The sequence below is a fragment of the Capricornis sumatraensis genome, chromosome 2, assembly GCF_032405125.1.
Source record: "Capricornis sumatraensis isolate serow.1 chromosome 2, serow.2, whole genome shotgun sequence".
NCBI lineage: Eukaryota > Metazoa > Chordata > Mammalia > Artiodactyla > Bovidae > Capricornis > Capricornis sumatraensis.
In genome coordinates this window covers 133,390,470-133,451,417 of record NC_091070.1, presented here as the reverse complement: position 1 = coordinate 133,451,417, position 60,948 = coordinate 133,390,470, and the positions used below count along the sequence as shown (strand labels likewise).

The window sequence follows — 60,948 nt, the reverse complement described above, 5'->3', positions numbered from 1 at the left end:
CTTCTAGTAGAAGGCTCTCCTGGTGCCCATCATTGCCAGACACAGCACCAGAGTTCTGGGCACTGTTGCCAGTCCTCCACATCTAGCCCAGTTTATTCTCACATCTCTCGCCTTGTTTTGCTGGTTACCTCTCCATAGTGGAAGCCAGAGATACACATGTAAACAGGAAGAAGATTTTCGTCTTTATTCTTACCCTCACATGTCCACAGACCTCTGTTTATATGTGAAGAGACTGAGTATTTGGGCGACAACTTGTTTCTCTGTAGAGGATTTTGTAATAGTGCTTCCTGGGAGAAGGCAGTTCCAGAAACTTCTGGGGCTCTACACCACCTCTACTACTGTTTCTTGCCCTGTGTCACCTCTGCAGAAAAGGCAGCTATGTGCCCAGCTCTGTGAGCACAGAGGTCTGAGCCTTCCAAAGTCTTGAGAAAGCTGATTTCAGGAATCCCAAACTCAAGACACCAACTTGAAGCAAGACCTGGTTACCAGGACTCGGAAGAAGGCTGTGGATTCTATTGACTGAGAGCTTCACATCATACCATGCTGGCAGGGGTCAAAGTCCACTACTGGCCTATAGGTCTAGGCAATCCTGTTGACCACACCTCTTATTTCACAGTCTTTTCCTTTGGTTTCTTCTGTTTCTTCTGTTCCTCATATTCAAGTATTTTCTTTTGGAAATAATCTGTGGTGTTAGAGATACAGGTATTAGAGGCAGCTAATCTGGCCAGGCAGACTTAAGATGAGCTCAAGAACAAGGGTCAGAGATACTCTCAATGTCTGCTGCCCATGCTCACCCACTATACCCACATTCCCGCCAGGATTTCCCATGCCATCCTGGGCCTTTGTAGATCTAGGTATTTGATTAGGCTCCTAAGGGGTCCTAAAACAGAATAATTAGTAGGAATTGACTCTAGACTAAAACAGAAAGCAAAGGTCCTCCTACTGGCTGGTGAAACAGAGCAACATCTACAAAACGTCAGCCTTGGAGGCATTTTCTTAGGCTTCAGGACCTTTCTTTCCAACCCCATTTGATAAGATCACAGCTGTTTTTGTGAACCTCTCAGAAGTGCTCTTCCCTCCCCTCCTAGGACCACACCTGACTTGGAGGCAGTTGATAGGAAGCTTTCACTGCATACCTGCAGGAGGGTTCTTGCTCTTTTCGGCTTCCTGGATGAAAAGGGAGAAGAGCTGTGTCTTCACAAACTTCTTCACAAACCGGCGGTTGGCCTTGGAGGTCAGAGCCTTATAGAAGGCCCGTTCTTGGAAGCGGCCTTGCCCATTCGCCTCCCGCTTGATGTAGGAAGCATAGTGGCCCACAGTCTTGACAAAGAACTGTACAAAAGGCCTTGAAACATGCTCATTGATTTGTTCAGAAGCTGCTGGGGATATAAAGAAACCATCTCAGAGGTAGCAGAAGGATGAAAACTACCCACCCTTACCTCCAAGTGGCTTTCATTGCAGGCTGAAAACTTGGGCAAGGGGTGGGGTGAGGCAGGGTTCATAATTACTGGTTGATGAAAATGTGAGACTGGAGGTGGGTTCGCCATTGCTTAGGAAGAGTAAAATCTCATACTTGCCCTTTAGGATCAAGGCCTCTGGGACTAGCCCAGGACTGTGGAGTGAATTCCTTTTAGTTCTAGAAGGGAATTGTTGGGAATCATGCCCTTAAACTCTTTGGAGAAAGCCAGAATAAGAGGGACCTGGACTTACTCTGTGACTCCTTGATGCCCTGACTAAGAGTTTCTAAGATGTCATCCTGAAGCTTGGGTGGTAGGATGTCTTTTTCATCACCAACCTAGGAGAGGACAGAGTCAGCTCAGAGGTCAAGCAGTCAGGGAGGAGGTGTGAAGTGTTGGCAGAGAATGTGAGGCATGAATTCTACACCCCATTCCACACCCAAATAATTGGCCACATACAACAGAGAAACAGCAGAAGCTTCAATTCTAAACACTAGGAAGTCTCTGTCCCTCTGGTACTCGGTCTATGTCCTTGCTCTAAAAGCACTAACACCGACTGCCTTGTGAAGTCACACTCTCCTTGAGAGAGGTGAAGTCTTGTTAGCATACTTAGAAGTTTGTTAAAGTAGTGGAACTTGGATGAGCCAAGAACAATTGAGTTGGTTGTGGGTCTGCAAGGGATCTGAACCCAGACACTTACTGACATTAAGAAGGTTCCTTCACAAAGATCCACCAACAGGACCTGAAATAAAAACGGGACAGCTTGGTTTCTTCCCTTTTCTCTGTTTCTGCCTGTTGCTGTATCTTTTAGCCCAAGTAACAACAAAATCAGCATCTTCAGTTCTCATTTCCTGTCTGGTACACTCCTTTCTCACCACCCACTCTTTCCTGAGAAAAGGGTATGAGGGTATAGGAAGCAGGAAATGGGAGAGAGCTAAGGAAGATGCGGTATACAATATGGGTAAATTGAAGCCAGTCACTCTCTTAATAAAAAAGCATTGATCATAGTAATAACTTATATGTACGAAGCATTAAATGGCATACACTGTGCTTTGCACATCTTATCTCATTTAATCTTCCCCCATGCTCCTGTAGAGGCAGATACTGTGTCTGTTAAGGTGAGGAAATACCCAAAGAAGTTAAACTGCCTGAGGTGATACTGCTATCAAAGAGCAGAGCCAGTTTCCAAGCCTGGGTTGTGCTGTCCTTGCTAGTGTATCATTCTTCCTACAGTTTTTCAGTTCCCTTCCCTCTGGTGAGCTTTACTACAGGGATGGGCATCTTTTGATGTTTTTTTTTTTTTTTTAATGCTTACAACAACTTTATGTACAATTGCCTAGAATTCCATTTTTAAAACTCCCACAGGTTTCCCTGGTGGCTCCGTGGTAAAGAATCTGCCTGCCAGCACAGGCGACACGGGTTCGGTCTCTGATTCAGGGAAGATCCCCCATGCCACAGAGCAACTGAGCCCATGTGCCACACTACTGAACCCAGGTGTTGTAACTACTGAAGCCTGCACGCCCTGGGGCCCGTGCTCTGCAACAAGAGAAGCCGCCACAGTGAGAAACCCATGCATCACAATTATGGAGTAGCCCCCTCTCTGCAACCTCAAGAGAAAAGCCCACACAGGAATGAAGACCCAGCACAGCCAAGAATATATAAATAAAAACTATTAAAACTCCCACAAGAGCTTTGGACCTTCCAGCAGGGAAGAGCGAGAGGAGAAAATAAGCCTGGGGACAAAAGGAGGAGGGACGGCAAGGCAGTAATCACATGTTTGTAGGGTGCAGGTAGGCCAAGCACAGGGCTGGAACTTGGGGGACCTGAGTTCTAGTATCAGCTCCATCACTGCCTAAGGCGCCTTTAGTCTAGAATGGAGATGACCAATACACATCTTGCCGGTTAGATTCCAACCTACAGGCCTGTTTCTTTGAGACTCAGAGGATTTTCAAATCATTGAATTAGTTTCCAATATTTAAATTAAAAAATTTCACACAGAATTTGGATCTAGGGCTTCTCTGGAAAAGTCAGGAGCTCTAACAGTGATCCACATTCAGAGGGAACTGAGTTACAGCTGCCTCCTTTAGGCAAGGCAGGTGCTCAGCAGTTTATCATAATCCCCCAAAGCCTGTGTTGGCCATTTAAATGCCTGCTGGGTCCCTCTTTTCAGTTTGTGACCCTGGTCTCGACAAGAGGGTGAGTGATCCCTCCATGCACCCTTCTCCCAAATAAAAAGAAGAGAGAAATAGGAATGTGTGCCAAAAGACAGAGCAGGCACTGTAATTATCCATCATCAGGGGAGAAAAGTTGAACTAGTTCAGGCGTGAAACCACTTGCATACATAGGCTCAGATGCCTTCATTTAGGGCAGGCTGTTCACTTTGTGGGCTGAGAGGTAAGACTGTGTGTAAAGAATTTCTTTCTGAAGTTGTTCCCAGAAATCTTTCTAGTACTTGAGTATATTACTGTCTGTCCAAGGAGCCCTTCCAAAGAGCTGACCTGGGAGTCAAGGAATGCCCCATCTCTCTTCCTGACCCCTAGCCCTCTCCCATCCCTATCCCCTGCCCATTTCATCAGCTGGGGCTCTTGGACAACACAAGCTGGAGTCTGACTAGCCTTGGGGTGTCTTCCCACCAGGCCACTGGGGGAGGAATCACAGCGTCCAAGAAGATGGCACTGCAGCATCAGGAAGTTTCATAACTTCTGGGACTGGGACACTTATTGAGTCGTATTACTAAACATGGGGCTGATACTCTGTCCCAGTTAGTCACAAGGCAGAGGTTGGCTCAAAGGGCATGTGTACTCAGCAGTTCTGAGGAGGGCAGGGCGGGGGAGACAAGGAAGAGAAACAGCCTGCTTCTTTACTTCCCAGCAGCACTCTGCGGAAGAGGTGCTTTCCTTCTATCTCTGCTAGATTCCGGGATTGCCTGTGTGGCCTTGATAAGTGGATTGAGCTCTCTGGACCTTGGTTATTTCTTATGTAAAAGGAGGAAGTCCTCCCACTAGGGCTGGTCACGTGCCTCCAGTAGCTTACTCTGCCTCTTCCCTTTCTGTCTACACAGAGGGAGTCGATGGTTAGCCAGACCAACCCAAGTAGCTCTTTTGGCTTGAGATTATAGTAATGTGCTATTTCTTGAAAGTTTCTATTGACAACTCAAGCAAAGCAGAAGTCGTTCTTCCAACACTGGAGGTAGGTTTATGTTATTAACACCCATTCTCACCACTGAGCTCTTTGGTGTATCTGGGGGTACTGCCAAGACACAAGAGGCTGACAAAATCAAAGGGGATTTGAACCAATATCCTCATTAACCAACTGAGCTCTAAGCTAATTGGAAGGATGACCTCTACTACCAAAAAAAATCTGCATTTTCAAGACTCATTGTTTCCAGGAAGACTGTTAGTTCAGTTCCAAGCAATGTGTATAAATTCCAGTGGGGTGTGTGTTGTACAGACCAGCTGTGCTTGTCCATTCAGAAGAAAAATGGGACACCCAGGGCCTGCTCACTAGGACTAGCTGGCCTAGTACAGTTGGGTGAAGCCCAAATAAGCCATGTGTTGCCCCTTAAGTCCAAAGGGAAATCATTCAGAGAAGGGAGCAGACACTTACTGAGTATCAGCTATATGTCAGGCACCAGGCTAGGTGCTTTATGCTGATTTTTTCCCCTAGGATCCTTAGGGTCTAAACGTTGCCATTCCAGTTTTACAGATGAGGAAGCTGAGGCTTAAAGAGGTTAAGCAACTTGCCACAAAATCACATAGCTATTAGCAGCAGAGGTGGGATCCGAATCCAGGTCTGCCTGGCTCCAAATCAGGCCCCCTTCTTGCTGCATCGTACCTCTTCCATGGGGCTGTCCAAAACCTCCTGCCGGAAGCGCATTTGGACTCCAACCATGAAGGGAGTGGGGCAGCAGACAGTTCCCAGCAGGCTCTCGGGGACCACGGGGATGTAGGTGTGGGCCCAGCTGAAGGGGTAGAGCAGCGCAGCAGTAGCATGGATGCACTGAGACAGGGTGCTGGGGACAGGGCACAGAAAGTGAGTCAGAGGGGCCTGCCCAGGCCCCCACCCCCACGCCACCTCCCCACCGCCCGCCATTGACAGCAGCTGCCCATGCTGGCTGTGCCGGAGCTATAGCAAGTCTGGGAGCCATGCCGGTCACAGAGCTTCTGGCTACCCAAAGCTGGGAGGGGAGGGGTAGAAACCAGAAGAGGCTGAGGCTCCTCTCGTCAAGTATGGGGCCTCTATGTGATTCCTCTTTTCCACTGGGGGTGGGGGTGGGGTGGAGGGAGTATCTTTAAAGAGAGGAGGAGGAAGAAGAAATGTCTTCCATCTATGAGGTCATTGATCATTGATGGAGTCCCTTCTCTATGCTCACGACTGGGCTAGGGATATGGATACCAGGAAGCAAAAGACCAGCCTTGCTTTTAAGGCACTCAGTGTAGTTAAGGAGACAAGCACGTAAACACTGGGGTGCAGCAGAGAGGTCAAGTCTATTTCCTCCTTATCTCTCATCCCCAGGCTTGAACTCTCAGGGCTCCCTCTGACCACTCATGGTTATTTAAACTTATCAGGTTGGTGCCTGAGCCTGCTTGGGAAATTCCTGGATTCCAGGAACCTCTGACCAGCAATTCCCACCCGGAAAGTCCCCCCGAGAGGACTCCTCCACCCTTTCCAAGGAAGCATTCCCTGTGTAATTACTGCCTAAGTCACAACTCAGACCCAAGTCCCCTCATGCCCCCTCCCCCTAACCCCCTCAGCACACACCCTCCCTGTCTTCTCTATTCTCCACTTGCTTTAATGGCTCTTCATTTCTCCAAACTGCCCCAAAGCCAAGGCCAACAAAAACACAGATGCGGAACCCTTGTTTCAATTCTTGGTATCAAGCTAGCACTTCCTGAGTTAGAAAGATGCAGTCTCTGAGAGTCTAGCCAAGGCTTAGGCTGACTGGAAGTCCCTTTCCTGGCTGAGCGGCAAAGATCTGAAATACTCAGTGTAGGAAGGAAGTGGGGAGTGGTGGAGTTTCCCTGAAGAAAAACGCCTGAGAGGTGAGTCCTGCCAACCTTTGCCCGTATCCAGGCCAGCTGACACCTGGAGTCCCCTTCACTTTCTAAACATTGATCCTAGGCGGCAAAAGCCGGAATCCCAGCTCTAGCCACAACAGAAACTTCTCAATTCCCTACAGCAGCTGTCCCCAAACTTTTTGGTACCAGTAAGCAGTTTCATGGAAGACATTTTTTTCCACAGACTGAGGGCTGGGGTTGCGGGGGAGGGGTGGGATGGTTTCAAGATGATTCAAGCACATTACATTTATTGTGCTAATGATAATCTGTATTTGCAGCAGGTCCCCAGCATTGGCATCACTGCCTCAGTTCCACCTCAGATCATCAGACATTAAATTCTCATGAGGAGCATTCAACCTAGACCCTTTGCCTGTACAGTTCACAGTAGGGTTTGTTCTCCTGAGAATCTAATGCTGCCGCTGCTCTAATGCCGCCTGAGCTCTGAGGCAGAGCTCAGGTGGTGATGGGAGTTGATGGGGAGCGGCTGTAAATACAGATGAAGCTTTGCTCCACTGCTCACCTCCTGTTGCGTGGCCCAGTTCCTACCAGGCCATGGACCAGTGCCAGGGGGTTGGGGATCCCTGCCCTACAGGGCCAAGAGTGGAAAAGCTATGTCTAAAGCAAGAGATTTACACTGCTTCCCACAAGGATTAGGCCACAACTGGTGCCTTCTGAGGCTTCCCAGGTGGCGCTAGTGGTAAAGAACCCACCTGCCAATGAAGGAGACAAGAGATGCAGGTTCTATCCCTGGGTTGTGAAGATCCCCTGGGGGAGGGCCTGACAACCCGCTCCAATATTCTTGCCTGGAGAAGCCCATGGACAGACAAGCCTGGCAGGTTACAGCCCATAGGGTTGCAAAGAGTTGGACATGACTGAAGCAACTTTGCATGCACACACGGTGCCTTTTTGGTTATCACTGATTTTTACAGAATTTTCAACCCACAGACCCCACTGCCTGCCCAAACTTCCTTTCCTTTAAAACCCATGACATTCACCTGACCCTCTGGTCTAACATTCAGGCCCCTAAAGTCCTTTCCTTCTTCTTTCCTAAAAGATAAAACCAGGATTGTCAGCTCAACATAAGCAGTTTTCTCCATCCCCAGACATAAATGAGTCAACCTTCTACTGTCTTAAAATTTTTCTCCTGTCTCCATCTGTCACACATCTCCCCATGTCTCAACCAGACTTGAAGCCTCTAAGAGGCAGAGACCAAGACATGATAGTATTCTGCCTCAACTATGCACTATACAGGGATATACTCAACTATGAAACTATTAGTAAGAAAAACAACTGGCACTTACCAGTGCGGGCCTGGCAGGGTGCTAGGTACCTAAAGTGCATTACTTCATTTAATCCTTACCATGCTCTTATGAGGTAGGTACAGTTGATCTGTCCAATTACAGATAAGGAGATCACAACTTCAAAAAGTTAAGAAACTAGGGACATCCCTGGTGATTCAGTGGTTAAGACTCTGCACTTCCAATGCAAAGAGTACAGGTTCGATCCCTGGCTGGGGAACTAAAGATCCCACATGCCCATGCATCCAAAAAATAAAAAAAATAAAAGTTAAGAAACTAACCTAAGGAACACCATGTTGCTAAAGGTAGAAGAAAAGAACTTGAATTGTTCTGCTGATTTCAACACCTATGCTTCCTTTCAATCAGGACTTAAGTCTATATCCCCTTTAGGTCTAGGATCATCTTTTGTTTGTCTGTATCTCCCTGATACTTGGCATCTGGTTAACAGTTGACACACAATAAGTGTTTGTTGAATGAGTAAATAAATGGACAAATGAGGTGTGTTTGCCACTAGGATAATGGGTTTGATCTCCATACCTTTACACATACACCTTCCTGCCCTGTCCTCCCTTAGCCTTTCAGGAGCAGAATCCTCTCTGCATCCACCCTAACTGGTTTTCTCCTAGGCTGTCACAAGAATGCTTCAGGCCCTTCTCAGAGCTAAATCACAAACCTCCTTCAGGCTTAGGCGGCGATCAAGTTTGGAGGCAAGAACAGGGAATTACAACAGCTATGACAGCAGCTATTTTCTAGGCTTTAGTGCAGATCAAGACAGTGTGGAGGAAAGGTGAGCACACAGGTCCTACAGCCTGAGTTCCCTGGAGAACCGTCCTGTCTGTCTCCTGGAACCTAGGGATGCCGGTCAGTTCAGGTGACCTGCTCAGTGACTGCACCAACCTGAGACCTTCTGCCAAGAAGATGATTCTTCTTTCCAGCACTGCAGAGGCAAAGATCTGAAGAATCTGCTCAAAACTGAGGCAACACATGAGAGAACTAAAGTCCACATGCTCTAGGTGGGAATCCAGGGGCCGCGTCAGGGAAATGAACTGCCGGGAAACCAGAGAGAGAAGGTGTTACCACACTGAAAAATCACACAAGCCCCAGAAAGCTCTACCTACCTCTACGCTATCCTCCCCAAAAGAGTATATCTGATCCTACCTCCCCACTACTAAAAATCCACCCGTGGTTTCCATCTGCTCGGAGGGTGATGTTGCTGTAAACCTCTGTGTGGCTCACAGCACCCTGCCTCCCTCACCGCCTCCACCACCTTGCTTCCCCACATCAGCTCCCTTCTGTTCCTTCAGCGTGCCTTCCTTGTTTCCTGCCTGAGGTACTTCCCTCCTCTAGGTTGCCTTTCATTTTAAAAAGTATTTATTTTGTTTTATGTATTTATTTGGCTGCCCTGAGTTTAAGTTGCAGCCTGTGGAATCTAGTTCCCCGACCAGGGAATGAACCTGGGTCCCCTGCATTGGAAGCATGGAGTTTTAGCCACTGGACCACCAGGGAATTTCCTCATTCTTTTTTTTTTTTTTTAATTAGTTAACTAGTTTTTCATTGAAATGTAGTTGTCTTACAGTATTTTCTCTCTTCATTCTTATCTTCCTTTATCTCTCAGAAGCCTTCCTTAGCCACCTAATGCAACACATGTTTCTCATCATTTTCTCATGGAGCATCCTGTTTTCTTTTCCTTCTATCAATATACTTTTCAATGATCTATTTATTTGTGTGTTTATTTATTTAAGTCTGTCTTCCCCACTAGACCTTTAGCTCCATGAGGTCAGGGACCACATTCGTTTTATTTACCATTTTGTAGCCAGAAAACAGCTGGCTCAAAACTCAACAGTTTTTGAAAAACTGAGATTGTGGCATCCAGTCCCATCACTTCATGGCACATAGAGGGGGAAAAAAATGGAAACAGTGACAGACTTTATTTTCTTGCACTTCAAAATCACTGTGGATAGTGACTGCATCCATGAAATTAAAAGACGCTTACTCCTTGGAAGGAAAGCTATGACAAACCTAGACAGTGTACTAAAAAGCAGAGATATTACTTTGCTGACAAAGGTCTGTATAGTCAAAGCTAGTAGTCATGTATGGATGTGAGAGTTGGACCATAAAGAAGGCTGAACACCAAACAATTGATGCTTTCGAACTGTGGTGTTGGAGAAGACTCTTGAGAGTCCCTTGGACTGCAAGGAGATCAAGCCAGTCAATCCTAAAGGAAATCAGTCCTGAATATCCACTGGAAGGACTGATGCTGAAGCTGAAACTCCAATACTTTGGCCACCTGATGGGAAGAGCTAAGTCACTGGAAAAGAACCCAATGCTGGGAAAGATTGAGGCCAGGAGGAGAAGTGGGTGACAGAGGATGAGATGGCTGGATGGCATCACCAACTCAATGGATGTGACTTTGAGCAAACTCAAGGAGATAGTGAAGGACAGGGAAGTCTGGCGTGCTGCAATCCATGGGCTCGCAAAGAGTTGGACGTGACTTAGTGACTGAACAACAACAACGAGCCAGAAAATAGTACAACTTGGGGCCTAGCAAGCCTTTCACACTTATTTTTTGAGTAAGTGAAGACGTCTAACCCCTCCCCTTATTCTGATATGGGAAAGCCAAAGTTCAGAGGGACACACAGAATATCCAGAATATCAAGACTGGGATTCTTAAAACAATTTTCTACTTGCTGCTTTGTCTGTTTAGTGTCTTAAAGCAATAGCATCCCCAGTATCGAATGGGTGGGGACTCAGGGGTGGGGATGGGTGATAAGAAAAAGGCAGGTGGAAGCCATAGGCAGAGATAAAGGACAGACACAGGGAGATAAGGGAGGCAATGGTGAGGAGCGGCAGTTTGGGGACTGGAGGCAAAGGCCATTCTAGTACTGGGAGCCTCCACTTACATAGTTTATTATATTAAAAAAAAAAAAATGATCTCGGTTACTTGAACAGTAACGAGGTCTTTGTGAGTATCAGGTTGAGAAAATTTGAGAACTGGGGTTTAAGTTCTGCCAATAATTTTAGCCACGTGCCAGTCCCTGCCTAGCTCAGTTTCTTGGAATGTTAACCTGGTAAATGGGCACACTGTGAATGGGAGGTGCTGCTGGAACCCGCCTCCTCCACCCAGGGAGGGTCTCCCCCATTTTGCTCACCCACCTCAGTGCCTGAGTCAGGGATGAAGCTCTTGAGGGTGACAGTCTTCCCAGGAGCGGGGAAAGCTGCCTCTCGGAGGCCCTGCATGAATGGGTAGATGATGGCCATGGAGATTTGATGCCTCTTTTCCACTTCATCCAGGATCTGTATGGAAAGAACCACAGGAGACATGACTCGAGGGACGCTCCCGGGCTGCCAGCCAAGATCACATGTGTAAGGTTGCTCCAGCCAATCCTTAACTGGGTTCTTTCCTCTTGGCAGAAACCAGTCTACTGTTTTTCTCCTGCACAAGACCTGATGTTTTTCCTAGCCTTCTTCTTTTCATCCTCTTTCTACCACTTCATATTCCTCCCTTCTCCTAACATCAACCTGAACTACCTTCCCCAGGAAGTCATCCTAGAGTAAATTCCTCATTCATGATGGTACCATGTTCATTTGTGCTAGCTGAGGCCTAGAAGCTGGGCCTTTTGGGTGCCACTCTGACCTCCAACTTCCACTGGAGACGCCCCAGGGCCAGGGATGGCCTCCATCTGCAGAAACCATCCGCCCAAGCAAAGGCTGATGGAGTTTATTGCCTTCATCCCCTAAGGGATCTGTCTGGGGCAGAGCATACTTGATGCCCTTTCTTGGCTACTAAGACATGCCCCATGGGCTTCCCTGGTCGCTCAGCTGTAAAGAATCCACCTGCCAATGCAGAAGATGCGAGTTCGGTCTCTGGGTCAAGAAGATCCCCTGAAGAAGGAATGACAACCCACTCAGTATTCTTGCCTGGAAAATCCCATGGATAGAGGAGCCTGGAGGGCTACAGTCCATGGGGTTACAAGAGAGTTGGACACAACTTAGCAACTGAAACAACAACAAAGAAGAAAAAGACATGCCCCATCCATCCTGAAGGACTCCTTTCTAACCCCGGGTCAGGTGTCCTAACCCACAAGAAGACCTCAGCTTCCCCGAACCCCAACTCAAGTGTCCTGGCACAAGAAGACCTCAACTTCCCCTCTATCCTGGAAGGAATCAGAGGGAGTCCCCCAAGCCCCGTTGTATAATTGTCTTTATAGTTGTTTAGCATCCTGTCTTCTCCATATATCATGTCATCTGCAGCTCACATCAGCCCATGAGACAGGAAGATGAGGCATCATTACCTGCATTTGACTGAGGAAGCTAAAGCTCCCAGTTTCTAACCTGTAGCTCTTCTCATGTCCTACTTCAGCTGCTTTCTTACCTTGCCTAGACTTGGGGGCAGTGAACTCTCTGCAGAGGAGACAGTCTACCAGGTTCAGTTCCTACTTTTCTCTAAAGCCAGGTGAAGCCCACGCCCCTCTCTGCCTGAGTGTCTCCAGAATGCCTCGCCTGACCCCGACTGTGGGGGAGGAGCGCCAGGAGTCCAGGCAGGGCAGGCAGCCAGGGCAGAGCTGGAGGCCAAACAGGCCTGACAGGCTGGAGGAATCCCGTTCCGCCCCTACCTTGGAGAACAAGCCGAAGCAGCCGATGCAGCTGACGATGCAGTACACCCTGGGGAGGCGAGGACCACGGCCGGCGGGCTGCGGAGGGGCAGACAGGCTCCTTCAGCGTCGCAGCCTCTCCAGGGCCTCTGCCCAGCTGGGGTTGATGGGGCACAGGGCTGGGGGCTGTGCTGGGGGATCCCACTCCTGGGACAGGCAGCTGGGAAGGCCAAAGCAGTCACAGAAACCAAAAGACCATGGCCTTAAGGGGGCTGGTTGGCTGACGGGCAAGCACTGCCTCTGTTAGCACCAACACCCTCTGGGGTTGACAAGGAGGGAGCAAGTGTGTTGTAGAGACATGAAACAGCTAGGAAGGGTGTGCTATAAAAATGACTTGGGGAGATCCAAGGATTGAACCTCATGGTCCCAATCCCAAGCTAGGCTCTGGGAGGGCCCAGGGGCCAAGGCAATAAGGCCTAGATAGAGATGGTGGAGAGCAGATTAGAATGAAGCATCCCACAGAAAGGAATGGTTGAAAGCTAGGCAGAGTAAAGACCCAACCCCAGAAGCAAAGGTGTCCTGTAGGTGAGGAGGGGTGTGTGTCTCCGTTCTTGTGAGGTTGCACAGGGCACTAACATGGCAGCAGATGCTGGGGTGTGCTCTCTCTTTACAACCACCTCTGCCAAGGAGCCTTGGCTTTTGCAACTGAGGCTGGAGCAAACCCAGCTGTGGGGCAGAATAGGATGCAGAGAGGAAGGGGTGGTTCTGAGCTGTACAGACCAAGAGGCGCCTGCAGTATCCAATCTTCCTGCTCCCGTCCACATTGGTCAGAACAAACGAGAAGGTCTCCCTGAGGAAGAGCAAACAAGGACCCGGTTTGCACTAGGTTCTAAAGCAGGAAGGTGGTCGGCATCAGGGGCTGAGGGGGGAGAGCAGGGCCAAGGGAGCTGCTGATGGATCCTGAGAGTAATCATAACACCGGTCAGTTTACGTAAAGTGCTTACTGGTGTCAAGCTCTAAATGCATCACCTCATTTAATTCTCAAAACAACTCTTTGAGGAAGATTCAATTACTAACCCTACTTCAAAGATGAAGAAACTGAAACTCTAAGGGAGTATTTCTTATCCAAGGTCACTCAACTCATAGTGGTAAAGCCAAAATTTGAGCTCAGGCAGTCACATTCCAGGACTCAAAGAGCTTTGCCATGTAAGGATCTCATTACTGGCCAAAGGACTTCTTTGGTGTTCATCTTCTGCCAGAGGCAGTCAAAACACAGTGACAATCACTTGTAGGACAGGAAGGAGAACCTCACCCTTCTCTGGATAGAAGGGACTGGTTAATCTGTTAACATCTCTTGCCTTGAGAGACCCCAGGCAAGATATTCAAAAACAAATCAACTCCAGTCCCTCCCCAACAGGAAGAAAGCTGGTGAGAAATCCAGATGAAGGGAGCACAGGAATCACGTGGTTCACACCGTTCCCTTCTCCTCCAATCTCAGCCCCCGTCCCAGAGCCAAGCTATTACCTGGGACACTCAGTGAGTGGGGCCCGCTCATTCCCATCTGGGAAGCAAAACAAGGGGATGGCTCCAAGCAACCGCTCCTCCTCCTCTTGTTGACCCCGAAGCAAGTTCTCTCGCTACAAAGAATAGGAAAAGAGGCTGGTGTGGAGTAGGAGCAGGTGGAGAGGGCTTAGGGTCTGGCGAGCTTCTTTGGAGGCTCCTAAGCAGTCTGAGAAGCTTTTCCACTGGTGTGGGACTTAAAGCTTGCCTCTGTGCCCATCACTGCACGCAGACTGCATTCTGGGTCAGGCTGGAACAATCCCACGGCTGAAACAGCCACTCCTGGGCCAAGTCTACATGAACCTGAGTTGGACTTCAGTATCCTTGATGGTGTTCATGGTCAGGAAGGGGGCCAGGACCACACTGAATACAGAAAGGCCCAGAGACCGCCCAGCTTCCTGGAAGGACCACATCAGAGAGATACCACATCTGAGAAGAGAAGCGGCCAGCTCAGTTGCCTCACCGTCAGAGTTAATGAGAAGGGTGCCCTGACCCCACCCCTTCACCTGCCGCAGGACCAGACAAGAAGGAGCCTGATGCTTGGGCTGGGGCCTGCCTGCCCTTCCCTTCCCCTCCCACTCACCCCAGGGAGGGGATTCCTGCAAGGTCCTCCGGCAGAAGGTAAGCTTCTCAACAGGGTGGCTAAGGATGAAATTGGGAAATACTAGAAGGACCCCCAAAGGCAGAAGAACTAACCTAGTTTCCTGGCTAGGGAACCTACGTCTGTTCCCCACAAAGAGGCCAGACCTAGATTCTGTGGATGATAACGGAAAACAGGGCTCGGTCTGAAGGAAATGGGAACAGTGAGTTCAGGGCAGCTCCAGCGGAGCCCAGGCAGGGTGGGTAGGGGAGAGAGAGGGCACACCCCTCTGCATTGCCCCTCAAACATCCCCGTTGCCCCTTCCTTCAGTCCTTACCTTGGGAAACTGGTAGATGATCCTGGGCTCATAATCTTCCCCTGAGTGCTTTTTTTTGAGAGAAACCACGAGGAGGTATTCAAAGAAGTGCTGCCCTCCAGCAAAGTTGGGTAGACAGTGCTCCAGGGCTCTTTCGGGTTCCTTCACTACTTCTCCCAGATTCTCCTGGGAAGGTCCTAAAATCAAGACAGCAGGGCCCATGGGTATCTCACTGATCCGGGGTCCCAGTGGAGGCTGTGGGGTTCTGGTAACTTCCACACCTCCAGGCGGCCATGCCCACACCGAGGTCCCTGGAGCCCGCCCAGCGCCTCACATCCCAGCATGGGCTCAAAGCCAACTGGGCAGTTTCTGTGCCTCCCTGCGACATGTGGAACCACCAGGAGTCAAGAGAAGGAAAGAAACCACTGATTCAGAAGCCAAGGAAATGTACCGGGGAGGCCATCTGGGAGGCCTGCAGCCCCAGGGTAGTAGAGATTCTGCCTATCTTAAGCAATACATCCCCCAAGTCAACCTGGACTCAAGCAATCAGAACAGGCCAAGGGCCACGTGGCTGTGACCACACCAACCCCCACAGAGGGCATGACCGGCTCTAAAAACCAACAGGGGAAACCTCCCGGCTCGGTCACATGGGAGAACCGAGTGGAGTATGAGATATAAAAGGAAGAAGAAAAAGAAGTAGTTCAAGGGAAGAAACAGCCCAGCGAAGAGGGCCATCCTGGAAAAAAAGGAAGTAGGTAATCTAGTCCAGACCTGCTCGGTGTAGAGGCAGTCGTTTGCGGAAGCGACTGAGGATCCCGCCTCCTGCTTGTCTTTCCATCTTCTTGGGCCGGTCAGGCATGGAGTGCCCCCTTTCCTCCAATACAGACAGGCTAGAGAAAGCCTGAGAAACCCCCTGCCGTTTCAGTCTCCAGAAATGACTCTATGCAGCAAAGCCACGTGCTGTCTTCCAAATAGGGGAGCGCTGTTTCCATCCTGTGCACCCAACGGTTGAGCAAGAAGACTGTGGCGGGACCCAGGAAGGCAGCAGAACGCCTGCACTGACAGAGGCAGCATCCTGGCACTGCAGCTCAGACCTCAGCTCCTCCCAAGAGCCCCAGGGTGTGGTGAGAGAAAAGGTCATAGGCAAACACCCCCAGAGCCCAGCTGCTTCTGGGCTAAGGGCTTTTAATTCCGGGCTGAAGGTTGTGCAATGTATTTATGTACAACCTCTGGACAAAGAAGAATGCCTGATAACATCAGACTGTGAGCACTGGACCTCACCAGCCCCAGGACCAGGACCATAAATCTCCAAAACTGATCCCTGATCCTTCGCTTCTTAACCTCTGCACTGCCCCCTGCTGCACCCTGGGACGTCTAGGACTTCAAGACTGCAAGCAAGAGCACGGACCAAAGACTCCTCGCAGCAAGGTTGCCATGGCCTCCCCTGATTAACACCAATAGACTTTACCTCATCCATTATCTAGGTGGAGAAATTGTTCAAGCAAGAGCAATCCCTAGATATTAGCACACACCTAAAAGTCTCCTCTCCTGGTGGGGAAATAGAGAACAAAGTCCATCTCTGGGCTGGAGAGTTCCTGATATCTCAGCAGGATCTTCCATGGTGCATCTCTTACCCCCTGCCATATGTCCTAAGGCAGACTTGTCTCACTGGGACCTGTGCCAGGGATCCAGCAGAGAACCCCTCCCCCAGATAGAAAGCACCGACTTAGGACATTCTCCCTGGCCTACAGTCTCCCTGGACAGTCCCCTGGAGGGGACTGGTTGCATCAGCAGCCTGAGGGGCACTCGGTGGGATGGAAAGCGTCTGGGTGCTGTCCTCCCCACCCCTACTCCTGCTACTGCTGCTGCTAAGTCTCTTCAGTCGTGTCCGACTCTGTGCGACCCCACAGACGGCAGCCCACCAGGCTCCGCTGCCTGGGATTCTCCAGGTAAGAACACTGGAGTGGGTTGCTATTTCCTTCTCCAATTTATGAAAGTGAAAAGTGAAAGTGAAGTCGCTCAGTCGTGTCCAACTCTTCGAGACCCCATGGACTGCAGCCTACCAGGTTCTTCCGTCCATGGGATTTTCCGGGCAAGAGTACTGGAGTGGGGTGCCATTGCCCCTACTCCCGCTGTTTTTTTTTTTTTTCCCCGATGGTCCAGGTCAACAGTTCTACACAAGCTAAAAGCAGAACAGCTGGCCCCTGGGGCTCCAGTGACTCTGTGTCTGGAGGTTGGGGAAGAGAGACAGAATAGCAATCCATCACCTGGGATTCTCACATAAACCCTTGAGTGTGTAAATATACATGGTAAGAGAGAAGGACTTTTGCCAAGATGCGGTCCCTAAGAGAAGCCTGGCAGCAAAAGGGTTTGATCCCAGTGTCTGCCACTCCTGCAAAGAATCAATAGCCTTCTGGGAGAAAAGTGGGGTGCTGAAATAAGGGAGACAGCTGCTTGCTCTTAATAGCTCCAGACCTGACTTCTGTGGACTAGTAAAATCTGGTGTTCAGTGGCCCAGCCATAACTGCAGGGGAGAACGACAGTCACAGTAAGTAAGAATGTAACAGTCACTGCAATGGTGAGAACAGTGACCCAGAACACTCAGACCTGTCACCACACATTACTTGCAATCTGTACAGACAGGCTGCACAATACTCACCACCAATCTGAGGAACAGGCATCTCCAGACCAGATGGGGAAACTGAGGGACAGAGTAATTCAGGGACTACTTGGGGAATACAACAGAATCTCTTGGGGGTGGGACTTATGAGAGTTTCATGTTCATGCTCCTACCTTCTGGATGCAGCACACACCAAGCATCTCACAGATGTGGGATGCCTCCTGTTTGCAAAAGACCTTGGGAAGCAAACTCTTTTCACTGATCATTCTGGAACCTAAGGAAATTATTTCTTTCCCTAAATCGTTTGGGTTGCATTTTCAGCCCATTTCTTCCTGCTTTATCGGAAAAGCCAAGAGAACAGCAAAACTCACGAACTCAAACAGAAAAAGGATTCTTGGGCTGCAGACCAAGAAATCCAGAAAAAAAAAAAAAAAAAAAAAGATTGCTTCCTTCTCCCTTTCAAAGGGAGTTAACAACAGAAGAGAAAAGGTCCATCAAACACAGGTTTATAATGGGTCATCTCATTTAAGGGCTTCTCACTAAACAACAAAATCTCATTTAATCCCCAGTGCCCTGGAAAGGAATTATTATCCTGAATTTTAAGTACAGGAGGGAGCCACCCTTTCTAGAGAAGTCAGGAGTCTGGTTACACTTGTTCCTCCACCAGGAAGCCCCTCCCACAGCCCTCTGAGGAAAAGTCCCAGAACCAGCTGGAATATAGGTGAGGAGACTTTCTGGGACCTCAGTCTTGAAAGCTTCCTCTTCTAGCTCAGCCGCTCTCAACCCAGGACCACTGCCACTCTTCCCCAGAGGATGATTTATACTTGCACCTGTGTGCGTACACACATACACACATCCTCCTACCACACAGTTGCCTTGGAACCAAAAGAGGGAGGGGAAACTCCAGGGAAGGTGGAAAATAGTACAGAAGATGAGAAGAGCACACTCTCCTGCAGGCTGCATGCCAGACCTCAGATCAGGTAATACTGGCTGTGCATCTTACAGTTCCTCACTGTCCAGGAAGCTGCTCCAGTCACAATTATCAGCCTTGTTCTGGAAACAACTGGAATGTTTCCTCTGGGTTGCAGAAGTAGCCATTCACACAGGTCTCTCTCGACCCTTCCATTCACACAGGTGTCTGAGGATTGAGAAAGACCAAGGAGACACCAAGACAGTGTTCTGCAGAGAAGAGAGGCCACCAGCCCCACCCTGCCTCTGCTCCTGCCACCACTCACACGCAGGGCTCTGTCCCCTCCTATGGTCTCTGACCTCTCTGCCTCAGCACAGGTGGAATGACCAGACAGATAATGGAAACCTGTGTTCAGTGAGAACAGCCAGGGCTGGGGGTGGGGGGCAGGGGTAATGGCAGATGGAGCACTGATTTCCCCCTCCAGGTCTCCCCAGCTCTGGGGCTTGGAGTAGAAGGAGGTCTCACTCACTCTTTTCACTGCAAATGTTAGAAGGGGTGGGCTGTCTGGGAATGACCCCTACTTTTCCATTGCTTCCCTGCTTCTCAAAAGGTGGGACCTCTGGACAAAGTAAGTTGTGGCTGCTGAGCCATAGGACCGGCTAGTGGTAAGCAGCAAAAAAAAAATAAAAATAAAAATAAAAAAGTTTGCCGAATGTATAAAAAAAGAAAATGAATTCTGAATTCCCTTCCTTCCAAAACCCAGCGCTCCAGCTGAGAAGAAAGGAAACGAATATTGACTTCTAATTTAATCCCTACAACCCTGGACGGAGGAATCCTTCTCCCTTCTCTAATGGGGGATCAGGGATAAGGGAGGTTTGACTTAGGTTCCCAGGCTCTATGGAAGCAGCTGAACAGACTCTACCCCGGCTCTGCTCGAGGTCACACTCTACAGGTCTCCTCGTCGCCCTTGGGTGTGGGTGCGGGTGGGGGGGCGGGGCGGGGGTGACGTAGCCGGGAAGAGCGGTTTTGTAGCCGGCGGCTCTGCGCCGGGCAGAATCGCGGGCTCCCACGAGGGGAGTCCAGGGTTGGGGAGAGGCGGGGCGGGGCGGTGGGCGGCCCGGGGCAGAGGCAGGGTCTTCCCGTGAGGGCGCCGCGGCCCCGGCGCTGCAGGCACCCTGCGGTTCCCCCACCAGCTTCCTGGCTGGAAGGACACGTGGCCCCGGGGCCCCACAGCGGTTTCCTTTGGCTGACAGCCTCCGCTTCACCCCCGCTGGCGTGGCTTCTCCTCTGACCTCCTACCCCTTCCTTCCCCATCCGCCCGTTTCCACCTCTACCTGCGCCCCTTCCCTCTAGCTCGCCTGACCCCTGTCCAAGCCCCCGGAATGCCCCCCAGACTGCTCCCCGATCGATCGCGACCCTCTGCAACCCCTGCCCTGGCCCCCCGCCCCCGTCGCCTCCCGTCCCGGTCTGCAGTCCCCCGGCCGTCCCCGCGCCCTCGCCCGGACGCGCCCCGGCCCGGCACTAACCCCAGCGGCCGCGCTTCAGCCTCAGGCTGGCTCGGAGGCGGCGGCCGAGCCCATCCATGGCCCCTCGGGTGCCGGGCGCCCGCTCCCAGGTCCGTGGCGGCCCCGCCCCCCAACGCGCGACCTCCGCCGGCGCGACACTTTCACTTTCCCGCGGGGGGAGGCCGAGGGGACCGGCCCGGGGCGGGGCGGCGCACCTTCCGGACTCCGGCCCAACCCCCGGCGCACCTGGGCGGGCCCGCTCTTCCCTGGGCCCCAGTCGGGGCGGCGTGCGGTGACAGAGGGCACCCGACGCGCGTCCCGAGGGGCGGCACCCCCTCGCCCCCACCCTTCGTGGGGCGCCCCGGAAAGTTTGACTTTCCCAGCCCCGCGTCTCCACGAAGTCTCCCTCCACCTCCGCGGCAAGCGCTGGAGTGCCCACTCGGTGAGCGTTGGTGCACCTTCCAGGTGGCTCGGGCACGTACCCCAGAAGGAGTTTTCAGCGACCGCACACCTCTCCAACCCCTTCACCTCTACCGCCTGCAAGGGCTTTAGCCTCTGTCCAGTTCCAGATCTCTCGCTGTGTTTGTCCTCCGTGGGGCACGTATCCCTGCGTTGCTCTTTTCCCTATTCCACTTCTCCAATTAAAGGACCGGAGCCCTGTGGGCTCCTGAGGAGGGGCTGGAGAAGAGGCTTAGGGCCTGGACACTGCCCTCCATCCGGCCTGTTCTTGGGCAGTTCCGTCAAAGGAGGGCAATCCCCACCCTGCCACGTGAAAGTCAAGAATAGAACGCTCTTTGTAAACTCTTCTGTGATGTAAATTTAAGGGATGGTGATAATAAAATTATGCTAGTGATGATGATAGCTGCAGCTAGCCACACTCCCCTTCTAATCCCACGTCCGAATACAGCCTTTCAGCTCCTCCTCTGTGCCACTCATCTTTGTTAGGTTCCATACATACCTGGAAAAGTGAGTAGAAAATCTCCTGATGCTGGGAAAGATGGAAGGCAGGAGGAGAAGGGGACGACAGAGGACAAGATGATTGGATAGTATCCCGGACTCAATGGACATGAGTTTGAGCAAGCTCCAGGAGATGGTGAAGGACAGGGAAGCCTGGCATGCTGTGGTCCATGGGATCACAAGGAGTTGGACACAACTGAGTGACTGAGCAACAACATACACACCCAGATTTCAAGTTTCTGCTGTCAGAAATGAAAATTTGCATTTGATAAGCTCCACTTGCTCCCAGAGGGGTCTGCTCCGGTTCCCCTCTGCTTCCCAGGATCTTTAGGGAAAAGATAGAGAAGAACAGAGTCCATCTGAAATTTCTCCATTCACAGAGGTTTTAGCCTCGTTTTAAGGTATGGGAGATGGGGGGAAGAGGACACTGTGCAAGAAATATGTCTGGGATCTATAGCAATGACTCCCAGACCCATAGCCCCTATCCTTTTCATGCATGGCCTCCAGGTGACTCTTCTGTCACAGACTGTGGGTGAGCAGGAGTGAGCCCTGGTATTAAACTGTCTAGCCTTAACCCGGAGGTTCTAAAAGTTGCCTCTTCTCTGGGCCTATGCAATTTTGTACTTAATTACATAGCCTGTTTCTGTTCCCTATTCTCTGGGAATTCCCACACACAAGGACACATGTCTTCATCAAGTACCTTCTCTTGGCTGCATTTGTGTCTTAGGCCTCTCTGTGTAAGTACAGTAGTTGTTCATGATAAACTTGTCCAGTTGGTTGAACATAACTGTGCCTCAGTTTTCCCAATCTTTGTTATGGTGGTCTTACCCAAACTACTCCCTTCCTTTAAAAACAGATGAAGAAATTTGTGTGTAAGTATACCATAAAGTTGGAGAAGGCAATGGCACCCCACTCCAGTACTCTTGCCTGGAAAATCCCATGGACGGAGGAGCCTGGTGGGCTGCAGTCCATGGGGTTGCTAAGAGTCGGACACGACTGAGCGACTTCACTTTCACTTTTCACTTTCATGCATTGGAGAAGGAGATGGCAACCCACTCCAGTGTTCTTGCCTGGAGAATCCCAGGGATGGGGGAGCCTGGTGGGCTGCCGTCTATGGGGTCACACAGAGTCGGACACGACTGAAGTGACTTAGCAGTAGCAGCAGCATACCATAAAGTTATGTACAAGTAGTGACATGGATGAATCACAACATAGTCATACAGCAGTAAGAATGGATAAACCACTACTGCGTGCAATAGCATGGCTATGTCATACAAATATAATGTTGAGCAGAACAGCCAGATACGATAGAAGACATATTTTAAGTTTCCATTTATGTAAAGCTAAAAGCAAGCAAAATTAATATATGGAAAGAGAAGTCAGGATGATGCTACATTAGGGAGGAAGGAGGAAGTAATAATTGAGAACATCATAGGGCTTCTGTGGTGCTAGTAATGTCTTACTTCTTAACCTGGTGGCAGATGCATAGGTGTGCTCACCTTTGCACGTGGTAATTCTTTGCAGCATGTACTTCTTTCTGTGCATGTGAAACTAAAAAGTTGTTTTTTAAAAGTATACATTAGGATGTTTGAGTGATATAAATGGAAGCTGAATCCCAGCAACGGGGGAGCCTGGTGGGCTGCCGTCTATGTGGTCGCACAGAGTCGGACATGACTGAAGCGACTTAGCAGCAGCAGCGAGCAAGTTGAGAATACTCTTGAGAGTCCCTTGACCTGAAAGATCAAACCAGTTAATCCTAAAGGTAGACAACCCTGAATATTCATTCATTGGAAGGACAGATGCTGAAGCTGAAGCTCCAATACTTTGGCCACTTGATGTGAAGAGTCAACTTATTGGAAAAGACCCTGATACCAGGAAAGATTAAAGGCAGAAGGAGAAGGGCGTGGCAGAGGACGAGATGGTTAGCTAGCATCACTGACTCAATGGACATGAATATGAGCAAACTTCGGGAGATGGAGGAGGACAGAGGAGCCTGGCGTGCTGCAGTCCATGAAGTCACAGAGTCGGACACAATTTACCGACTGAACAATAACAAAGCAAATTGAGAATTAATTGAGAAATTATTGGGATGTAAGGAAGTGGAGTTAGAGGGAGGTTTGGGTTTAAAGTGGGATAAAGTGGGGAAGATGAGAGCATATTTACGAGAACAGGGGCTGGAACCAGGGATTGGCAAAGAGAGGCAGAGTACAGGAAATGGTAGGTGGAACAAGGTCTGAGAGTGTTGAGAAGATGGAAGGGGCTTTGGCCGAAGACTGGCTTTAAATGGGAAAAGAGCTTTATTTGTGGGAAATGGTCATAGATGTTGATTAACTTGTAGATGAGGAAATGAAAAGTTAAAGGATAAAAAAAGAGGGCTCAGTTTCAACTAGAAAAAATTCTGCCTCCCCACTGCTCCTGCACCCCCCTGCCCCCCACCATTCTTGTAGCTGCCGCCTCCCACTCTGTCCCTCTGCCTGTTGTCCCAGAAACTGGCTGTGGAGTGGAAGAAAATGCGCCAGCCTTTTCTTGAAGGTCTTGAAAGGAAGCCAACAGATAAGTGTTATTCAGGAAAGCAGCATGGCTTGGGTGCAGAAGACCCACAGCAGAATGACTTGGATGCATGGACTTAGCCCCAGGCTGCTGCTTACTTGCAGTCTTGGGTTAGGCTTTTCCTATACCTCACTCACACTGGAAAAAACCCTGATGCTGGGAAAGATTGAAGGCAGGAGGAGAAGGGTGCAACAGGATGAGATAGTTAGGTGGGATCACTGACTCGATGGACATGAGTCTGAGCAACCTCTGGGAGTTGGTGATGGACAGGGAAGCCTGGCATACTGCAGTCTATGGGGTTTCAAAGAATCAGACACAACTGAGTGACTGAGCTGAACTGATACCTCACTCTCCTAAAGCAACAGAATCATTTAGCAGGGTGCTTGTGGAAACTAGAAAGAATTGATATGTAATCCAAATACTGAAACTTCACATATCCCTTTAATGCACATGTAGTCTCAACTCTCTCTTTTAATTGCAGAAGTACCATCTATGACCAGGCTCCTGTTTCCAGGGATTTCTGGGAAACTGTTAAGAAGTATTTACACATTCTGAAAATGAATACTGGTAGTTGCTTGTCATCAGAATCTGCAATAGGGAAGCAAACTGTTACTTTCTCCTTCCTCAGTTATGCGTGTTTGTCTCAAGACAACTACTGCTCTCCCCTGTGTCATTTTGCCCAATTTGGACATTGGCCCTATCTCCTGTTCAGTATGGTGATAGCTGAGATCAGGAAATAAGATTTGTTACGACTTTGCTGAAGGTTTTGTGATAAGAAAAGGATATTTTTATGAAACAGAGAGTTTTAAAACTAAATATCACTGCTCTTGGGGTTTGCAGAGGGGTCTTTTCCTGGTACTTCTCTGCCTGCCCCCGAGTCTGCCCCCATGTTGCAGGGACCAGCAGACCTGACTGCAGTGGAAATGCCCTGAACACAGGCCTGCCTCTGTGTTCATGCTCGGGGGGGACCCCTGCCCCAAAGGACAGGATGTGATCCTATCTTTTGGCACAAAGCATGAGAACAAAACCGCAGCAAAATACACCTCCAAAGAATGGATTCTTCAGTACAGAACAGTACTGTCCATAGTCCTGTACAATTTCTCTTCATAACTTGAGATGCACAGAAGCTCAACTCTCTGTTCATCAAGCCACCTTGGAGTCTTGGCTTCTGATCTCCTACAAAAAAATGACTTGAACAACGACCTATACATCTGCTAGGAATAAGCAACAATAGCCAGAATTAGCAAAAGACCTCTGAATATTGGAAACAAAGACTACCTTTTACATTCCCACAGAAAGATCCTGAAGTCAAAGTTCTCAAACCTCTCTCCTGGACTATAGTCTCTGCTCTATATTTGGGTAAGTTTGACCAAACCTGACGCCTTCTCTCTATTTAAATCAGACCTTCCTGTTCCAACATCAGATCACCCTCTTTTCTTTGTTTTCTTAAAAGCACTTAACAATTTATAGCTATACATGTATTTCTGAGATTAGTTGTTCAACTCTTCCTTTCTAGAGTTGCCTCCAGGAGGCATAGATCGTGTTTCCTTTGCTCATCCCTGTGTCCCCAGTGCCTAGCACAGTGCTGGGCACACATTAGGTAATCAGTAGACATTTCTTGCCAGTACTCTCGCCTGGAAAATCCCATGGACTGAGGGGCCTGGTGGGCTGCAGTCCATGGGGTTGCTAAGAGTCAGACATGATTGAGCGACTTCACTTTCACTTTTCACTTTCATGCACTGGAGAAGGAAATGGTAGCCTACTGCAGTGTTCTTGCCTTGAGCATCCCAGGGATAGGGGAGCCTGGTGGGCTGCCGTCTATGGGGTTGTACAGAGTCGGACACAACTGAAGCGACTTAGCAGCAGCAGCAGCAGACTTTTTCTTGATTGAATAAATGAGTGAATGACAAGGTGGGTAGTCTGCCCAAAGTGTCTGCCTCTAAGGAGACATAAAGTTTATTGGAATATTTTTGGTCTTCCAAGTTCTTTGTCAACAAAGGTCCATCTAGTCAAGGCTATGGTTTTTCCAGTGGTCATGTATGGATGTGAGAGTTGGAGTATAAAGAAAGCTGAGCACCAAAGAATTGATGCTTTTGAACTGTGGTGCTGGAAAAGACTCTTGAGAGTCCCTTGGACTGCAAGGAGATCCAACCAGTCCATCCTAAAGGAAATCAGTCCTGGGTGTTCATTGGAAGGACTGATGTTGAAGCTGAAACTCCAATTCTTTGGCCACCTCATGGGAAGAGTTGACTCATTGGAAATGACTCTGATGCTGGGAGGGATTGGGGGCAAGAGGAGAAGGGGACAACAGAGGATGCGATGGCTGGATGGCATCACTGACTCGATGCACATGGGTTTGGGTGGACTCCGGGAGTTGGTGATGGACAGGGAGGCCTGGTGTGCTGCGGTTCATGGGGTCGCAGAGTCGGACACGACTGAGCGACTGACCTGAACTGAACTGAAGTTCTTTCAGGACTAATACTTAGATTACTTAACTCCCAGTCTCTCTTTCTCTCTCTCTCTCTCTCTTTTTTTTTTTTTTTCTGAAAGAGTCTTTGATCAGAGGTCTATCAGATCAGTAAGATCTGATCATGGCAGTCCTGGTCTCCTTTTTCAAGAATGATTGATAGCAGGCAGGTGACTCAGTTCTGGTCCAAGGAAAGGTAGGGAGGTCTATCCTAGTCAAGGAGCAATCTGCTGGGGATGGCAGCCAGGTACAGCTGGCAGGAGCCTGGAGCTGCCTCAGACCTGCACTTCTTGTTACCTGTCTGTGGTAACAACTCGTCTTACAGATTAAGGCAATGAGCTTTCTCAGTCCATGTTACATGGCACCCAACATGGTCACCCACACAGGTGACATGGAAATGCATGGACATGAGTTTGTGTGAACTCCGGGAGTTGGTGATGGACAGGGAGGCCTGGCGTGCTGCGGTACAGTGGGTCACAAAGAGTCGGACATGACTAAGTGACTGAACTGAACTGAAAATGATGTCATCACTCCCCAAATGTGTATAATCTGCAGTTCAAAGCATTTTGGGGAGGGAGGTTCAAAAGGGAGGGGATATATGTAAACCTATGGCTGATTCATATTGAGGTTTGACAGAAAACAACACAATTCTGTAAAGTAATTATCCTTCAATTAAAAAATAAATAAATTTATATAAAAAACATTTTGGGGTTTTCTGGTACTTTTGACTGCAGACTGTGGATCCAGATACCTGGGTTACTATCCCACCTCTGCCAATTCCTAGCTTTGTTACACTGGGCAAGTTTCTTAACCTCTTTGTGACTCAGTTTTCTCATATCTCATGAGGATAAGACTGACCTACCTCACAGGGCTGCTTTAAGGATTAAAGAGTTAATATATCCAAAAGGGGCTTCCCTGGTGGCTCAGAGGTTAAATGTCTGCCTCCAATGTGGGAGACCCGGGTTTGATCCCTGGGTTGGGAAGATCCCCTGGAGAAGGAAATGGTAACCCACTCCAGTATTCTTGCCTGGAGAATCCCATAGACAGAGAAGCCTGGTAGGCTACAGTCCACGGGGTCGCAAAGAGTCAGACACGACTGAGCAACTTCACACACACACACATACCCAAAACACTTGGAAGAGGAAGAAATTGGGAGGTCTGAACAGAAGACTGTTATCTTTAACAGCCTTATCTGATAAAGATTATCTTTATCTCACAAAGATAAATAAGCCATGGTCCCTGTCCTCACGAAGTTTGCATTCTTGTGCGAAAGATACTGTTAACATAGAGATGCTGAGATTAAGAGAAATACAGAACAGTCCAAAAACACGAGAAGCATGTATTCCAGCTGTGGAATGAAATCTAATCTCCGGGAGGTGGGACTGGGATATACAATGAATTGTGAAAATTCTACTTACTTAAAAAAACTGATAGACTAATTTTAGAGCAATTTTAGGTTTATAGAAAAACTGAATGGAAAGTATGAAGAATTCCTATACATATCTTTCACTCCCACCCTCAAACCCAATTTTCCCTATTATTAGTATCTTGCATCAATGTACTCCATTGGTTACAACTGATGAGTCAATATTGATATGCTATTATTAACTAAATTCCATAGTTTATATTAGGATTCACTCTTGGTCTTGTAAATTCTGTGGGTTTTGACAAATGGGTAATGATGTGTCTCCGTCATTACAATAACATATGTTGTAGTTTCACGGCCTTAAAATCCCTTATGTTCCAACTTATTCTTGCCTCCTTCCCTTCCTGGCAACCAGTGGTTCCTTTACTCTTTCCATAGTTTTGCCTTTTCCAGAATGTGGTAGAATTGGAATCAAGTAGCATGTACATTGTCAGATTGGATTCTTTCACTTAACAGTATCTACTTACCTTTAAAAAAAAAAAAGTCTCTGAATGCAAAATACATTCCCAAGAAAAAGGACAAAACAGTAAGAACTTGACAGTGTCTTTCAACACTATTCAGGGCTCTGAGTGACCAGTAGGAATAGCCAATGTCCTTGATAAGTATCTGCTTAATAAATATTTATTGAAGACATATGAATTAATCTCCAGTGCCATGACTAAAACATTAGCACACGGTTAGTACGTATTTGTTGAGCTGAACTACAGTCCTAAACCTTGATTTTAACTTAGGAGCTTTCCATTTCTCCTTGGCTATTCACTTGACAGGAACAGATAGTTCTCATGGTTTGAGCTCTTTATATGTTCCAGGAACTATGCTAAGCATTTTACAAATACTATTTCAAATCAGGATTACTAATAATCCTTTCAGCCAGGTGTTACAATATCTGCATTACAGATGAAGAAACAAGTTCAGAGATGTTAAGAAACTTGCCCAAGGTCACACAGTGAGGTAGAGTGAAGCTTTCATTCACACTGAGATGGGAACATTACTTCCAGGTTCTTGAGGCGTTGCGGGTGAGTCCACCAGCAGTTTCTGTGGAGTCTTCTATGAAACTGACAAGTAAGTGGTCTGGTCTTCAAAGCCTTCCCTGATGTCCTCAGATAGATATCCTGTATGATTACAGTCAGGCCAGTTTGATCAGTGCTCCTAAAATGCCCTACCTTCCACATGAAGGAATCCCTCAAAGTCTCTCTGGGTTTTGTTGTTGTTGCTTTTCCCTATATGGGACAGAGGCTTACCGTAATCAGTGTCCCAGCTACAAGTCCTCAGGGATATAAATGCCCCCCTAGAGATAAGGTAGACAGTTCTACTGAAATGGTAGGAAAAAAAACTCCACCATTCACCATTGCAGAGGTAAAGAAGGTGCTCTGAAGAGCATGTATGGCTCTGTAATTCCTCAAAAATCCTTAGACATTTCTACGCTAAAAAATTTTTAATGACCAGTTGTCCAACACTTCAGACTTCTGGCAGGGAAGATATATTAATCTAACAAGCGAATCTTCGAAACACGTAAATGAGTCTTGCAAATCAGACAGATTCACCTGCTAAATTTGGCAAGCAGACAGAATAAAACCAGAGCAGTGCGTGTGTACGCTCAGTCATGTCTGACTCTTTGTGACCCCATGGACTGTAGCCCACCAGGCTCCTCTTCCCATGGGATTCTCCAGGCAAGAGTACTGGAGTGGGTTGCCGTTTCCTTCTCCAGGGGATCTTCCTGACCCAGGGACCAAACTTGAGTCTCCTGTGTCTCCTGCATTGCAGGTGGATTCTTTACTGCTGGACCACTGGGGAAGTCCAGCCAGAGCAGCACCATGAAGATAAATCACTTTACCTGAATGAACACAATTTACCAGAAGTACTGACCCCACAGTTATCTCTTTATTGTCTCCTTGTTTATTTGTACATTTTCTTAGAACTACATATTCTTCTCATCCACCAAGAAAAAAAAAAAAACCCTCAGTCCCATGACTGTAGTAACTGACATTTCAGAATCAGAGTTTGGTCTCAGACTCTGGATGACTAAACAAAGCTTACATAATAATTCTAAGATCATTCTAGATGAGCCACAAATGAATAAACTGAACTATTCTTATGAAGTCTTCTCGATTCTATAGCTTTTCTTACAACATAGTACATCTTCTATCACCTTTTTGCTATTTTGGACAGTAATCTTTTATAGCACTTTTACTGAGATGTTTTCACCTCAGTCAGTTTTCTTTCGGGCACACTATGTGGCATGCACAATCTTAGTTCCATGATGAGGGGTGGAATCTGGGCCCCCTGCAGTGGAAACACGGAGTCTTAAGCACTGGATCACCAGGGAAGTCCTCTCATCTCAGTACATTTTAATTCACTGATTTTAACTTTTCTTCTCCTTGTCAAAACTGCAATGAAATACCTTTATTGCCTGCAGTAAAATCTCTTTGTTTCTCTATCTCATTTGTCTCATTCACCATATTCTGGCCATTTATTGATAGAAAGAACCCAGGCTTGTAGAATGTCCAGTCAGAAGGAACAGGTTCAGAGGCATTCCTATGGCCCAAGCCAACCCTCTCAAGGGCTGCCACCTCTGCAGGTACAATCTCAGCAGTAGGAAAACCCCTGCCAGTCTGCGGCCTCCCACTCTGTGTGTGTGTGTGTGTGTGTGTGTGTGTGTGTGTGTGTGCGCGCGCGCGCGCAGCCTTGTCATCACACAGCTAGTTAGTGGCTTTCAGGAGCCCTTGTCTTTAGCCCAATGAAGGGGTCTGATAGATAACTGTTTTCAATTTTTTCCCTTAATGAGCAGATACCACAGAAAGCAGTGAGCACTCAGCACACCCCTAGAACACAGAGATCAATAAATACTTGTTCTCTGACTGATGAACGACACTGACCTCCAGTTGTCCACGTTCACCCTAACATCAGAGCCCCCAACACACACCCACAAGTCTCTTCTCCCCTCACCCCAGCCCGGCTCAGAAAGGAGCTGTGCTGAACAGCTTTGACCATGGCCGCTGCGTAGAGGAAGCTAGGGAAATGATGAAAGACTTTGAAAGACAAGTAAGTGAAAAAAGGCAGAAGGTCATGAGGGGCAGGGAAGAGGGAAAGGAGGCTGGGTAGAGAGGCTGGGGGCAGGACGGCATCTCCTCACAGGCGAGGCTGCCCGCTTGGTTCTCCAAGACTGCTCTCCTGTGCCACCCTTGGACTCCTGCAGACAATATTATTTTGTCTTATGCCTTGGTCATATTTAAAGAGATGGATACACAAAGGTGTGTGTATGTACACATATACAGGCTCACATAGGTGCCTCATGGCTATTTAGCTATACATACCTAACTAACACGTGTCCCAAACTGCACTCTGCTGAATGGAGCCACACAAACCCAGTGCCCTGAGGAAGCTGGCGCTCTTGGGAAGACATACAGACTCAAGGATTGGGACCTGCCTCCTATCCTCCTGCTGCTGCTACTGCTGCAAAGTCACTTCAGTCGTGTCCGACTCTGTGCGACCCCATAGACGACAGTCCACCAGGCTCCCCCGACCCTGGGATTCTCCAGGCAAGAACACTGGAGTGGGTTGCCATTTCCTTCTCCAATGCAGGAAAGTGAAAAGTGAAAGTGAAGTTGCTCAGTTGTGTCCGACTCTTAGCAACCCCATGGACTGCAGCCCACCAGGCTCCTCCATCCATGGGATTTTCCAGGCAAGAGTACTGGAGTGGGGTGCCATTGCCTTCTCCACCTATCCTCCTAATGGATGCCTATATCACACTTTTCTAAGAGTTGAAAAAAGTTGCAGCCTACACCCTCATTTCTCCCCTTCTCTCCTCACTTTACATCTCACTCTAACACTTTGTCATGCAGCTGTCATTTCCTGAGCCTCTCCTGTGTCCCAGGCACGATGCTGGGTGTTGTGGATTGAACCCCACAAACCTGAACCTGGCTCCGAGGAGATCCCCTCTCAAGTGTTCAGAGGAGTTCCCACCGATGTCAATTGCAGGCTTCTTGCGAGGACCAACGGAAATTTTAGTTATGAACACGCTTTTAGTAACTGGATTATCCAAGCTGATATTATTGCCATATACAGAGCTCATGAGTGTCATTGTAGCCCAGAGGAAGCAGAAGGTAACAGTACTCAGCACCGACCACAAGAAGGTTGTGAGGTCTGAGCAGCAATCAAGTTTCGAGTAGGTGAGAAACCGTGAGTAGAGTCCCTTGGTGAATGTTCTTTTTGTTGTTGTTGCTTTCTCCCCCTGCCCCCCTTTTGTAATATACAAAGGAAACCAAATGCAAATTGTTACTTATTCTATAGGCACCCAGAGTCCCCTGTTCATCAGGAAATGGAAAGTATCCGTTGCCCTAACAACAGAGTCCCAGTTGCAAGAGACCTGTGTGTGTGTGTGTGTGTCTGTGTGTGTGGGGTGGGGGTGGGAGGTGGGGCGGGGATAAGGAGGGGGGATGGTTGTTTACCAGCTTGTTCTGGGGAAGTAGGTGGAAGGCTCACCCACAGCACTAACCAGAGGAAACTGTTCCCCAAGGTCATTATGCGCTTCCTGCCAGAGCACCTGACGTTTTTGTTCAGGACTGAGGTGCACCTTCACCTCAAAATCTTTCCATGGATGGAGACGGGAGGGTTTGTGAATGACCAACCAACTGCCTCCCAGCTCAGACTTGAGCTCTTCTTTCGTGCTGACCGGGGAAGGCTGGAGGCAGAAGCAGCACCAGGCTTTTGGGTTCCTGTCTCTGCCGTTTGAAAGCTGTGTTGAGGAGAGGGTGTAAAGCCCACTGGCTAGGAGGGTTACATAACTGTCTCCCATTCATTTTAATTTTCCTCCTCTCCTTCCCAGTTCCCAGGTTCCCTTTATGTCTTTTCCTGTTCAGCCAGCCAGAACTCAACATGTTTCTTACTTTATTTTGCAAAAAAGTTTTGTTTTCTTTGTTTCATGTTTTGCTCTCTAAACCGGATTCTGAGACCTAACTTTGCAAAATTGAGTGACTCTGCAAGTGTTTTGCTAGCAACAATAAAATTCTTCTCCTGAAGGAATTCTGCCTCCAGTTTTAATATAAAATCCATTTTTACCCCTCATGGCTATTGTATTGGTTCTTCACTCTACACTTCCCTACCTCCCCCATTCCTCAAGGTAACCTAAAATGAATGAGAGGGCAAACCTATCCTGCCATCTCTACAGACTCTGCCCTGAGGATCATGTACAGTTTTGAAACTCACTGAAGATCTTTAGACATCTCTAAGTAAGTAAGTAAGTAAAGTCGCTCAGTCGTGTCCGACTCTTTGCGACCCCATGGACTGTAGCCTACCAGGCTCCTCCCTCCATGGGATTCTCCAGGCAAGAGTACTGGAGTGGGTCGCCATTTCCTCCTCCAGAGGATCTTCCCAACCCACGGATCGAACCCGGGTCTCCCGCATTCCAGGCAGACGCTTTAACCTCTGAGCCACCAGGGAGGCCCCTAGACATCTCTACATTTAGAAATTTAAAATGACAAATCTTCAATGCTTCAAACATCTGGCAGGGAAGATATGTTCATCCAAGTCCCCAGAGCATTGCTCCCATCACAGGTCATTTTTTTTTTAAAACAAACTGAAACCAGTCATGACAACCCTTCTCCCCCCCATCTCCCTCCTCTGTCTTTCAGTCAGCTTGTTTATGAAGTTTTCCAAAATCACCACCTTCATGCCAGCATCACAGCAGTACATGTTTATTATGTACATCTGCCGAACACTGGGCAGGGTTTGTAACCAAATTGCAAAAAGCAATCTATGATAGAAATTGTCTATCACCAACCTAACACTCTTCCTACAGCTTGCCCCTTCTACTCTGCTAAAAAACCTCCATGTGTTTAGCTATCAGAAGTCTTCTGAATTTGGGGAGAGGAGATGTCTTACTCTGACCATAAGGACTGAATTTTCCTAGACCACACATAGCAATCTATTCTCCTAAGTTTGGCTACTTGACCCAGTGAGACATTAGGGGAAGTTTGCTGGATGGGGGTTCCAATAAAGCTTTTGCTTTCGTGAGTTAAAAGGGACAAATTCAACTGCCAGAGCCCCTTTTGCCATTGCTTCTTTCCTGAAATACCGACATCATGCCTGGAATTACAACAGCTATCTTGGGACCATGAGACACGTGAAGAAGGACAAAGATACAGTCTGTTAAGTACAGTTTAAGGGAAAGACAGCAAAAGGCTGAAATACTAATGGTAACCTTGAGTAGTTGAACATCCTTGGTCTAACAAGTTATGTGAAACAAATAAGCCTCTATTTGTTTATGTACTTAGGTTTCCTGTCATATATATCTTACTGACGTATAGTTCTTGCTCTCCAGAAGTTAATGGCTCAGGGTATATTATACGCCTTGACATCAATCTTGATTCCAAATTCAGTGCATGAAAAAAATGCCATCTGTGATGGACATGGGTTCGGATGGACTTCGGGAGTTGGTGATGGACAGGGAGGCCTGGCTTGCTGCGGCTCATGGGGTCGCAAAGAGTCAGACACGACTGAGCAACTGAACTGAACTGAACTGATTGCCCCGGCTGCTACTAACCTGGTTTAAGCCACCATTCTCTTTCACTCAGAATGATGTAGTATTCCCTTGGCAGACCACCTGCATCTACCCTTTTGCCTCTAGTCTATTCTCAACACAGCAACCAAAATGATCCCATAAATGTAAGTTAGATGGCATCACTCCTGTCATCAAAACTATCCAATGGTGTCCGCATTGCTCAGTGTAGAAGTCAGTGTCCTTAGAATGACTTGCAGGGCACCTGTCAGACTTCACGCCTGGTTTTAGACAGTTTCTGTCACATCGCCTTCAAATTTACTTTTTCTTTTCATTTTACTTTAATTTGAAACACAATTGATTTACAAATGTGTGTCAAACTCTGCTGTACAATAAAGTGTCAAGTTTACTTTCTTCTTTAGGATCTAACCTACTTTTATGCCCATCCAGTATTCAAAATGATGAATATTATATTTTTTAGCTCTTGAGGTTCCATTTTTTTTATGGTTTCTATTTCTCTCTTCATTATTTCAATTGGTATATAAACACAGTGTGAAGGATATGGGTTTCAGTTTTTTCTGGGGACTTACTGAGGACAACCATAGAGACAGTGTCTCAGAGAGCTCTGAGGGCCCACTTGGAAGAAGAGGGAGACAGCATACATGTGATTTTGAAGAAGGGGTGCATTCAGTCAAGCATGCTATTAGTCACAAGGCAGGAGTATCTTAGCTAATGAGTTTAGTGCTTTCTAAGTATGGGAAGATGCAATAAGTTGGGTTCATAAAATTATCTCCTGAAAATATCTGTCTGAAGGCCTGTTCTGCCCATTTTCACAGAGCACAAAGTGCCTCCTTCCTGATTTCTGCCCTAAACTCCTTTCAGGGCATGATGAAGGTCAGTGACTTTAGTGGCTAATGACTCAATCATTGTAAGGCCAGATGGTGAGTAGCATTCTTTAGTTGCCGGTTCTATTTCTGTTTTCCTTAAGTCCCTGGACATGCTAACTATAGCTGCTTTAAGGACTTTGGGTGTCAATCTCCATTTTCTATGTCTATATACATATAACATTCTCATCCTGGTTGTTAGTCATATTTCCTGTATTTTGCATATCTAGTAATTTTTTTATTGGATGCTGAACACGGAAACTGTTACATCATGAATGTGTAGATTTTGTTGGCAGGCAGTCAATTTACCAGCAGACTGGCTTCAGTGTTTTGAAGCTTGTGTTCAGGGTTTGTCAGAGAAGGTCTCCAGCTGTCTTTGGGCCAGCGTGTCCTTTACCAAGGATTGAACCTTCTGAGGTCCCAGTTTAATCTGCCAACTGCTCTGCCAAGACTTTCTGCTCTGGCCAGTCTTTCTTACTTAATGTCTCCCAGCCCTGAGCAGGCTCTAGTGGTTATTTAGTTTTCAGCTCTCTAGTGGTGGTTTTGTTTGCTTTTTTTTTTTCCTCCTCTGTGCTACGTCTTCACCCATTCTGCTGGAGTTTAACACTCTGTGCATACACTTTACATTCAGTAAGGATCCAGAGGAAACACACATTCCTGAAGTTCTTTTTCCATATTGCTCCCTTGTCTCTGGGACTCTGTTACACAATTTCCGTATCTCCCAGCCTCTTCCAACTCCAATCTTGGTCGTCTCAGCTCAAGGAGATCATGATTCTCTTAAAAGGTTACCCTTCCTTGTGCTGCAGTCAGGAAATGGTCCCAAGACAGAAATCCAAGAGAGCAGCTGGGCTCACCTCACTCGTTTTCCTTCTCTCTGATCTCATAGTCCTGCACTGCATGCCGCCTACTGTTTGCCTGCATTTAAATATGTGAAATAATGGTTTCACATTTTGATCTAGTTCTCTAGTTTATGGCATGAGGGTTACTCAGTCATAACTGGAAGTAGTCACAAACCCTTTTAAAACATACAGTGCATTTCAACCTCTGCACTAGTTACCAGAATATGGAGCTGAGTGTAAATACACTGGCACGTGGTGGAGGAACTGAAACTCAGAGTGGGGAGATAATTTGCCTAAGATAAAGCTGTTGCTGGTAACAGAAGGCGTGCCCAGGTGTTTTTCATTCTCAGGCTGGTCTTTATGTTCAGCCATATCACTTTCCCCCCCCAACTTAGTGCCTCTGAGCACTTTTCCCCACGTGGTCCTTGTCTTCTAACGCTTGGAATACTGACTCTCCTTCAGCCAGCTCCCTTCCAACGCTTCCCCAACCCTGCTTTCAGACTATCTGGGAAAGGTCTTTCAGGTCCACATGTAACAGACCATTTATTTATTTATTTTGTTTTGAAACATAAGAAATCTGTTCTCCAGAAAGTTCTGGAGGCCAGAAGTCCAAAATCCAGATATTGGCTGGGCCACACTTCCTCCAGAGCCCCTAAGGAAGGACCCTTTCTTGTCTCCTCCAGCTCTGGCAGCCCCAGGTAATCCCTAACTTGGGGCAGTGCGACTTTAATCTCTGCTTCTGTCTTCATATGGTCATCTTCCCCCTGTGTCTGTGTCTAAGTCGTAACAGACCATTTAGAAGCACTGAGACTCACTCCATCAGCAGCCAGTGGGATGAGCTTTGTGATTCTCCCCACTTGGACATCTGCTTCAAGTCTGTCCCAAAGGCCCTTCATGCCAACATGCAACAAGATGAGTCCAGGTCTAGGAAACTATCCTGTGAACAGTAACACGTTAGCAAATGGCATTAATCAAAAAATAAGTACAGTAATAAATACCTGCCTCTGTGTGTCAGGCCTGGAGAGGCTGAGAGTCACAAATAAAAGGCCTGTTTTCTCCAGGAGCACTGAGTATGAGGGACTTGTGTTTGGAAGCACCGAGTTCGAGGGACATGTGTTTGGAAGCACATCTTGCTGCTGGTGTTTCAGGGCCCGCTTCAGGAATAGATGTCTCCCTTTGCCAAGGTCATGCCCTTACCAGGGTAGCCCATATTTGGAGACTAATTTAGGTGGGAGGAGAAAGGCCCAGGCATATTAGTCTGACAGAGGACAACTCAGCTGGACACCGCTTGTTCTAGAGCTCCTGGCCAGGTTGGCCAAAGCTTTGTCAGGGCTGTATCATGAGGCAGCTTCTCTCTCTGCCCCATCCTGCCTCCATCCCTTCCTTTCACAGGTGATGACTCCTGATAAATGACTTGTGCTCTGATTCCACACCTGTTACTGGAGAACCTAACCTGTGTCATAGGGAACCACAGCTGGGCTTGGGCAGCTACGTGGAGTCCAGGTTCCCTGCAGCCAGGGTCTCAAGGTCAGGCAGTGGGTGACGACCTCATGGGAAGCTCACCCTATTACACAGGCTCTGTCTCCTCATGGCTCTCTACCTCCCTTCTTCATCAGAGTGACAGAAAATGGAAATAAACATCCAGAAGGTGTTGGAAAATAGCAGATTTATAGAGTGTACATTCTCATCCAGGTACTATACTGAATGCTTCACGTGTATGCTCAAATTTAATCCCTGACAATCCCACAGGGGAGGTCATCTTATTATCCCTATTGTATAAAGAACTCTGGTCTTCTCTGACCTGCATCTGCAAGAACTGGAGCGGGTCCATGGGCAATGATGTATGCCTATCTCAGGCCCCTCCAGGACGCTGGCCCCGACTTCTAAGGCATGAACCCCTCACAACAGCTTGCTTTTCATCTCTGGCTGCTGCTTACATCCTTCTTTTCCTCCTTCCTCCCTCAGCTTTCAATTCTGCAGATCTAGCAGCCCCTGCACGGGGCCCACTAACAAATCAGAGGTGCTTTCAGTGCTCAACCCCCACCCTCAAAAATAGGAAGGCAAGACGCACTCAGCCCACATCCTGTATTTGAGCCAAGTTCCCACCAGTGGTTCAACCTAGGCAAGCTTTTATGCAACATCTTTCAGCTTCCCACCAGCTTAGCAACCACCAGCTTGGGGTCTCAAGAGTTCACTTGCTCATTCATCTGTTTAACAACGATGCACTACTGATGATGGGCCTACTGTGGACAGCAGCCAACTGGAAGAACACAGATGAATGGCTTATTCATTTATTCTTACCCCTGTTTATTTAATAAAGACTTAACTGAGATCTTCTTCTGTTTGAAGCAAAGCCTTGGAGTTATGGAGGAGGAGGGAGAGAAAGAAACAGTATTTTAAATCGAAGTATAGTTAATTTGCCATGTTGTGTTAATTTCTGCTATCCAGCGAAGTGATTCAGTTATACACATGCACGCATGAGCATGTGTGTCTACTCAGTCATGACTCTTTGTGACCCCATGGACTATAGTTGCCTGCCAGGCTCCTCTGTCCATGAAATTCTCCAGGCAAGAATACTGGAGCGGGTTGCCATATTCTGCTCTAGGGGATATTCCTGTCCCAGGGATCAAACCCACATCTCTTGCGTCTTCTGCATTGGCAGGTGGATTCTTTACCAGGAAGCCATCAGGGAAGCCCCTATACCTATGTATACGTTCTTCTTTATATTCTTTTTTTAAAAAAATATTTATTTATTTATTTTTGGCTGTAGTGGGTCTTTCTTTGCTGCCTGCAGGCTTTCTCTAGCTGCAGCGAGCAGGATCTACTCTCTTGTGGAGCACAGGCTCTAGGTGGCCAGGCTTCAGTGGTTGCAGCACGCGGGCTCAGTAGTTGCAGCTCCTGGACTCTAGAGCCCTGGCTCAGCAGCTGTGGCTCACGGGCTTAGCTGGTCCTCAGCATGTGAGATCTTCCTGGACCAGGGGTCAAACCTGTTCCCCTGGCTTTGTGAGGCGGATTCTTAACCACCGGACCACCAGGGAAGTCCTTATATTCTTTTCCATTATGATTTATCACAGGATATTGACTATAATTCCCTGTGCTACACAGTAGGACCTTTTTTACACACACACACACACATCCATTCTATATATAGTAGTTTGCATATGCTAACCCCAACCTCCCACTCCATCCCTCCCCCTTCCCCCTTGGCAACCACAGACCTGTTCTCTGTGTCTGAGAGTCTGTAAGAAACAGTCTTAACCTCACACTCCACTTAGCGGAAAGGAGAAGGGCTGTTGGTGTTATCGTTTAGTCACTAAGTCATGTCTGACTCTTGGTGACCCCATGGACTATAGCCCACCACAGTTCTCTGTCCGTGGGATTTTCCAGGCAGGAATACTGGAGTGGGTTGCCATTTCCTTCTCCAGGGAGAAGGGCTAGAGTCCATTATTAAACTACTTTACCATTGCCCTGCCTCATACACAAAGTCCAGAAGACATTTTTAGTTCAGGTTTAACAGCTAACGGGGTTCTCGGACAGATGGGTACTTCTTCTGAGAGGTATGGGTCTTTCTGTTTAGGTCCTCTGAGTGTGTCACAGGCCAGTTCCTCTCACCAGGGAGGAAATACCTCTTTCTGAACCTGCTCTTACTCCTCCCCGTAATGGGCACTTTGGCCTCATTTAGCCTCCCTGCCCTGTAGTGGGGCCTCTCTCAGCACACGTCCCATTTGTCCCCAGGCTGACATGTGCTGAAACAGCCTGTGTCTTCCTCTGCCTTGAGACACATTAACAAAATCCCCCTTCTGTTGCACCAAGCCTAGGCCTGAATCGGGTCCCAGATGGCAAAATGGGAAGGTGCCAAGCCTCAGGAATGTGTGCAAGTTGGGGCAAACAAGAAAAACCCACTTGTCATATTTAAAACAGAACATTTCTTCATCCTTTTTCCCTCTGACTTTCCCTGGTGTTCTACCTCTGTTTCTCCCCCCACCCCTCCCCTTTTTGGTTTGTACCTATTGCCACAGTGAGTGGTGTCATAGACTCACTCCTATCTCCCTATTCCCTTCCGTATTAATCCTCCCAACTTTTCAGAAATTCTTTATCCCAGGAAGAAACTGAGGGCCTGGGGGAGACAGTGCCCAGGAGTGGAGCCTCCCACAAACTACCACCAGAGGGCGCTATTCCCCCTGGCCTTCTGCTGCCCGGGCACTCGCCCAGTCCAGGCTGGTGACGGTTCAGCCGCAAGGCAGGGCCCTGGACCCAGAATTCTGCCTGAACCAGTGCCAGTGCCTCACTTTCCTCACTGACTCCTAAAAAGTCATCCTTCACGTGTATTTCCTCTTCTGGCAGAACTGGGTTCTGAGTTTCCTCCCCAAGCAAATCCCTAAAAAGTGTATTTCTGACCAAACCTTGACTTAGTAAATATAATTTTTTTCCCCACCTTTAGGAATTTGAGTCTTTCCTGGGGCTTGAAACAAAGCTGAATTTTGCCTTCCTCAGTTCAGTTCAGTCGTTCAGTCGTATCTGACTCGTTGCGACCCTGTGGACTGCAGCATGCCAGGCTTGCCTGTACATCACCAAATCCTGGAGCTTACTCAAACTCATGTCCATCGAGTCGGTGATGCCATCCAACCATCTCATCCTCTGTCGTCCCCTTCTTCTCCCAGCTTCAATCCTTCCCAGCATCAGGGGCTTTTCCAAGGAGTCAGTTCTTCGCATCAGGTGGCCAAAGTATTGGAATTTCAGCCAAAGTATTGGAGTTTAGTTTTGCCTTCCTAGGTCCCTGTAAATCAAGGTTACCAAGAGTTGGCATTGAAATCTGGCCGTGTAACCAGAATGGACATCCTCACACTCCCCCTTCCCTGCCCCCATCTGGTGACTCTCAGTTCCTATTATGCTCCTGAAAGCTCTCAGAGACTCTTGTTTCCACCTGAGACTTGCCTGAGGTCTGGCTGCAGTGCCTGTTTCTGACTCTTCTTCTGCACCCTAGCAAAGCCTACACCCTCTCCCTCTCAGCCTATCTGAAGGTTTGCTTTCTGCAGGAAACCAGCCCTGTGCCTCTCAGGGCACTGCAGCCATTCTCCAGTGAGTCTTCATTTCAATTTGCACTGCTGTGCTGCGTGCCTTTTATTCTGTCTTCCTTCATCCTGCGTCTGACATGGCCCTCACCTATGTCCTCTCTCCTGGGTTAAATGCATAAGATATAAATTAAGATTAACAGATCAGATTTCAAAACAAATTTTTTAACTGCACAAAGAAGATGTAAACAAAATATAGAGTAAACACAATGATAAAAATTAAAATAAATATGAGAAAGAAAAGGTTAATATATGTAATATAGAGAAAACTCCTAAAAAGCAGTGCCAAAAAAAAAGACAGTTTAGTACTGGTCAGGCAATAGTACTGGCCAATAAATAAATTAGTTACCCAATATTTAATTTTAATGTAAATTAAAATAAGACATCATTGTTTAATTGAAAAGATATAAAAAACTGATAATAACTATTATTTGTTAGAAAGGAGATGATGGACACATTCTGCATACTGTTAGAAGGAATATAATCTGAGTAGCATTTTGAAGAGTAATATAGAAGTGGCAAATGCATGTTTTCTTGGTACAAACTCATTTCATTGAAGTATTTACTGTAATTGTGAAATTTAGGAACCAAAATATCCATCAGTGGGGAATTGTAGCTGTTGAAAAAGGCATATAAATTGATATATCCTGATTGATGATTGTGAGGATGCTTTATCATGAATGGTTGAGTGCATGTGTGCGTATGTGGAGAGAGGGAGGGAGCGAGAAAGAGGAGAGCTAGGTATGATACGCATTCAGCAGTCACAGTGGTCCCTTTAGAGGACGACGAGCTAGTTTAATTTTCTGCTTGGTATACTTCCTTACATGTGAGTACTTGCTTGTACTTTAGGGTTTTGTTGCAGTGTATGTTTGCTACAATTATCTCTTTTTTCCGCCCAAATTTTCAGTTCTGAGTGAAAAGAACAATTTGTTTACACATTTGTCTCCACCGCTAAGAACATCAGTTATTGGAAAGCTGGAACCATATCATGCTAATATTTATAAAGTAGATGGCATAAATTAAACATTCCATTAATCTATTCTGAATTGGTTTTCTTTTACACCGTTTAAAAGTTGCTCTTCTGTTTAGCATTGCTCCCCTACCTACAGAGTATAATTTCTAAGACCACCAGTGAATGCCTGAAACAGTGTCTAGCAGAAACCCTATATATACTACGTTTGTTTTTTTCTATACGGACATACCTATTGTAATGTTTAGTTTACAAGTTAGGCACAGTAGGATAGTATCCTAATCGCCTGCGTCTCTACCCTTTCACCTTGGGGCCATAATTAACTAAAACAAGGGTTATGTGAGCACAAGTGCTGCGGTGCTCGGACAGACGTGATATCCAAGAGGGCTCCTGAGTGACTAAACGAGTGCAGTGGATATGGCACAGATACTCTGAATAAAGTAATGATTCACATGCCAGGTGTGCTGGAGAGGGATGGACCAAGGTTTTCTCATGCTGCTCAGAACACCTCTCAATTTTAAACTTATGAGTTGTTCATTTCTGGAATTTTCCATTTAATATTTTCAGATCCTGCTTGACCACAAGTAACTGAAATTGTGGAAAATTAAACCAAGGAAAGCAAAACCATGGAAGAGAAGGGACCGCTATACTTCATTTCCTGTAACATTAGTATTATACTTAGATGTAGAATTGATTCTTGAATAATGTGGGAGTTAGGGATGGTAGCCCTCTGCATAGTCAAAAACCCGCATAAAACCTTACAGTTGGCCCATGGTTTCACGTCTGCGGATTCAACCACAGATTGTATAGCACGGTAGTATGTGTTTATTTTTAAAAACCCACATATAAGTGGATGCATGCAGTTCAAACCTGTGTTGTTCAGGGGTCAACTATATTTATAAATTTGTCTCCATAAGCACAAATTCCTTGAGGCAGATCACACACATCCCTTATAAAGCCTCTAGCAATTCATTGCAAAGTACAGACTTTGCATAAAGTGTGCTAAACTTGTTGGATGCTAAGCAATTGCAAATCTTACTCACTGCTCAGACCTCATTTTTTCCCACTCATATTCTTTTCTGCAGTGGAGCTTTGAGTCTAGAACATACTAATGCCTGTTGTGAGAGCCTGAATCTAGTAAGGAATGTCTGTAATATAAGCTTTTTGAACAATGTAACAGTGGAGCAGAAGTCCCTCTATTGTGGGACTTCTGTGAATAAAATCCACAACTTGAATCTAAAAGAAGACTTGTTTAAAAGTCTGGAAACAACTGCCATGACCTTGATGGAGAAAAGCAAAATATGATTGACTAAGTTTCCTTTTTCAGTCTGTGCTGTGTGCTGAGCTGCTTTAGTCATGTTCGACTGTGGGACCCTGTGGACTGTGGCCCACCAGGCTCCTCTGCCCATGGGATTCTCCAGGCAAGAATATTGGAGTGGGTTGCCATGCCCTCCTCCAGGGGATCTTCTCAACCCAGGGATCAAACCCACGTCTCTTACATCTCCTGCATTGACAGGTGGGTTCTTTACCACTAGTGCCACCTGGGAAGCCCTTTTTCAGTCTTGGGGACAAATTTATTATTTTCCAGAATTAAGATAAAGGGAGAAAAAAAAGATACATCTCTTCTGCTGCTGCTGCTGCTGCTAAGTCGCTTCAGTCGTGTCCGACTCTGTGCGACACGACAGACGGCAGCCCACCAGGCTCCCCCGTCCCTGAGATTCTCCAGGCAAGAACACTGGAGTGGGTTGCCATTTCCTTCTCCAATGCATGAAAGTGAGAAGTGAAAGTAAAGTTGCTCAGTTGTGTCCAACTCTTAGTGACCCTCTGGACTGCAGCCTACCATTCTCTTCCGTCCCTGGGGTTTTCCAGGCAAGAGTACTGGAGTGGGTTGCCATTGCCTTCTCCATCTCTTCTTCTACCAACATATTAATAATAAAGTATAGTGGCAGGAAAGAGGAGACAAATCCTGAATTACTTTGTTTAACACACTGTCTGTGGACCTGGCGATCTGATTAAAAAACTGAGATGAACACGAGCAAAGAAATACAAGCCAGTGCATAATTCACAGATACACTTTCATGAAATACTAAGGTTAACTTTTCTAGAAAGGCAGGAAATACCTGCCACAGGATGGGAAGACTTCCATTCAAACCAAATAAATTATTAGTCAAATAAATTAGATTAAATGATGAGATCTTGTGGAAATATCAGAAATAACCAAATTGATGTTAAGAGGTTAAGGGTTTAATTTCAGGTTCTGTCTTTAACTAGATGTAGAATCTTGGACCTGTAATTAAACATTTTATAGGCCATGATTTTCTCTTTTTCAAAATGAGGAAATTAAAACTGATAAATTGGTTTCAAAAATTTTTGTTGTTGTTTTGAAAAATCCAGTACACTGTCTTAAAATGTAAGTTTAGAGAAGCTGCGTGTATACATACATAAAAATGAAGCTGTTCTGATTGAAGCTGGCATGAGTGCCTGGAACCATCTGTTCACACAGACTGCCTTTGAGGGAATCCAAGGAATTCCAGACTCCACGAAGCTCAGTGTCAAAATTGCTGGACAGCATAATCCTTGGAGTCACCTCCATTTCTGACTGACTACAATTCAAAGACCCTAATAAAATTAACTGCCCAAAGTAAAAAATTCAGGTACTATGTTGGGTGTAGATTTCAGCCTGGGAAACATGGAAGCACCAACATCCAATGATGACAAAGTTATTTTTCACACCTTGGTTGCCCTGTGACAGAAAATCTTTCATAAGTACAAGAAAATTTCTGTAAGATCTTGACAGGAGTCGAGTAAAGGGACAAAGCAGGTAGTTAAATAGTTAATCCCACTAGGAGATTGTAAGTAGAAAAATATAGGAGACCCCTGTAAGTTAATGATTACTCAAGAAAACAAGTTTGCTTAACCTCAAAACCAAGCAAGCTTGCTTAGCAATCAAACTATGCAGCAGAAGCACGAGACACGACCCCAGACAATAAAAGAATAGTGGCATGAGCCTCACATCCTGTCCAGGGAGCGCCATACGTTAATGATCCCTAGGACATGCTCTCTACACATATTAAAAAACAATAATTTGTGACCCTATCTTGACCATTCAGGAATAAGAAAACTCCCCTGCTTAATCTGGAAAAGGAGCTGATGATGAAAGCATGATGTCTACTCAAGAAAAGCAAACAAATTCTTCTTCCCCTCCCCACTTTTCCTTTGATTATAAAACTGTAGGCCATTAAGTTCTCAGGGCACAGTATCCATCTGTAAGCCTAACAAGCATCCTATTCGAAGGTTGTTGTTCAGTTGCCCAGTCGTGTCAGACTCTTTGAGACCCCAGGGACTGCAGCATGCCAGGCCTCTCTGTCCCTCACCATCTCCCGAAGTTTGCCCAAGTTCATGTTCATTGCATAGCTGATGCCCTCCAGCCATTCTAATAAATCACTTACCTATCACTTTGGCTCACACTCAATTCTTTCTGTATTAAGACATAAAAAACTATGGTACTGGAGTTCTTTGGAGCCTCCAAAATGACATCAAAACAGTTTCAATCTTATCACCTATTCTAATTTATTTGACTAATTATAAGCCACCGAAAAGATCCTAGGAGATCTTTGTCTACTGAAACTACTGAAATCTAATTCTGATTTTTATAGTAAGTCCCCTACTTTTCCAAGTTCTAACTAAGCAAATGTGATTGTCTTAGGATGAACTTAATTTTTAGCTTTTCCCAGGCTACCTAACTCTTACTGTAGCTAGTTAATCACTGGTCCAGTGACAACTATTTGGGAACCGTTGATCTAGTCCAGTTTCAAAAAGTACAAAGCTCTATATTCACCCAAAACACAAACACACTGGTTTTCTATATAAATCCTCAGATCTCCACACTGCTTTCTCCTAAACAACAGATGAACAAACAAACAAAAATGCTTTCCAAAGTCTCACTTTAATTTGCAAGGAGAATGAACGCTTTTGTATGCATAGTGTTAATACTATACACAATATTAATATTTTTCTCTGCTATATTTTGTAAAACTCACTGAAGAAATTAGAAGAAAATTAAGGCTTGCCACACCATTTTCTTGACCCCCTCTTAGTGGACTGAGCTGAGCGATTTTCAAGGTGAACCAGGTTCTGCTGGCTTCTGGCGCAATGGAGAATCAGAATAGGTAGGAATGAATTCCAGAATTAAAACCATTGCTTTTGGTGTACACATCCCTCCTCTACAACATGGCCTGATGAAGGTCAGCTTTTTAATATTCTATGATTTGGTATCCACACAAAATGACTCCATTTAATATTTTATTTTATTATCTTGGGGCTATGCTTCATATCTAACTCATTCGGAGGGCTCCTTTAGATATGCACTCATGTAAAAGAAAATGTTCTCAAGAAATGTACATGGCAGAGAGACGATACGGGGAGGGTGGTGGGAGGGGGGTTCAGCGTTGGGAACTCATGTACACCTGTGGTGGATTCATGTCAATGTATGGCAAAACCAATACAGTATTGTAAAGTTAAAAAAATAAAATTAAAAGAAAAAAGAAATGTACATGGCATAATATAATGTTACATATTTTAAAAAGCAGAAATAAAGTGTAATGAGATATGCTACATGTTAAAATGCACAGATTCATCAATGAACAGAATATAGGGGTGAAGAATAAAGAAACTTACCTAGTCAGTTTGCCACCTGAAAGTGCCATTCCAAATCAATGAAGAAAAAAAGAATTTCTAATAAATAATATTGAAGCATGTAGCTAACTTTCTGGTGGGAAAAAGCTGGATCTACATGCATTAAAAAAAAATTAACTCCACACAGATCAAAAATGTAAAAAGTAAGTCACAGAATATTAGAAGAAAGCATAAGTAACTTTTAAAAATAAAATCTTGGGTTAAAAAAGCCTGTTTGCTTAAGCAAGATACCAAAGCCAGAACTCACACACACACACACACAAATATTAGTTTTAATTACATAAAAATGAAAAATACTATGTGCAAAAGCACCACAAACAAACAAAAAAACTGAAATAATACGTTTGCAATATATTTGACAAAGCTCTGATACACTTTATATACAAGTCAGGGTTAATTTATTCATTGCGTAGAGGTCTTTCAAATAAACAAGTATCCAGTGGAAAAGTGGACAAAAAATATGCAGGCAGTGCTCTGATAATGAAATGTAAATGATTGCTAATATAAACAATAATACTCATTTAAAAGAATGCAAATTAAAACAATGAGGTAACATGGTCAACTATGAAATTGGCAGACATAACAAGTTGAGAGATATGGAAACCCTTTGGAGGGCAGTTTTACAATAGTTTCCAAAATTTAAAACTTCAAAAACCCTTTGACCTATCAATTCTACTGCTAAGGATTTCTCCCATAGACAGACTCCTACACTTATAAAGAGCAGATATTTTATTTTCAAGGATGCTCATTTTAGCTTTATTTTACATAACAAAAATATCTAGAGATAAGTTAAATGTTTATCAATAGGAAATGAATAAGAAAATAAAGGTATAGCCATACAAAGGAATGCAATGAAGTTGATTAAAAAAAAAGACTGAGTTAGACAGGGGCTGATTTGGAAGGGTATCTAAGTGTACTGTTGTTATTTTTCAGTTGCTCAGTTGTGTCTGACTCTGCGACATGGACTGCAGCACACCAGGCTTCCTTGTCCATCATCAACTCCGGGAACTTGCTCAAACTCATGTCCATCAAGTCAGTGATGCCATCCAATCATCTCATTCTCTGTCGTCCCCTTCTCCTCCTGCCTTCAGTCTTTCCCAGCATCAGGGTCTTTTCTGATGAGTCAGCTCTTCACATCAGGTGGCCAAAGTATGGAGCTTCAGCTTCAGCATCAGTCCTTCCAATGAACATTCAGGGTTGATTTCCTTTAAGATTGACTGGTTTGATCTTGCAGACCAAGGGACTCTCAAGAGTCTTCTCCAACACCACAGTTCAAAAGCATCAATTCTTCGGCGCTCAGCCTTCTTTATGGACAACTCTCACATTCATACATGACCACTGGAAAAAGCAGCACTTTAACCTTTGACTATATGGACTTCTGTCACAAAGTAATGTCTCTGCTTTTTAATATGCTGCTTAGGTTGGTCATAGCTTTTCTTCCAAGGAGCAAGCATCTTTTAATTTCATGGCTGTAGTCATCATTTGCAGTGATTTTTGGAGCCCAAGAAAATAGTCTCTCACTGTTTCCATTTTTTCCCCATCTATTTGCCAAAAGTGATGGACCAGATGCCATGATCTTAGTTTTTCGAATGTTGAGTTTTAAGCTAGCTTTTTCGCTCTCCTCTTTCACCTTTATTAAGAGGCTCTTTGGTTCCTCTTCACTTTCTGCCCTAAGTGTGGTGTCATCTGCGTGTCTGAGGCTATTGATATTTCTCCTGGCAATCTTGGTTCTAGCTTGTGCTTCATCCAGCCCTGCATTTCACATGATAGATGCTACATATAAGTTAGATAAGCAGGGTGACAATATATAGTCTTGATGTACTCCTTTCCCAATTTTGAACTAGCCCACGTTTCCATGTCCAGTTCTAACTATTGCTTCTTGAGCTGCATACAGGTTTTTTCAGGAGGCATGTAAGGTGGTCTGGTATTCCTATCTCTTTAAGAATTTTCCACAGTTTGTTGTGATCCACACAGTCAAAGGCTTTAGCGTAGTCAATGAAGCAGAAGTAAATGTTTTTCTGGAATTCTCTAGCTTTTTCTATGATCCAGTGGATGCTGACAATTTGATCTCTGGTTCCTCTGCCTTTTCTAAATCCAGCTCGTATATCTGAAAGTTCATGGTTCACATATTGCTGAAGACTTGCTTGGAGGATTTTGAGCATTACCTTGCTAGAATGCGAAATAACTGCAATTGTGCAGTAGTTGGAATATTCTTTGGCATTGGCTTTCTTTGGGATTGGAATGAAAACTGACCTTTTCCAGTCCTGTGGCCACTGCTGAGTTTTCCAAATTTTCACGCATATTGAGTGCAGCACTTTAACAGCATCATCTTTTAGGATTTGAAATAGCTCAGCTGAATTCCATCACCTCCACTAGCTTTGTTTGTAGTGATGCTTCCTAAGGTCCACTTGACTTCTATCTCCAGGATGTCTGGCTCTAGGTGAGTGATCACACCATTGTGGTTGTCTGGGTCATTGAGACCTTTTTTGTATAGTTCTTCTGTATGTTCTCACCACCTCTTCTTAATATCTTCTTCTTCTGTTAGGGCTATACCATTTCTGTCCATTTTTGCATGAAATGTTCCCTTGGTATCTTTAATTTTCTTGAAGAGATCTCTAGTCTTTCCCATTCTATTGTTTTCCTCTATTTCTTTGCATTGTTCACTTAGGAAGATAAGAAATTATCTCTCCTTGCTGTATCTAAATATATTAAGTGGGAAAAAAGTAAAGAAAATGAATATTTTATTTTATGCTTCTATTTATATATAACTCTAGGTTTCTTGGCTCAGTGGTAAAAAAAAAAATCTGCCTGCCAATTCAGAAGATGCTGGAGATGTGAGTTCAAGGATCCCTTGGTCAGGAAGATTCCCCTGGAGGAGTAAATACTCCAATATTCTTGCCTGAGAAACCCCAGGAACAGAGGAGCCTGCTGAGCTACAGTCTGTGTGGTCTCCAAGAGTCAGATACGACTGAGCACTTATGCACCCACACAGTAGGTTTCTTAAGATGTGAACCAGTACGGCTGGTACACTGAACTAGCAGGACTTCCTAGAATCATCAAAGCAACTTTACTTTTTGTTCTGGTCCCTTTAAGCTGACTTCTCAGTGGGGATGGTTCTGCCCTCTTCCTGGACTTTTCTCCTGACTTGTAGGTAATAAAACTGAACTAAACCCAGTTCAGTTTACTAGCCAGTCCCAGATGGTAATGTCACCTAAAAAAAAGATGCACAACCTGAGAGTTGAGAGTTAAGTTTTATTTGAGGGAAAATGGGGACTGCAGCCTGGGAAACAGAACCTCAGATCTCCAAAGATGTAGAGGGGGAAGGTCAATATATATGATTCTATTTAATTTATAAAAGCACTTGATAGCACTGCTAGTTATGAGGAGCTGATATCGCCATAAGGAATTTAGTGCTTTTCTAGATATGAGGAGATGCAAGGACTGGGATCACGAAATCAGTTCCTGAAAATAACTATTAAAGACCTGTTCTACCAGTTTCCCTGGAGCACAGAGTGCCTCATTCTCCACCCTGAGCTTCCTGGGGCGTGCTGAAGGTCAACAGCTGCAGCAGCTCAGGGTTCATTCTCCACAGAGGCAGATGGCAAACACCCTTGTTGTTGTTCAGTCACTGGCAAATGCCCTTGGCAAGCACCAATTTGTAATGGACAATAACCAAGACTCCAATCTTGAGTGAATGTTGAATTTGATCCTATTCCCCAGCCCAGCCTGCTATGAGAAGCTGCTTAACCGCACCTTCCTTTTCTCTTTTCTTGGTCTACTCTTCTGCTCTGTCTTTTTCCAACTTGTTATTATGATTTCTAAACCAGCATTAGTCAGAGGTAGGGCAGGGAGAGGAGTGGCAAGAGGACCAGGATAGTTGTCACTTAACTGGAGTGGGCTTAAGAGGGCCTCCTGGACCTAGCAGATGTTTGAAGCTGACATTTATCCTTCCTGAGAGTCGGACATGACAGAGCGATTGAACTGAACTCAGAGAATTTGTGCATTTTCCTCCAGGTGCTGCTTCCCATCTGTCCCAGCTTTTCAGGTGTGTCCCTCCAAACAGCAGACTTTCTCTGTTGGGGTCCCATTGCTTTTCCTTGGGCAGGATTTTAAATGGATCTGGCCCATTTTTCTTTTCCACGTGACCCACATCTGATATGTGAAAAACAACAGGCTCAAGACTGGAGAGAGGCCTCCTGGGACTAATACAGAGTGAGAGAACAGGGATAGGAAGTGAGAGACGCACACACACCCATAGGGAAAACCAGGAGATGAGAGAGGAAGGCAGGGAGCAGACGGCACAGGGCCTTGAGAGTCTGCACCTTAGAATCTGAGGTACAACTCAGTTCTAACAAGTTAATGGAGGTTCCTCAATAAATACTTGTCAAGGTTTTTGTTTTTCTTGTTTCACTTAATTTTTGTACTTAAGAACTGCACAGTCAAATTGAGGAGATAAACATATACATCAGTGCATTACAGTACAGTATGGAGACATGAGAAGAAATACATTGCACTGTGAGCAGAAGGGCCAGCTTCTCTGGGTTCAGGGAGGAGCAAGAAGGGCTCCGCCGAGAAGGCATCACTGGGTGGTATCATGTGAAGGAGAGCTGCTAGGGTAGAACCACCTGGGATGATGATCAAGCATAAGTAGGCCACTGGTGATCTGAGTGTGGAGGGAAGTGAGGGAAAGAGGAAGGAGACAGATCTTGGATGAAGGGGGAGCAAGATTTGGGAGCCCGAAAGCAGTACAAGGAGGCAAACCAAAGTACCATCTCCTTCCCTTCCCAGGGACCACATACCTTCAGGGTGAGACTGGAGGAAAAGGACCTCTCAGTGGTTGTCTCCACTGCAGCATATTTTTTGAGACAATTGGCATTGCTCAAACCTGAGTCTCATTGCCAGGAAGTTTCACAAGGCAGATTTGCCAGGGGAAGTCCCTGGAATCTCCTGGACTACTTCTTGCTTCCTTCCCATAAGAGAGGCTGTCAAAAACTCAGAGGCATAAAAGGCCCAGAGTATGGGCATCCCAGAGAAACTGACCAGGGATATGGGAGTGATCGCCATGGATCAGAAGTCTTTCTGGAAAGGTGAGCTCTGGGCTGATAATTCAGCAGGAGGCTAATGAGGAGAGAAGGTATAACCTAGATAACTTAGACCAATAGAAGAAGTGGTCGTCTTCTGGGACTCCAATCTCTCTGTTCACCTCCTTATCAATACCTATCGGGCCAAGACAACTGCATCAGGGACCATCGGATCTTTCCCAGATGGGCAAGGGAGCAGCCTTGGCCAAAGCCCTTCAGCCCGTCAGGGTTGTTGTCAGTCTGTATGCATTTGCACAGAGGTGCCTCTTGTCCAGATGGTGATGTACGAGCACTGTCTTGGGAGTCCCATGATTCATGGACTATACTTTCTGCACATTTAAAAAATTCGGAGACCTCATATTTCTTGTCTGCAGAATGATTCATTGGTAGATGCTTTCGAAAACTGTCTTTTAGCTCTAAAGTTCTGATCCAAAACTCTGACTTTTGTGGTGGCTGGGAAATTGGATAAAGGTGGGGATGAGACTAAATACACAGGGCTATGGGTGAAGAAAAGAAGTGTGCCGGGAGGAGAAAGAGTGTGCCTTACGGAGGAAAAGCAACCATTTCATCATGCTCCTGAGTCACGCCTACCCACTTGGAAATGGCAAGAGCATGTTGAGTTTCCTGTTGAGGTTCTTGGCCTTGAGTCCTTGGGGGAGCAGCCCATAGAGAGCCTGCATTTTGAAAAGGGCCTGGAGGCCACCCTGACAGCAGATGAGGCAATGAGCATTCTCCTACCTGCTTAGTTGGTGTGAGGACCAGATCCCTACCTGCTCTGCCTAAAAGTCACGTGAATCAGCAGGACAGAACCCTAGAGTTCACTTCCCCAGCCCCAAGCTCTGTGAGGAAGGCACCCACTTCAGCAGCTGTCACCCAAAGGTTCATCTCATTTTTTTCAAGGTTTATTTACTTATTTTTGGCTGTGCTAGGTCTTCATTGCTGCGCATGGGCTTTCTCTAGCTGCGGTAACCAGGGGTTGCTCTGTAGCTGTGGTGCACAGGCTTCTCATCATGGTGGTTTCTGCTGTTGCAGAGCTTTCGCGCGCAGACCCAGGGGTTGTGGCACATGGGCTTTGTTGCTCAGTGGCATGTGGATCTTACCAGCCCAGGGATTGAACCCTTGTCCCCTGCATTGGCAGGCAGTTTCTTAACCACTGGACCACCAGGGAAGCCCTGTCTATGAATTTTTTATGTTCTTTAAGACCTACCCCCAGACTATAATATGCCAAGCAGCACTCGGGATAAGTGAAAGTGAAAGTGAAGTCGCTCAGTCGTGTCTGACTCTTTGCGACCCCATGGGCTGTACCCTACCAGGCTCCTCTGTCCATGGGATTTTATATGCCAAATGTCAAATGTCACTGCCAAATATCTCTTCCATTGCTGTTCCTGCCGTTATTCATTTCATTTTTAACTGCCTTTTCCTCCATTTTCAAACCCTTCAAATGTCCTAATGTGGGTAATTCTAGATAATGTCCCCAGGGAAGGGGGTCATAGTTCAAGGACTCTTGCCTTTTGGGTGATGTTTCCAGGACCAGAGTTCTGCCCTTTCCTTTCCTTTAGCAGAATAAATGAAGACTATGCTGCAAGGAAGTCCAACCAGTCCATTCTAAAGGAGACCAGCCCTGGGTGTTCTTTGGAAGGAATGATGCTAAAGCTGAAACTCCAGTACTTGGGCCACCTCATGTGAAGAGCTGACTCATTGGAAAAGACTCTGATGCTAGGAGGGATTGGGGGCAGGAGGAGAAGGGGACGACAGAGGATGAGATGGCTGGATGGCATCACCGACTCGATGGACGTGAGTTTGAGTGAACTCTGGGAGTTGGTGATGGACAGGAAGGCCTGGCGTGCTGCAATTCATGCGGTCGCAAAGAGTCAGACATGACTGAGCGACTGAACTGAACTGAATTGATGATGGTCTTACCAGTCCTTCCAGGGGAGGTGTCCTGTGGAGAAGAGGCTTGACAAGACCTTAAACAGGAAGGCTTAGAGCACTACCAGAGCCAACTCACGCTCCTCAATTCACCTTCAGAGTTAGCTGTCTGTACACGGGGTGACTATTCATCTCAGTTCACCCAGGAGAGTTCTGGTCCACACTGTTACCCACAGGGAAATGATTGATAATGCTCCTTTTCACTCTCCAAAGAGTCCGATTGGACAATAAACTATTTGGTCACCTTAACTATATTCAGTTCCAGACCAGGCTGTGAGCCCCTTGAGTACAGGGACAGCGCTGACTTCATCCTTGTTTCTCCAGGATCCAGGGCAACACTTGGCACAGAGCAGGTGGTTCGATAAATTTTTGTTGGATGAATGAATGAGCGAATGAATTCCCAGCTTGGAAAATTTTTCTCTGTAGGGCTGTAGACTCTGCAAGACACCCAAGGGCTGGGTACCTCAAAGCCTATAGAGGGACCTCAGCAGCTGTGGTTGGATCGCTCAGAGGAAGCACAACTATATGTTTCACGTAGGCACACCCACACACTCACTACCACAGTCTGAGGTGAGAACCATGTTGGGCTCAACAAATTTCCTTCCTGTCCACCTCTTACAGGTTTCGTGGTCTTGCTGCTTCTTCAGGAAGGTAAGTAACCTGTGAGTTTACATCTTCCTGGGTCCCTTGGGCTGTGTCCTTTCTGATGCTGGGTTTATGTCTCTTCTTACGACTCTCCCAGGTTCTGACATTAACATGTTGATGACTCCGAGTTTTCATTCTGTGTATCTCTTTGTGCATCCGTGGCTCTGTTCTGCCCTTTGAGCCTCTCTCTCTGTCTCTTGCTGACCTCAGTATTGTGTATCATCTCTCTATCCACTTATATCACTGTGTCATCCATTTATCCATCCACACTAAATCTCAGTGCTCTGGGAATGTTTGCCACGTGGATGATATATACGTCTCTCAATGTGTCTCTTAACTGGAGTCTGGATGCTCAAGAGACTCCAGCACAGTGGGCCCAGGCTGAATGACCTTCAGAGGCTCTGACTGAATAAGTAAAGGAGGCAATGGCTTTGGGGGAGAATCTTGTGGCAGTCTGGGCTCTGAGATCATCACACTGGGTTCCCCATTGTCCCTCTTCCCTCTACTCCAGGATCTGCCTACAAACTGGTTTGCTACTTTACCAACTGGTCACAAGACAGGCAGGAGCCAGGGAAGTTCACCCTTGAGAGCACTGATCCCTTCCTATGCTCTCACCTCATTTACTCATTCGCCAGCATCAGTAACAACAAGGTCATCATCAAGGACAAGAATGAGGCGAAGCTTTACCAGACCATCAACAGTCTCAAAACCAAGTCAGTAGGAGAGGAGTGGGGAGCACCCAGGGTGGGTTTCGGGGGAGAGAAGATAGCTCTAAACTGAGCCTAAGGCCTTCTGTCTCCATTCACTCATTTGTGCATTTATTCATGTGTGTTTCCTTGGGTATAACCCCGATCCTTCCTGTTCTTCCCTCTTCCTCATCTTTTCACTAAACTTAGCTGCTAAGCAGCCAGGGCCCATTTATCCGTAATCTAGCCCTAACTCTTTAGGCAAAGTTTTCCCTGGCAGCCAGCAAAGAAATAATCAGCTCATTCTTCTACTCCAGGAATCCCAAACTGAAAATTCTCTTGTCTATTGGAGGGTATCTGTTTGGTTCCAAAGGGTAAGATCACCATCTCTTTATTTTTTGTTCATTCTGCCGTGTAATTTCTTCTCTGTCTTCCTTTTTGGGGGGTGATGTCCTGGGTCTCTGTTGCTCCGCACAGGCTGTCTCTAATTGTGGTGAACGGGGGCTGCTCTTTGTTGTGGTGCTTAGGCGTCTCTGTTTGTGGAGCACGGCCTAGAGCACACAGGCTTCAGTAGTTGCGGCATGTGGACTCGGTCGTTGTGGTGCACGGGCTTAGTTGCCCCACGGCATGTGGCATCTTAGTTCCTTAGACCAAGGATCGAACCAGCATCCTTTGCCTTGGCAAGCAGATTCTTAACCACTGGAGCACCAGCAAAGTCATGGTACGGGTAATTTCTCTTTGCCACTGCTTTTCCTACCCTTGAAAAGAAACATTGAACTGGGCTTTAGAAAGGTCCCTCCTTGGCTTAGATGGCAAAACTGATCTGAGTTTTGTCACAGGTTGAGGCATACCCCTGTGTTTTCTGACATCTTGGAAGGAACTCTGCAGGAGCTTAAGAAACTGAGCTGGGAGTGGCATTCAGTAAACTCTATTATTCACATGAAGGTTGTTCACCTGATGGACTATGAGGAGATGGCTTTAGTTGGGAAATTTAATTTTTTAAGGGTTTAAGGGATTTGGGGGCTTGCCTTTTACCTTGAGTAGGGGTCAGGTGAATGCTTTCCTAAAACCATGTCCTTGACCAGCAGCAGTCAGGGAACTGTAGTTTCCTGGGCCATGGTTGTGTAGCTGGATGGCCTGAAAGTGCTGAGCATAGGGACAATTGGGTAGATCTTGCTTAAAGCAGAATAGCTATTACTTTGAAACATATATTACAAATTATAATTCTATTCACAGGAAAATGATACTCCATTTGCATCAAGAGCTAAATAAACACAAATCTGTAAAGAAGAAAGGCATCTTTTTTGCAATCTTCAAATACAGTTAACTTTGAATTTCTTCTGCTTTAATTTTTTTTAAGTGCCAGCATTTTAAAAAAGCTGAGAGATCTTAATCTTAGCCAGCAGAGGTTTTCAGTTTTCACAAGAAATCTGATAAGACATCTTTTTTGTGCAGCTGGTCAGTATTCTCTATAGCTGGAGTAAACAGGGGAAAGAAGTAACATTAGAAGACCTATGTAGATGAGTTACCTAGGGGAAGTGAACAAAACACCTCTCTGAGCTCAATTTACCCATCTGTAAAATGTACATCACAACATCTATTTCATAAGGTGCAGGCAAAGATTTTGAATGAGGTAACATATGTCATGTACCTGCCTTAGTTATCCTTCAATTAACTAACGCCAGCTTTTCCTTCCTTTCTCTTCTTTTATTCTGAATACATTCACCTATGAAATAATAGGATGACCTAATTAATTTTTAAAGTCTTTACCAGTTCAAAACTTATAAAATACTTAGCAACACAATTTCTACACACAGACAGAAAAAAGATCAACCTATCTAACTTATTTGATTCTACATTAACGTCATCACAATCTCCTGTCAGTTTTTAATGGGTTTTCATGGTAACTATCCCTCTGATTTCCAAATTCTCTCTCATTCATAATACTTGCTTATCCTTGATTCAATTAAAAATATATTCATTCATTCATTCTTACGTGCATGCATTCATTTTTCAATAAGTAATTTGCTAATATACTCCTTGTATATTAGTTTGGTGGTTGAAACTAGGACTCTGGAGATTAAAAAATTTGGTTTGAATTTCTCTTTAGCTATGTGCAAGCTGTGTGCAAGTTGTTTGACTTTAGGCAATTTCTTCTCTTTTTTTAAAGGCAATTTTATAATGTCACTATGCTTCATTTTCTAAAAAAATTCACAATGAAGAAAATAACAGAATCAACTTAAAGATGAAGTTGTGAGGGAAGGCAACACAAACAAACTGTTTAGGCAGTGCTGATGTGCAATAAGGGCCCAGTGGTTGCAATAATTATTGTTATTCATTGACTTTGTCACTATTATTAGATAAATGACAGTCTTTTTGTGCCAGGTGCCATGCAGCAGTGCTTAAAAATGTGTACCACACAGATTTGCTTCTCTGTTGAATGGCTGTCTTTCCTAAAACTGGAGGCTTCTGCCCACAGCATCAGAGCACCTTTGATCGGAGCATCAGATGCCACTGCTCTCTAAAAGGGGTATCCCTTGCTTTTCATCTAAGCACTGTGAACACATTTGAAATACAAGAGAAAAGTTACAAAGCTACTTCTACCCTTGGTTTTCAGCTAATAGACCTGGTTTTGCTATTTCCTCCACTGTGCTGCTGAGATATATACAGGAACAAAATCCTCATTAAAAAAAAAAACTTTATGGAAGTATAGTTACAATATTATATTAGCTTCAAGCATACAACATAGTGAATCAATGTTTTTACAGGTTAAACTCCATTTAAATAATGGCTATATTTTCTTGTACTGTATAATAATATCTTTATTTATTTTATACATAGTAGTTAATGTCTCTTAACCTCATACCTTTATCTAACCTCTCTACCATTTCCTTTCCCCACCGGTGACCACTATTTTGTTCTCTACATCTGTGAGTCTCTTTCTCTTTTGCTGCATACATTTGTTTCTTTCATTTTTTAGATCCCATGTATAAGCTGTAACATAGAGGCAAATCCTCAATTTAATATTGATTGAAACAAATGAATTCAAGACTCTGAATCTTTCTGGGATTGTAGGTATTGCGAGAGGTGGGAGATGATACAAGTCAAAGGATATATCCTCTGGAAAATACTGATATCTTGTCTACAGATTTCTATTTTAAATCTTGTGGAGTACAGGCCCTCCACATGGGCAGCTCAGAGTCAACTTCCTGGCTTAAGAATTCTGGTTCAGATGAAAGCCCTGGAGGGTTGCTGCGGCTCAGGGTCCTCCTGGTTTTTCACGAGAAGGGACTGCAGAGACCTGGGTTGCTTATTCAGGACTGGGTTGCTTGTGTGGGGAAAGAGAAGTTCCTATGAAGTCCAGCTCTCTTTTTAGGAAGCTTTCCAAAATGTGGTCACTTTGAAATAGGTGAGGCAGGATCAGTGTCTTCAGTCCCATTTTAAAGATGGGCCAGACTGAACCCAGAGAGCTATTTGGTGACAAAGAGGTCACTAGAAAGGACTCTGACCTGGGACTCAAATCTAGATCTCTTGGCCCTCAGCCCATCACATTGCAAATTGCTTTTTCAAGGGTGTAAGATGTTAAAGAAAGTCAGAGGTGGATAGTAATTAAAGAGGGAAAAACAGATTTTATTCAGGAAGTATTGTAATAGGGGGAAGGAGACCTCAGGATAGTACTGGACTCAATGCTGGATACGGCAGAGACAAAAGTGGATTTATAGCCAAGAAGCAGATTGTTCGTGGGTGTCGGTGGATGGGAAATTCCTAAGAGGAAACATTAGGGTTAGGGAGATTCTTGCGAAACTGACTCAACAGAACTCTTGTTGAAGGCAGGCCAGGATGATAAGTTATCACCTGGGGCATGGTAGGGGATGAGGATGATACTGAGGGTGAGCTGATACCAAGGGTGAGGGATTCTCATTAAGCTGATTTAGGATTCTGCAAAGATAGGGACAGAAGCCCAAGGTCAAGGCTGAGTTGAGAAGAGAATTCAGAGGACTTGGACTAAAGTTTGGGCTTCCCCGGAGGCTGTGGTCAAGAACCCACCTGCCAATGCAGGAGACACTGGTTTGATCCCTAGATCAAGGGATCAAAGAAAATGGCAACCCACTCCAGTATTCTTGCCGGGAAATCCTATGGACGGAGGATCCTGGCAGGCTACAGTCCACGGAGTCGCAAACAGTCAGACACGGCTTAGCGATCAAACGACTAAAGTTTGGTCAAGGAGAGTCTCTGCCATAGGCAGCTCCATTACCCTGCAGAAAGGGCTGCAGAGAACCCAGTCCTCCTCTACGCAACTCCATTGATTTTCTGGCCTAGCAATCCTTTCTCTCCCCATTTGTTCCAAAAGAGGCAGGGTTTGGGATAGAAAAATAGTGAGAAAATTTTGGGGAAAGAAAGACTATCTCAGGATTTCTGTAAAAAAAAAAAAACAACGTTGTGTTATGTCTACTTCTTCTTCCCAAGAAACACCTGTCTTGCTTCTACCCAGGTTCCATCCCATGGTTGAATCTTCTTCATCAACCTTGAAATTTGTCAACTCTGTAATCCTGTTTCTGAGGAATCATAACTTTGATGGACTGGACATAAGTTGGATCTACCCAAATGTAAAAGACAACACTCATTTCACTGTGCTGATTCATGTAAGGCAAACTCCACGTTACCCTTACATGAAACCCACAGCCATACCAGGAGAAAAAAAGGAAGAGACTGGCTCTTGTTGGAAGATAGTCCCTTCCTTTGAGAAGCCCCAACTCATGAAGGAAAAGCCCTTGGATCTAGTTTAGTGCAAGGACACCATCAAAGAACAGAGCCTCCTTATAGAACAAACAACACCGAAACGAAGCAACATCCATGTGAAAGAGTATAGGGCCACAGACTCTCCTGAGCACTGGAATAGTCTCATAAAGTTCTATCACATAGATCAGAGAATCTACTAGGAGGAAACCCAGATAGTTCTTCTTGAGTACAGTGAGACTGGTGGTCCTCCTGCGTAATGTGGACATTCCTGAGCTTGAGGCAGGAGGCATCCCCATGTGGGAATGGGGAGAAAAGTTTCGATCTTTCCACCTAATGTGGTTCTAGACATTTCAAATTGGGTAAGAATCTTAGGTCTGTGCTCTGGGAGGGAGCACTGACTTGTGGGCTTTTTGTTTTTCACAGAAGTTAGCAGAAGCTTTTCAGCAGGACTTTGTAAAATCCACCAAAGAAAGGCTTCTCTTGACTGCAGGAGTTTCTGCAGGGAGGCAGATGATTGACAGCAGCTATCAGATCAAGGAATTGGCAAAGTAAGAGCACTGGATCATCCCCTCCATCTCTCTGCTGCCAGCCTGGCCGATGCAAGTGATGCGTGTCAATATGTCTGAGGGATGTAGGGAGAAGGGAAAGCATGAAGTCACTATCCTAACCACATCACCCAGCCAGGAACTTCTCCTTTATGGCTAATTTCAATCCTTCTAACAGCATCCAAAGCTCTACATGAATATGTGTACAGTTGACCCTCGAACAAAGCGAGGGCTAATCCATGTGTAATTTACAGTCAGCCCTTTGTATTCATGGTTTCTCCTCATCTGTGGATTCAGCCAACCCCAGACCATGTGGTTCCATAGTATTTACTGTTCTGTAGTATAAAAGTGAACTGTGCAGCTCAAGTGTGCAGCGTTCAAGGGTTGACCGTAGTTGCTTCTACCTCTGCTCATCACAGAATCTCTTCTTTTGCTTTTGGCAATCTAGAGACCTGGATTTCATCAACCTCCTGTCTTTTGACTTCCATGGGTCTTGGGAAAAGCCCCTTGTCACTGGCCACAACAGCCCCCTGAGAAAGGGACAGCTGGACAGAGGGACAAACTCCTATTACAATGTGGTGAGTCCTAGGGAGAAAGAGTGCTGGGTACACTGGCTGTGAGAGGAGCTGAGGCCAGTGCAGGTCATCTAGAGTTAATTCTGTCTCAAACTGAGGAAGAGATGTATTGCCCAAGAGGGACTCAGATAACCCTGGAAGCTGGTGAGAACAGGGAAAATGCTTGGACCAGGCACAGTAAAGTGTCACCTAGAAAATGTCAGAGGACTTTGCAACTGAAATGTCCTGAACTTTTCTTTGACTCAAGGTGTCAGTCACCCCAGTCTTCTCTTAATTCTCCATCCTCAATGCATTTCCTGAAACCCACATGGATGTACAGAACTTAGAACTCTCCTGTATGTGCCCACATTCCCTATTTAATTTGATCTTCAAAATAATCTGAGGTTGGCTGGTCAGGAAGCATTAGTTTCACTTCACAGATGATGAAATGGAAACCTGGCAAATTAATTGGCCCTTCAAGTTCTTGCTGATGTGAATATCCTGAAAAGTGGTAGAA

General features: G+C 46.0%; 1 protein-coding gene across 1 annotated transcript; it reads right to left on the bottom strand.

Annotated features, from left to right (window-relative positions):
• Positions 1–279: 279 nt before the first annotated feature.
• On the bottom strand, positions 280–20,005 carry DENND2D (DENN domain containing 2D). The gene is made up of 12 exons (XM_068965726.1): positions 19,917–20,005; positions 14,882–15,057; positions 13,929–14,041; positions 13,185–13,254; positions 12,426–12,503; positions 10,966–11,106; positions 8,710–8,858; positions 5,292–5,469; positions 2,158–2,199; positions 1,711–1,795; positions 1,137–1,376; positions 280–682 (listed from the first exon to the last, which is right to left on the bottom strand). The coding sequence occupies exons 1-12, from the start codon at positions 19,972–19,974 to the stop codon at positions 606–608; spliced, it is 1,407 nt and encodes a 468-aa protein (XP_068821827.1). The 5' UTR covers positions 19,975–20,005; the 3' UTR covers positions 280–605.
• Positions 20,006–60,948: the final 40,943 nt, after the last annotated feature.

Bases quoted from the DNA above. Each gene is read 5' to 3' on its own strand.
- DENND2D (XM_068965726.1), bottom strand. From the start codon at position 19,974: ATGGATGGGCTCGGCCGCCGCCTCCGAGCCAGCCTGAGGCTGAAGCGC. The intron at 14,042-14,881 runs GTAAGGACTGAA...TATTCTTTGTAG, and splicing joins TCATCTACCAGTTTCCCAAG to CGAGAGAACTTGCTTCGGGG. The intron at 1,377-1,710 runs GTAAGTCCAGGT...TATCCCCAGCAG, and splicing joins GGGCATCAAGGAGTCACAGA to CTTCTGAACAAATCAATGAG.